A 72,089-nucleotide genomic window follows, 5' to 3' on the forward strand; every position below is an offset into this window, starting at 1 on the left:
CCCAACCTACCCTGCGCTTTCGAAGTGTACAAAGTGCTCCACCTGCACTAATGTAGACCCTTACCAGATTTCGAGTTTCACCACCAAAATTTACACATCATATTCTCTAAATCACGGCACAAAGTAACAAAAACATGAAACATTACATAGCATAAATCGGGATGGCTTGCAAAATGGCCTTAATGAATACTTCATTCCCCTATCGATAAATAACGCACGCTCCAACTCTTTATTTTCCTTATAAATTTCTATTTCATATCCATAAAATCATGCTTTTTCCTTCTGCCCACCATTGTTAGCAATCCTAGATACCTTTCCGGATTGTTTGAGATTCGTACTTCCAAAATTTTACCTACTTGCTCCCTCACCATATTATCCACATTACCACTAAAGAATATAATGAACTTATTGAAGTTGACTAATTGACCCGATACACCCTCATACTCAGTCACCACCAATTTCATGGTCTTTGCCTCTTCGATTGAGCCTTCATTGAACAAAATGCTATCATCAGCAAAAAATAGGTGGGTAATAGTTATTCACTTCATCCTATCCTCGCATCATGGAGCCTTCCCTCATTTCTCAACATATTCAATAGCCTTGAAAATCTTTTGGCTCAAATTATAAACAAATAAGGGTGAAGAGGATTCCCCTACCTTAAGCCTCTAAAAGGTCAAAATTACTCTCCTTGCACCCCATTCAAAATAATAGAATACGGTAAAATAGAGACACCTCATAACAAATGAGATCCAAGCTTCACAAAATCCTAAAGAACCCATAACTCTTTCCAAAAAGTTCCAATCGACCCCCTTCTTCCTAAAAGGGTGTAGAATCTTGTAAGCCACAAATATGTTATTAGTGATTTGCCTTCTAAACACAAATGCCCTTTGAGTTTCATCGATGCAACCATTAAGGACCTTACGAAATCTATTCACAATCACATTGGAAATCACTTTATAAATAACATTACACAAACTGATAGACCTAAACCAACCTATGTTCTTTGACGATACAATCTTTGGGATAAGTATGATGTCCATGCCATTGATCTCCTCGAAATCACATTGACCATTCAACACTTCCAAACAAAATTTCTTAACCCTATCCCTTACCACATGCTAGAACTTTTGATAAAATAGCACAGGAAAGCCATCTTTTCTTGATGCTTTCAAAGGAGCCATTGCTCTAATCTCCTCAACCACTTCCTCCCTTCTAAACTCAGCAACTAACTCTTCATTTTGAGACCCTGAGATGCACGTTGGAATTCTCAAAAGTAAGTGATCACAATTTTTCAATCTTTAAAATATTATGTTGCTAGTTAGCCATCTCTTCTTGTTTGTTTATCTAGCTCCCACTCCTATTTTCCAGCCTTTTAACTGTATTCTTTTTTTTCCGACTTGAAGCAAAATTATGAACAAATGGTGTTTCGATCACCTAACCAAATCCAATTCACACTAGCCATTTTCTCCCAAAATAACTCCTTCATGTTGACTTCTATGTTCATAGCTAACTTTACATTAGTAATCTTAGCCAGTACCATATCACTAAGATCTTCACCATTTAGCTTATTAAGCCTTGCACTTAAAGCCATTCTCCTATGATACCTATTAATTCTCGTTTTTTTAGCCCAATTGCTCAATTCCACTCCTAACTCCCTAAGCTTTGTCAAAATCTATTCTCATTCGTTGCCCACCACCCCTTAAGATGATCCTCGAACCCTTCCTCCAAAATCTAATTAGCATTAAAACAAAACAAGAATCCCTTAGCCCAGGCCGAACCCACCTATCACTCCATGTATTAACAAGCATAGAGAAATGATCTGACAAAATATGCTAAAGATGGTTTACCAAAAATTCTAAAAAAACATCTGACGATCCTGGGTTAGTTACCCTCTATCCAACCACTCCCATTATGTTGTTTTTAAGAAATCGTCATCTCTCCCACATGAACCACTAACCAGAGAAGCCTAAATCACTTAGTTCACATTCATCCAATACCTCCCTAAACGCAATCATTCGTCGCTCCTCCCTAAGGTGCCCTCATTGTTTTTGAAAAGAATAACAAACCTCTTTGAAATCCCCCAAGACTAACCATGACAAGTTACTATCTTGTTTCAAATGTTGCAACAAATTCCACGAATCCTTCCTTACTTTTTCTGCTAGGGTGCTATAGAAACCCGTGAACCTCTATGCTACCCCTCCATATCCCTTCCCTACTTCCACATCAATATGAGATCTTGAAAAACTTCTTAAAATAATAGTCAAACTCTCCACCCACGCTAAAGATAATCCTCCCTTAACCTGATAACATCTACATCTATACTATTTAGAAATCTGCATTTCCTCCTTATCTACTTATTTGTCTCGCGCTGAATTTTGTTTCAATTAGAAACAAAAGTTGGGGCTGAACTTGTCTCAATTTATTCTTCAAACATCTAACAGTCAGCAGCTGCCCCAACCCACGGACATACCAGCTTAATATTTTCATTGCGACCAGCCAGCTTGCCTCTTGACAGTTGTCGATATAAAATAGGTTCTCCCAAATGGTCTTTCCTCCCTTACTCTAATGAAGTTTCTGTCCCAATAACGACATAATCCCCTATGTCATTCCGAAGCCTCTTTTTACCATCTACACTTTTAATAGGTGTCTCCTACCCATCGTGGTCCATATATAAATGCCCATTTAGTTGTTCATCCCATCCATCAACCCCTAATACCTTACTACCATTCTTTTCCAAATTGAGACCTAACATAAGGTCCACTTGAAATCCGAACCCCTTTAGTCATCTACCCCAGCATCATACCCAAAACCCCGTTTCGCAACAATACTACTAAGCCCCCTTCATCCCTGCTTTCTATCAGCCATTGACTAATCATTGGGGTAGCTCTTCTTAATTGTGCTTAAAGCGACAAATCCCAACCCAACTTAACATACTCCTCTCTCGACATTCTAATATGACAAAAAGAGTCACTGTGACCCAAATGCCCGCAATAGAAACAAAATAGCATCAACTTCTCGTATTTAAAACTAACGTAAGTATGGTTTCCATATGCAGATACAATCTTCTTCCTTATTTTCAAAGCTCTCATCACATCTAACTGAACCCTAATTCTAAGAAAAGTTCTCACTCTCTGACTTAGAATTTTCAAATCATATTCCAAAAATTTTCCCAAAATCTTTCCCAACTGTCATGCAATAGTTTCCGAGAACGAACCCATAGGTAAGTCATGAACTTGAACCCAAAAGTTAACAAACAATAATGAAACCTTCACTGGATCCTCGACCTTCTCCAACCTGTGAAACACCATAAGGTGGTTATTAAAAGTCCAAGGTGCACCATTAATAACCCGTTCCAAATCCATCCTATAGAAAAACTTAAATAAAAATCTTTTGTCCCCTAAATCCGAGATTTGAACTCCTTTAACTGAGTGCCAAACATTTTTCATGGTACTCTTTATTGCTGGAAAATGAACTATACTTGCCGTTAAAAAACATCTAACCATACTAAACTTCGTCACCATTGAGTGCGGACCAGTCTCCTTCTGTACCAACAAACCTTTCTTCTCCCCATCATCCAAAGACAGGTTTGCCATCTCATTTTCCATAATAGATATCCAACCCCCAAATAGCCAATAACTCCACTGCTATCATGAAGAAAGAAAGAACACAAATGAAAAGAAAGAAAAACCCTAGATGTGCTATAACACTAGAAAGAGTCGTGCTAGAGAAGCAGAAGTTTGATATAAAATTTCGTATGTACTTAATATATGTTATTCTGACTATACTTATAGTAAAACTTAATTATGAAGTTATAGAAACAAACCAACACAATAATAATACACAAATGTTAAGTATTTTTAACTAATTAATAACTAGAAATAGAATATTCGTGATTTTTTCCTCAAGAAATAATTAATAATAGGAAAAACTCATTTAAAATAATTAAAATTGAAATAATTTAATAGATAAATGTTAAATTTACTTAAATAATAATAGACAAAGCAACTTATATTAAATAAATGAATGAATATAATGGAAATGTTACTTGAGAGAATATATAAAAGAATTAGAGAGTTTGATCCATTAGTATTTATTATTTCATTTTTGTTTTGGTTTAATGAAATTAAAATTGTCAAAAATTTCATATTATTAAGTAACGTGACATTAAATAAAAATAAATTATTTATATTCTCAAATATTGACAGTTTGACATTATTGGTAATATCATATTGTAGACTTAAAAGTAATATTTTTCATCCAAATATGGGAATATAATTCTTAAACATAATATTTCTATTGATAATTCTATATTTCTTGAATTAATCCCTTCTTTTAATTGAATGAATGAATTTATTAATACTAAATTATGGCGTGGGTAAAAATAGAATTATATAATAAATATACTTATAAAAATTAATATAATTAATAAAATAAGGTTTTGATTGAATTGTAAAATATAAATATAAAAATGGAAGAAACAATGAGTGAATGATTGCGAGGAATTCAGCTCCTTTCTAATGAACTTTAATTTGAGGCCCATTGCTTTCAAAATAATAATAATTTGGAGCCCATCTATGGATTTGTTGGGTTGGATCACTAACTTTATTTGGGATTAATTTATCCAAAGAAATATAGGTTTATTGCTTGTAAGCCAAAAATATAACTATATTAGAGGAAGGTAATTTCCAAATAAAAAATTATCTCAGAAAATTGGTTTTTTAAGTTAAACTAAAATTGATTTTATTATTTTTAGATTTAATTTATAAATTTATTTCACATTTATATAAATTATAAATATGAGGTTATATCTAAGTTAAGATTTACAATTAATTGATTAAAAATATTTTAAATTTACATTTCTTATAATATTAACAATGAATTACTATAACTTATTTTATTATATTTTCATATGAGGGTAAATTAGATAAGAATGACGTTTTCTAAAATTAATTAGGGAAATGGGCTAATTTTGGAGAGAGAAACAGAAAATGCGTCCTGCAGGACGAGTTTTCTTCCTTCCAAATTTGTTTTTTTTGTTGAGTGTTGGAAATTTGGGGAGAAAGATTTATTTGTGTTTGTGTTTGTGTTTGAAGGAGACGTTATGCTAGTTCTAAGGTATGTTTGAGTTCACGGTGATGCAATGGTGCTTGGATAGCCATACATGTCATATATTATTTGGGGGTGAAACAATCACCTTAGAAGATGTCGCATTACAACTTGGGCAACCAGTTCACGATGGTCATACGGTCACATGTTGAAGTATAATTAGGGCTCCTAGTTTGCGATCGTTATGCGGTCACAGATTCAAGTATAACTTAGGCCTCTAGTTGACGATAGTTATGCGATCACGAGTTCAAGTTTCATGCCACAAGAAGATGATGCTTTATAAATCTCATACATAAGTTTGAGATCATAATCATAAGCGGAAAAAGAGGGAGGAGTTCTTTAATCACAGTAATCGTTGTCACCCTGAATCAATTTTAATCTTTTCTCCGCTGTCACAGTCACTCCTCCCCAAGAAGGCTCTCAAATCTATTACAGGTTATGAACAATAAAGTTAAAGATACCATTTTGATAGAAATGGAGAAAAATAATAAGTTATTTATACTGAAAAGCCCGTTTGTTTTCCCCTATGATTATAATCTCAAACTTATGTATAGGGTTTATAAAGCATCATCTTCTATTGGCATGAAACTTGAACTAATGACCACACAATCACCGCCAACTTAGGGCTCAAGTTATACTTGAACCCGTGATCACATAACCATCGTCAACTAGGAGCCCTAGTTATACTTTAACTCATGACCATATAACCATCGTGAAATGACCACATAACCACCATCAATTGGGAGCCTTAGTTATACTTCAACCCGTGACTATATAACCATCGTGAATTGGGAGCCCAAGTTGCAATTCGACATATTCTAAGGTGGTGGTTCCATCCACACACGGTAAATGAAATGTGTGGGTCTCCAAGCACCATTGCATCACCGTGAACTCAAACATACCTTAAAACTAGCATAATGTCTCCCTCAAACACAAACACAAATTAATCTTTCTCTCAAAATTTACAACACCTAACACAAAAAAAAACAATTAAAAATATTTTCTAATAGACAGTAGGCGAGAGAGCTGATGGAGTAGAGGGAGCAAAACCCCCATTTATATAGGCAACCGGGGAGAGGGAATTAAAAAAAAAACAAATTATGTGGGAGCCCACAACTGATCAGTATTCCCGAGATGGGATGTTTGAAAATTATCTCAGGATTCTTGGGTTCTAAATTTTTTTCACATGATTCCTTTTTAGGGTTAGGGTTTAAAAATGTGTGGGAAGAAAACTCATTTTGCAGGAGGCGTTTTTAGCTTAGGTGACAGTAGGGATGCTGAAAGCGCGCTTTGCAGGAGGTAATTTTTCCCTTACATTTTCAACGCCCCTAAACCAAAAACCCTAATTTTTTTTTTGAAAAATGCTTCTAATAAGAAGCATTTTTTAAAAATTATTTAGACTTTTTAGGAAAACGTTTCTTGTTAGAAGCATTTTTTAGACTTGTCATGTCCAAACTTTTCCAACATTTTAAAGTTATGTTTGATATTCGATGGTAGTATTTCCTAAAAAATGAATATATTCTGTATAGAGGTTCCATACTAAAATTTCGAGCAAATTGTTTTTATAAAGAGATTTGAATAAGGAAATGATTTTTTATGTTAAAAATTTGAATTTCAAAAATCGATCCAATAAAGTAAATTATCTCAAGTAAGTGTCGTTGTTTGAATTTGGATAATTGTACTCATTTTTCTATGAAACGTTTTGGTTTTAACTATGTGAAACAAGTTATTTGGTTGAAGATGAGCAGACGAATTAGAGCCGTTATTTATTATAACGATCAAATTTGACATCGAAATTGGGGTCGTTTTTCTTCAACCCAATCTATAGAATTGACTTTCAATTGGAGCATAAAATTGCATGAGCTTCATTCAAAAATTAAAAGGAAAGTGGCGACTTCAAGTCGAAGAAGAATTTCAAGCTTTAAATATAGATATCTAACGTCACTGAAACCTATTAGATATGATATATTTGAGCTCAAAGGAGACATTGAGGTCGAGGCGATGCTCGATTCGAATTACCTTAATGGAAATGCTATACTAGAGTTATATGTTGTAACACCCTATACCTGACCCGATCGTCAGGTCCGGATACCAAATGCCACCGTATTACTTAACTACATTTCTGACTTGACTTATTTACAACTTAAACAATGCCAAATTTAATCCCTATTTATCGTATAACATTAGTCTAATCTCTTAGATAACAGCATGATTCAAAAATTAAACTTCAACTAAAGTTTCTATTATACAAGTTTTAAGGTCCTTAGATTAAAGTTCTTACAATCAAATTACTTTATCGAGCATGGCTATATATATTTACTATTACTTAGACCTTAAATTTTGATATAATTACACTTATTCGAACCCCAAGGCGTAGCCTCTAAGGGTACCCTTCTATGTACATGATACTACTATCACGCCATCCGTGTAGACTAGTGAAGTCTGGCTTGGTCCCTCTAAACCAAGTTTTATTCAATTTGAACCTTTTAATTTTATTTTACAAAATTTCCCTAAACTTTACATTTTATTCAATTTAGTCCCTAAAGTCGAAACCACTATAACTTTCATATTTAATCTTTGTTTTTAACTCTATTTTCATTTTCATTCTTTTATCTATAGAAACGTATTTCACAAAAATTTTATGTCAAATTCATCACTATAAACTTTTAGTCCCTAAACTCAAATTTAACAAAAATCACTTTGCATATTAGTCCTTAACCACTTCTAAGCTTAAAAATCTACCATTAAACATCAAGAACTTCCATAAATAATTAATTTTAACTTTTAAAACTTTTAACAGTTTCACGATTTAGTTAAATTAAGCTACAACGATCTCAAAAACATAAAATTTACGAAAAATGGGCTTTGGAGAGCTTACCATGCAAGACCAATTGTTAAGTATTCAAAAATGGTTGCTCTCCCTTTCTTTTTCTTTAATTTGATAGCGAGAAGAAGTAAAAATAAGGAAGATAACCTTTATTAAAATGAGGAAGATAACCTTTATTTTATGTTTTATCAAATTTTCACTTAATTATTAACTTAATTAAACATATATTTTTACTTTAAACAATGCACCAACCATCCATTACCTAACACTGTGGTCTAATGATCACATAGGCACTTGAATAATTATTAACTAAGCCTTTTAACCAACAAAAATTCAACAAAAATTAACTTTTATGATTTTTATGATTTAGTCATTGTACCCTAATTACTAACCGTTAAATAAAATTTCTGGACCAAAACTCAATATATCACTATAATAGACTCACAAATATTAATAAATGATATTTACTGACTTGAGCATCAGAATATGGGGTTCCAAAACCACTGTTTTTGGTACCACTAAAAAATAGGTTGTTACATTATCATGCTATGCTCATCATCAAATTATCAATTCACACATATTATTACATGTTCCAATTCAATTTCATACCAATTGCAATTTCAAACAAGACATAAAGTTTTCTAATTTATTTGATTCAGTTCCTAGTTCGGAATCAATCCAATTCACATCAATTCAACTTAAGAGGCCACTAATACTCACCTCTAGTTCCATGTAATGCAAAATGATATGTTCATACAACAATTAAATGGTTCCCAAATCATAGAATTACAAATAGAAAATTTTGAGCTATTTGTCGACGGCTTCAGCTTTTCTTTTCCCTCTCGAGGAATCCGTGTCAACATTAGCTACAGGTTAACATAACATAACATAACACTATCAATAATCAGCCAATTCAAATTCAATTATCAATTTATACAAACTTTGCAATTGATTCATTTTAGTCCTTAAAACTAGGACTAAGGGTGTGTTCTCCATTGCTTTTGGGATGAAACTTTTTCTAAAAAAAATGCTTTTCTCTTAAAAGCAATGAAGAACACATATCATTGGGTCAACTTTTTTAACTTTTGGGATGAGCTTTTTTAGATATGAAAAGCGAGAAATTTTATTTTTTCACCAAAAAGCACTTTTGGTGTTATTTGACCTTTTAACCTTACTTTTGACTTAAAATGTGTTTGATGCTATTATTTTGTGTTCTCTTTCTTGGTTATTTAATATGAGTTTTACAAATATGTTAAAAGCATTAATTAAAAATAAAATATTTTTAAAATAATACAATTGTGTCAATATCTAATTACAAATATTTAATTATTATATTTAAGTATTTAAATATAGTTTATATATTCTAATTAAATTTAATAAATAATTAATATTAATTACTTAGAAATATTTAAAATTAATATTATATATTAAAATATTAACAATAAGTTATAATAAATTATTTTTTATATTTTTACTAAATTATCATAATATTAACTAATTTGAACATTATTTAAATACATATTTGTTACTTTATAATATCATGTCTAAAATGGACATTTTACTTTTCAAAAGCATTTTTGACAAAGAATATCAAACACTTAAATTTTTTCAAAGCACTTCTCAAAAGCACTTTTCCACAGCACTTTTCAAAAGCACTTTTCAAAAGGAATGAAGAACTGGCCCTAACATAACTTTCAATCTAAAACTCCAAATAGAAATCAGTTTTCACTATTAACCATTAGTGGCTTCCATTTTCTCATTTCTGCAGTAAAGTTTACAATTTATTCAGTTTAGTCCTTAGTGTAAGCAACTATCAATTTATTTTATAATTTAGTCCTTTTTCACTTTTAAGTTAAAAAACCTATAAATTTAACACCTAAAACTTTCAATTCTTAACTAGGGCAACTTTCAAAAGTTTAACAGTTTTACAAATTGGTACATGGGCTAGCTAATTCAAGCTCTCATGATAAAAAAAAACATAAAAATTACAAGAAAATAATTAAGGTCTTACTTGAATTTTTGGAGTTAAAAGTTTAACGCTTATGTTAATGGCTTCTTCTTTATTTCTTTCTTTGTTTTGGTTTGTGGTTGGGAGAAAGATAATGACTTTCTCTTTTAATTTGGCTTATATACATGGTTTAAGTTTAATTTAATTAAGCTTTACTATAATTAATTTAACATTTTTTTATTTAATTAGTTTTAAACACTATTATCCACTAATGCATAATTTAACAGGGTCTAATGACCATTTTAAACCTTTTGTTAATTGTAATTTAAATCCTCATTTCATTTTCTAAATAAAATTTATAGTGGTTGGACTTTATGATCTAGTCCTTGAACCCTAATTAAATGCAATTTCAACTAAATTATTCATCTAAAATTCAATTAACATATATAATAACTCTGTAAATATAAAAATATTTATGGACTCAATTTACAGAAATGGGCTCCCAAAACTGCATTTTTCAACACCGCTAACTTTCAAGTCGTTACGATTGGAGCTAATGATGATTCCATTGAGGCATGCACTCCCAACCGCGGCCTCATGTGGGGTTGCCTTGGCCTCCTACGACGACATTGCCTACTCCTTTCCTCTTCTGGCAATAGATATGGCTTACCATAAAGTCTAAACCATATCATGTAATCCGGAGAGGTTACCAAATTCGGTGGGAGAATTGGTTCACGCATAGGTATGAAATCATACCTATGTTCCTAAATGTAGATATATTTGGCATGGAATTTAGGCTAATGTTCATCGGTTCTCCCTCGCAAGTCGATCTTGTGAAGTTCATTGAGCTCCTAGATGACGATAAAATACTTTGCCTAAACCTGAATTGACGCATCACTTGATTGGATTCGTGCATCTCGACCATTGCAAAAACTATCAATAGCACTTTAATGTGCCAGATATTACGATTCACCTACATTCCTGAATTCTCATATCAGAGTGTGACTTCCATTCAAACTACAGTATGAAATTATAAATTTTATTACATATCTAATATTAAATTTCAAATCCTTACGTAAATATTATATAATTGAAAATTTCAAAAACTAACATTGGCTTCCAATCATTGATTTAACAATAGTCTGATCTTCGAACTCGTTCGATATATCCACATGACTCGAGTCATTGTTCCACCTATTCAAATAATATGTTATTTAAAAGATATAATAATGAAAAAATATTATAATAACTATATTATTAAATGAATTTTACCTTGTTATGAGTGGGAATTCATAATGGGCATTTACTCAGGACGTAAAAATGGATGTTGGTACCATGCCCATGATTGAAGAAGGATTATGCAACCACCGATTTTAATTTTTTTATGCTTCTGTTGCACGACACACCTCTCAGTGCAATGTTGCCAACACAACTGATCCCCAACTGAGTCGCCGTGCTTCTTTTACGTTAACTAGTTGTAGTAGCCACCTTAAATGTACCAGACTTTGAGATTTATCTGGCATTAGAAGGCCTCCGATTAACCTTATGATGAATGCTCGCATATATTATTGTCTTTCAATAGCACTAGCGGAATTGCCGATATAATTGAAATTGTCTTCTAACCGTTTGATCTTTATCCGACTACCACTAAACTTGTCTCACACATTGCCTAAAAGTTGCTCATAAATTGCGCTCCAATCGCAAACGATCACTACCCTCCTCACGACAGCCCCATCAATCGATATATCGAGTTGTAAAGTTATATCCTCGAGTGTAATTGTACAGTCACTACACGGAAGATGAAATGTGTGTGTCTTAGGTTTCCATCTTTCCACCAAAGCGCTAATAAGTGCGAGATCCAATTTAGTCCCTCCAAGTATACGAGACACGTGCAAGAATCATGCCTCTTGCAAGTGTTGTTCAATAACACATAGTGCCCTTGCACTTAAATTGTGTATGTACGTCTCGATAATTCGATCTTCGATCTGATTATATAAACATAAAAAAATTATTAAATTAATAATGTTAACAACTTAATAAATAAAATAATTAAAATTAAAATTAAAAAATTAATAATATTTTATTACCATTTGCAATTGGACATCGAAATGTGTTTGTCATCCAAATGAAAAAGAGGCATAGACATTTTACAATTATAAAAATAAAATACAATCAAAGAAATTATGAAATATAAAATTAAAACAACAAGAATTTGAGAGAAATTAAATGAAAAATTGAGAACAAAATAATTGAGAGAATAGATGAGTAAAATTAAGAGAATAGGATTTGAATGCAAAAAAGAAAAGAAAATGAGTTGAGTTTATATGGCAAATAAACTAGCCGTTAAAAAAAAAACTTTTCCATTACGAGAAAACCCAAACTTTTCCATTACGAGAAAACTCATTGGAAATTATTTGTTAGATCTTTTCGTCGTTGAAAAAAGTTACCATTTGACGAAAACACATCTTACTAGACGTGTTTTCTGTTTCTCTACAAAATTGACACATTTCTTTAAATTTGAAAAAAAAGGGCCTAAATCAACCAAAATAATGATAATTTTTTCATTTGAATAAATTATTTCATCATTTATAAAAGTTATATTAATTTAAAAGAGTTATTTTTACATGTGATTTTAATCTCTAAAATATATTTTATATACTCAAATTATTGGTAAACCATAAATTCATAATATTAAATAAATTTGAATACGATTTAAATTATAACAATACTAAATACATAAAAATCTTAAATCAAAATATTCTCAAATAAACTTTTCGAATAACAATACTAAACTAATTCATCCTTGTAAGAACCCGAATAATAACAAAAAATGGAAATCCCCCGAAGCCTATAAGAAGCAACAAAGAACAAGAGCGGAAGTGAAGGTTGGACATACACAAGGTTACGTTTTCCAACCAAAATTGTTGCACCGCACAAGGACTACAATCCATATACATTCCACTATTCTGTCTCGTGTTGCTCCAAAAAGAGAATTTAAAAAAGGTAGGGAGAGGGGAGGGGGGGGGGGTGAGATCAGGTGGGGGACCAAATCGATGGTGCGCGGCCTATGCCTGTGGGAATTTTTTTTCTTCGATTTCCGTTGGGTTTGCCTTATGCGTTTGTAGTTAACGATGATGCTTGGGTACTCAAGAATAATAATATGTGGAGGGCAAAGGGATGATAGAACCAAATTTGAGAGCAGCCGACGATCGCATTTCGCAATGATAAATTAAAAAAACAAAGAAGGTTCTTTTTTACAATGGGGACAAGACCACGGACAATATCCCTAACCTCCGGCGCCTTTGTTGACCGTCCATTGATTTTGATTGATGTAACTGCACCACTCATGTCTCATTTCAAAATTTCAATTCAAAAAATGCTCTCATCTATCGATTCGGTATTATTCGGACACCAAATGTTTTTACTATCTGTACTTAGTAATACTGGAAGCCTTTATTTTCAGAGAATTAATGAGAAAGGAGCCAATTCAAACTTCAAAGCCAAGCAACGGGTAACATATAATACAATCCAACTATACCATAGCATTACCACGTTTTGTAAAATCTTTTCATTTGCTGTTAATGGCGTTATATTTTGAAAAAATTTCCACTATTTTTATTTAATAATAAAAATTTAATCAATAATATTATCAGACAATTTCTATTAAATTCAATACTATTTAAATTGAACTGAACAAGTTTATTGAACTGGTTGAATAGAAAGTTTAGAGAGAAAAAATTAGATCAATTGACTTATGGGCAACTTGGAATCAATTTTTTATTTTATTTTATGAACTTTATAATAATTTATCTAATTAAACCATATGAACTGGTAGAATCAATAACCGATAATTTAATTGAGTCAATCATCAATCTAATTATAAAAATAAAAAAAATTACTTACATAATTAATATCACATGCGTGGAATACCAAATCAACAAATAAATTGTATGGTTTTCAATTTTAAATCTAGGATTGTAAGACTCTCCAACGCTATTTTTGTTAGAATTAAGTGACCCAAATTCTTATTTAAATAAAATACGATGGAAAATAAAATAAAAGTAAAATCCATATAGAACTAGACTTCTTTTATTTTATTTTAGAATAAGGTTTTAAACCTTATTAAACTCCATCTATTTTATATTGATTAGGATAAGGTGTTTCAATCCTACTAGAATATGGCTTTGCAAGCCTATAAATAGACATAGTCTATTCCTCTTGTATTTGAGTAAAAATTTTTCGACATAGTGAATTTTCTTCTCCTCTCGTGTGGTTTTTTTCCGAAAGGGTTTCCACGTAAAATTTATGTGTTCTTTATTTTTATTTATTTTATTCTATTTTATTTTTCACAAATTGGTATCGAGCTTAGGGTTATTCATCTCGATCACGGTAATGGCGTCTTTGAAGTATGAAATTCATTGTTGGATCGCAACACCGATTTTATTTGTGGCAAATTAAGATGCAAGCGATTCTTGCAGATGGATCTAGAGGATGCCTGCTAGGATAGATAAGATGCCTTCGACATTAACAGATAAAGAGAAGAAACGTAAGGATCGAAAGGCATTAACACAATTACATCGCATTTGTCCAACGAAATTTTGCGGGATGTGATGAAAGAGAAAAGCGCATTGCATTATGGAAGAGGCTAGAACAAATATGTATGTCGAAAACTCTAACAAGCAAGTTGCATATGAAGCGGCGTCTTTATGCTCATCGTTTGGAGGAAGGTGCGTCATACACGAACACTTAACAGGTGTTTAAAGAAATTCTCTCAACCTTGGAGGCCATGGAGGTTCGAGATGATAAGGAAGATCTAGGGTTGATTCTACTTTGTTCGTTGCCCCGTCTTATTCAACCTTTAGAGACACGATTTTATATAGCCGAGTCTCTCACAGTTGATGAAGTTTATGATTCTTTAACCTCGTATGATAAGATGAAGCATCTTATGGTTAAACCCAACTCTCGGGAGAGGGTCTCATTGTTCGTGGGAGACAAGACCGGAATGTTGATGATGATCGTGGTAGAACACAGAACGGAATCCTCGTGGTAAATCTAAGGGTAGATCGAAATCTTCAAGCAGAGGTAAAACTTGCAACTTCGCAAGAAGAAAGGGCACATTAAATCTGAGTGCTATAAGCTACAAAATAAGATTAAAAGGGAGGCTGCGAATCAAAAGGAAAACAACGGAAAATTCGGTGAAGTCGATGTTGTAGAAGACTACGGCGATGGTGAACTTCTAGTTGCTTCATCAATGATTCTAAAGTGGCGAGTGGATACTTGATTCAGTTGCACCTTCCACATGAGTCCCAATCGGGATTGGTTTACAACTTATGAAACGATGTCTGAAGGTGTTGTTTTGATGGGAAATAATGCTTCATGTAAAATCGCGGTGTTGGAACAATTAAAGTTAAGATGTTTGATGGAGTTGTCGAACACTTAGTGATGTGCGGCATGTTCCGAATTGAAAAGAAATTTAATTTCGTTGAGTACTCTTGATTCAAAAGTGCAGATACACAAATGAAAGTGGGGTTTTAAAGATTTCCAAAGGGTCCTTGTTGTGATGAAAGGGCAAAGAAAGATTGCCAAGTTATATGTTTTCTGAGGTTCTCTTTTCTTGGTGATCAATTGTCGCTTCCTCTTCCTTGTCGATGATGATATTACTAAACTTTGGCATATCGCCTAGGGCATATGAGTGAGAATGGCATGGCGAAATTAAGCAAAGAGGACTTCTTAATGGGCAAGGAATTTGCAAACTGAATTTCTGTGAGCACTGTGTTTTTGGGAAGCAAAAGAGAGTTCGATTCACTAGAGGAATCCATAACACGAAGGAAACGTTGGAGTATATCCATTCTGATCTGTGGGGGCCGTCCAGAGTGCCTTCGAGAGGTGGAGCTAATTATATGCTAACCTTTATTGATGATTTTCCGGAAAAGTTTGGGCGTTCTTCCCGAAGCGAAAGCGATGTGTTTTCCACATTTAAGTCTTGGAAAATTATGATTGAAAAAGCAGACGGAAAAGCAGATAAAATACCTCCGTGCATGCACAATGGCTTAGAGTTACGTTACGATGAGTTTAATAGATTGTGCAAGTCGAAGGATCATGAGACACTTGACGATTCGTCATACTCCACAACAAAAGCGGCGTTGCGAGCGAATGAACGAAGCGATCATGGAGAAGGTTCGATGTATGTTGTCAAATGCCAACTTACCGAAGTCATTTTGGGCGAAGCGACCTCTCGCGCATGTTTTTGATCAACCGATCTCCATCCGTTGCCATTGAGAAAAAGACTCCACAAGAGGTATGGTCCGTAATCCCGCTAATTGTTACGATTTAAAGATTTTTGGGTGTCTGCGTATGCTCATGTTGATAATGGAAAATTGGAACCGAGATCCATTAAATGCGTTTTCTTGGTTATAAAGTGGTGTAAAAGGCTATAAGTTATGGTGTCTGAAAATAGAAAAGTTGTGATTAGCAGAGATGTTGTTTTTGATGAAACGCTATGCTACCTAATTTATCTCTTAAAGACTCTTCCAATAAAGAAAACCAAAAGCGGTGGAGCATCGATTAATACGAATCAACTCCTCAAGCCAAGACAAAATTGAGAATAGAGTTGCTTCTTCATCGCAATACTCTATCGCCAAAAACAGGACAAGAAGAGAAATTAAACCTCCAAAGAAGTATGCCGAGGTTGATCTAGTTGCTTATGCTTTAAATGTGGTGAAGATATAGATGCGAATCAAGAGCCATTTAATTATTCGAGGCGATTAGTCGTGAAGACTCGAAAAAGTGGATGTTTGCTATGCAAGAGGAGATGGAATCACTCCACAAAAAGCAGAACATGGGATCTTGTAAAACTTCCTAAAGGTAAAAAGGTCATTCGTTGTAAATGGGTGTTTAAAAAGAAAGAAGGGACTCAGGGAGTTGAAGAACCCAGGATATAAAGCAAGGCTTGTTGCAAAGGGTGACGGTCAGTGCCATCTTTCTTACAAAAGATCAAATGTTTCATGAGAGAACAAAACACATTGATATTCGGTATCATTTTGTTCGTGATATTATTGCTCGTGGTGATATTGTTGTGAGCAAAATTAGCACTCATGAAAATCCTGCAGATATGATGACTAAGTCACTTCCTATAACCAAGTTTGAGCATTGCTTAGACTTGGTTGGTGTTCATGTTGAAGTTAAACCCTTAAGGGGTTTTTGGAAGAGGTGAAGAACTTGTTTATTGAAAGTTCGCGATGAAGAACTTGTTCATTGAGAATTTGTGTCAAGGTGGAGATTGTTAGAATTAAGTGACCCAAATTCTTATTTAAATAAAATACGATGGAAAATAAAATAAAAGTAAAATCCATATAGAACTAGACTTCTTTTATTTTATTTTAGAATAAGGTTTTAAACCTTATTAAACTCCATCTATTTTATATTGATTAGGATAAGGTGTTTCAATCCTACTAGAATATGGCTTTGCAAGCCTATAAATAGACATAGTCTATTCCTCTTGTATTTGAGTAAAAATTTTTCGACATAGTGAATTTTCTTCTCCTCTGCCCGTGGTTTTTTTCCCGAAAGGGTTTCCACGTAAAATTTATGTGTTCTTTATTTTTATTTATTTTATTCTATTTTATTTTTCACAATTTTAGAATAAAGTGAAAGTTGGTTTTTTTTTTTTTATACAGCTTCACCACAGCTATATTAGGGTTAAAATAGGTAATATGTTGGTTAATTTCTTAATTTAATCCTTAAATTTTAAATTATAACAGGATTAATATTCACTATATAAGAAAAAGTATTAAAATTATTTTTTCAATTGCAATTCAATTCAAAATAAAATATTTTATCTACAGATAAAAATTTTAAAAATATGAACATTGTTAAATAGTAAATGATATTTTTAAACAATAAATATTAACTCTATTTTAATTTGATATTATTTGATTCTTTTTAATAATACATGAGCTAAATTGATCTATTTAATAACAAAAAAAACTAATTTAATCAGTTACGTATAATAGAAGGATCTCAAATACATTCACCTTTATATTAGCTACATAAGTATCTAATTTAATATAATTTTAATTAAATTATCAAATAAATTAAATTGAAAATTATTAAATAAAAAAACTTAAATCTGGATAAAATTTAAAATGTGTTATTTAAATAGGCAACCTAATTTTGAACAATATTTTTGAAATTTACAACCAACAGTATTGGAGGGATATAAGAGTGTTACAGTTGCAGATAGCGCAAAACTTGCGTCCACTTTACATGTTGTGGATGCCAATGCCATTAAGTAGGTAGGTTAAAAAGTTAGGATTATTGACTCTTCAATTTTTAAAATTTTAAATACAAGTGGGAATAAATTACAAACTTTGCTTTTTAGAATCTCCATTTTACTTGAATTAATGGCAAATTTTAAATTGATTTGCTAAGCTTAACCTTAAGATCCTGTTTAGCTTTATTCAAAAATGTTTTTTTTTACATGAAAACTAGATTCTCCATTTAAAGTACTTTTTAAATTGACTTTTGGAGCCAAATCATATTAATATGTGCTTTTAAAAATAATACTACTGATTAATTTACCCTTTTGTACTTTATTTTAAATATGCAATATTATTTATTTTATTTAAAAATAAGAGTGTTAATAAGAAATTGGTGCTGTCAATCTACTCAAGTCTCAATTCCGTAATTATCGAATCGAGTTTATGCTATTACTCTAGTCGAAGAGCTTAATAATATTTAACTCGAACAACTTTCAAGCTTTATCGAGTTTTTTCAATATATATTTTATATTATTAACTTACATTAGTACTCTTAATGTATATAATTAACCCTAAGCTTAATTATCAAGTCGACCTTGAGCTCGAGCTTAAATATGAATGAGCTTAATCAAGCTTTAATACAAAATTTAATAAACGAGCTTAACTGAGCTTAGGTTAAGTATCTTGATTATGTCTTGAGCTGAGCTCAAACTTAAAAATAATTACATAATTGAGTTTGAGTCTAGTATCGTACATAGAATTTCAAGTTGAGCTCGAATTTAATAGTGTTTGAGTTTAACTTGACTCTATTATACTCCTATTTAAAATATGAATTATATATTTACAATTTATATTAATTGTTTAAAAATATTTTAAATTTACATTTTATTTATCATAATTTTAACTAATTTAATTATTCAAATTAGCTTAGTTTATACCTTTCAGCATCATCTTGGAAGCAAAGTTAAACATTTAATTAGAAAATCACATTTTTTTTTTTCCAACCCAAATTTCACGGCACTTTACAAAAACAGTTTTTCTAGCACCTTAAATATTAAACTAGTAGGAAACGTGAGAGATGGACTAATGGGCATGGCACTTCAGGTTAGGGTTGAAATATGGTTTGAGTTTTGGATTTTTAATTTTTTCATTATATTTAGGTTCGGTTATTCATATTAATTTTGAATTTTAGATTTTTTTACAAAATAAACTTTAATTTATGGTTTTAAAGTTTCAAATTTTGTCTAATAAATAAATAATTTTCAAGTTATTTTGATTCTTTTAAATATGAAATATTATAATTTAAAATGAATTATAATAATAAATAAAAAAAGAATTCGATTTGATTTAATTAACTAGTATTTCATAAAATTTCAAAATAGTGTTTCTCGGTTATTCTTTCTTAACTAGGCGCCTTACCCTACAACTTCAGTCCATTTAACATGGGCTTGGGCCTATTTTGGGAATCTACGGTTGGGAATATACTCTTCAACGTTCCTTATCTCATCTTTTATTAGTTTAAAATTTAAAACAAATGGCTTCTTCTTATTATTATTATTATTTTTGTTTGTTTAAGTAAGTTCTCTCCTTTTCCGTCTGACCTATGTGACAGTGCATGTTTATTTTTTTTTTAAAAAAACTCCTCTTTTTATCAGTTCAGTAGCAAAGGAAATGCAAGAATGAGCCTTTAAGGCTATCACTTATACCCTCCAATGCCTCGCAATTCAAATATCACTTCTATTTTTCGCCGTTTTTGAATATCGCAGCCTCTGCACTTCCCCATTTTCTTTTGCCTTTTCCTTCGCATGATCTACAATTGCAACTTTGTTGATTGCTTTTGAACTTTGAAGCCTCACCACTCTCTCTTTACCCCTTGCATTAACAGTCTCCCAGGTTTGTTCTCCAAATGCAGCTTCTTTTTCCTTCTTCTTAATGACGACTGAACATGTTGGAGCTGGGTTTTTTGAATTTGGATTTTCTTTTAAAGAGTGGGTTTAAGAAACTACAATTTTTTTTTTCAATTCTGAGATGTTTTATATATAGTTGGTGTTTAAGGAACACATCTCTATCTCATTATCACATAATGAAGGCTTGTTTGCTTACTGGTTTTAAGATAGAAAAGAGTTGTTTATGAATGTAAAAGGGATTATTGGATTTTCTTTTATTTGGTAGTTGGTACACACTTTTTGCTTTGAACCACAAAAGAGTAAAAAGAAAAGAACAGAAAAAGCATGGAATCTTTCATAAACCACGAATTTCTTTTTCCTTTATGGTAAAGAAAAAGATATTTTTATTTTAGTTTTATTTATTGGGTTAAACTTAAATCTTTTGATGGCAAATAGTAAACGTTTTTGGTTGGGCAGAGAGAGAGAGAGAGATAAAGAAGAAGGGAAAATGATGACGATGAAGAAAAGACTGGCATGCTGTACGCGCGACAGAGAGATTAGCCTCGATTTTGATGAGCAAGATAATAGTAAGTTAATTATTACTTTTAATTAATAATTAAATTAATACACCTATTTCCTTTTTAAGATTTGAACCTTTTCATTGTAATGGTAGTAGGCTGGATGGATTGAAAAAAAACGGAGTATTAGGCTATTAGCACTATTCTATGATGACAATTTCCGTGATTGTTGCCATATTGCCATGTGATTCTAGTCTTTTGTTTTTGAATTTTTTTCTTCTTAATTTTGTTTTATTATCCAACATGAGAAAATATAATATGTGTACCTAACACATTAGACTTCAGCTATCTATCTATTTTTATAGATATTTAAAATTGAACTACAGTGACTTTGTGATTGACCTGAGAGGCTGGGGATTGTGGTGGGAATGAACTGGGAGGATGGGGAAGGGCCCATAAAGTGTGGTAACTGGAGGACACCCTATGTTTCTTCTTTAATATTTTAGCTACCCATTGCCCATTGGCACTTCAATCTTCACCTGTACTCGCTGCCATTGCCATGCAGGCAGCAATACTGCCTGTATTTAATTCTTGGCAGACCATTTATGGTACCTAAAGACTAGGTGTGAATGTAATGTTCCTATCTTGCTCTACTACCAATGTACACCCATAGTTTATTTATTTATTCTAATCTCTATGCGTGAAACATGTATTGTTTTTTCTCTTCTTTTCTTCGATTTTGAAAAAAAGAAACAAAAAGTGAATATTCAATGAACTTCTTGGGGGATTCTTTGGAGTTCTATTGTGAACCCCATTATCATTCTTTTAAAGATAGTGGTTCATAGCAAAATATCTAAAGCTCATGGAGCCCCCCGTTGCTTCTTAGGGTAGATAATCCTGGTCAGGGATTAAACTATTCAGGTGGGCAAACCTTGTTTGTGAGTGCCCCCGCCTCAAGTAAAAATTTAACTACTATAATCATCTTCACTATGATTGATATCCTCAGCGGACCCATTGAAATGCTTCAATCCTCATGGTATCTTGTACGTGCAAGCAAAGCAAACCACATGGAGCGGGGGGGTTATCTCATAATTGGAAGCTTTTTGGTTTAGGTTTTGTTTGAACTTTGAAGTTTCGAGGGTGGTGGTAATGACAGCGATGTGATCACTATTCACAAGTTGCAAACAAAAATGAAAGTGAGAATCATTTCATAATTAACTGTAGTATATATAACTGTCTGATAAAGTTACTGTGTACAGTTTCTTTTTAAAAAAAATTAAGGTTCGATGGACATTTTCTTTGCTGGTGTTCGGTGGTGGTGGACCCTTCCCTTCCCTTCATTTCATGTAGTAGCAGTGGTAGGTATGACTGGTGTCATTTAAAAGTTAAAACACTCCTCTCACAGTCACAGTCAATGTCAACAGTGTGAAAGTTATTGAGTGGGGACATAAAAAAAAGTCATGTGGAGGACGACTTTTCTTTCTCCCCAAGTTGAAATACTAGTAATTATTGATGCTTGGATTAACTTAGCTTTACCTTTAGGTTAGGCTCCAACTGATAGTCTTGTATGCTTATACTATTATTATATTTCACCCATTATTATTTTTCCTTTTGCTTATATTCCACTCGACTTATTTAAGTACTGCAAGTTACAGCAAGAAATATACCCTGCAACGCAACAGACAAGAATTGAAAAGGAGATCCATCCTCAGTAGGAAAAAAAAAGGATGGTGAAAAAAAAACACATAAATAAAACTACCCCCTTTAAACTTTAACCCCATTTTTATTTGGGCTTTCTTCTTTTGAGATTGCTTTGCTGTTGAACAGTTCTTTCTTGGAAATTTCTCATTTTTGGATTTAGTCCAGTCCCTCAAAACTTAGGAAATTTCTTCCTTAATGTAATCTTTTCTCAATTCTTGAATGGTCCTTTATCATGTATTTTAGTGGCAATTGGCGAGGACCCTGTTATTATTGCTCTTACATTGTTAATGAACTTCAAATTGAGGCATAACTTTTAAACATGAGATGGGATCTTTAAACATGCCATGTGGTTTTCTTGTCCTATAGGAGCGTCCATGACATGTACTACCAGTCCTTTACTATAAGCTATATAAGGAAGAGAATAGATGGGTAGTTAAAGTTATGCACACTGTAAAACCAGTTATTTATGCATGTTATTCGAATAAGTCATCTAGTCTAATTATCTTATATATGCTAAACTTGGCCCCTTGCACTGCCATTTGCATGTGCATCTGCATGTGCTACCATCTGACTTTTCTATAATGAAGACAAATCTGACGGACTCATTTATTCCAAATGCAGAAGGTCCATATGTACCCAGGGAAATCTGGTTTTAATATGTTGTCTAGTTAAATTTGATTGGAGATGACATTTAATCAATCTGTATCTGATTCACTATTAGATAAGTGACGGTACAGAAATTACAAGTGTGGGAAGTAAACTTCATTCACTATTCCTTGCAAGGATCATTGGTGTAGAAAATTCCCTTTGACTGTTTGCCGTGATTGCTGGAGTCTTTGCAGTTCTAGTGACTGAATGTTCCATAAGATCTCAGAGGAATGTATCCAGAAAATTGTCCCCTTCCCCTCCCCCAATTAATGAATGAAATTGCATGATTTAAACGGACTGTTAAGTTAGTTTCTCTCCTGATATTTGTTTGCTCAAATTGCACCTTCTCTTGAAACTAATAAAGTAAGACGTGTCCTTTTCTGAGCAGTTCTTTAGTGTTTATGCCATAAAATGATTACATTTAATTACAACTCGAATGTCAAATAATACTTCATGAAGAGGCTTATATTTCTGCAGTTAATGTTTATGCCGGAAGCTTGAGCTTCTTTTAGTTTGCTTTGTACCTGCCAAAAGCTGATGACCAAATGTAAACCATTTGGCTAAGGTGTCAAGCTGATTATGCTTCTATTTGTTGTCATATGTTCCCTCCTGATTCCATTAATTGGATATTTAATTTTCAGAATTTTCTGGTATAATGACGTATAATGGTCTTGAGAGCTGCATTATCAACAATCAGTCTTATGAGAATGAAAGCAGAACAAGCAGAGGAGATGGATGTGCATCTGATTCCTTGGATGATGATTTCTCCAGCTGTTCTTCTAGCAAAGATGCTTTTGGATCATTTTCTTCCAAGTGGATGAAGAGAGATGAACAGGGTTCAGATGAATGGGAGCTCTCTGAAAGCCCCAAGCATTTTTATGTCAAAGAGAAGCCTGCTTATTCCTTTGAATCTTCAGACGTTGAGACAATGAAAGAAAATTTTGCTAAGCTTCTACTGGGGGAAGATATTACCGGTGGACGGAAGGGTGTCTCCACAGCTTTAGCTTTGTCAAATGCCATCACAAATCTTGCAGGTGAGTTTGTTTCAAGATCCTTATGTGTGTGTATGGCTTGCTTATTCGGGATTCTCCTGTCGCAACTGTTGCACAACATTCTACTGTTAAAATGGTTTGCAAGATAAACATGTATAATCAGAAACTTTTATTCTGGATTAGAACTTGGTAAAACATGTTTAAATAAGAAAATCATAGCATTTCATGTTGTACTTTATTCATTCTGTCTTCCATCAATGGGAAGCATGCATCATGAGGAAGAGCCACAACTTGCAAAGCACAAAAAAAGCATGTACATTTCACGAAGTTCATTGTGTTCTCATGATATCATAGGATTGTCTTCTTTCATTAGTCTTCAACTTATAATTTATGCAAATTTGAATGTGCAGCATCAATTTTTGGGGAGTTGTGGAAATTGGAGCCACTAGCTGAAGAAAGGAAAAATAAATGGCGAAGAGAAATGGACTGGTTACTCTCTCCTACCAACTATATGGTGGAGTTAGTGCCTGCTAAGCAAAATGGTGCAAATGGCAGGACTATGGAGGTACTCTTGCGGTTGTTGGGTCCCTATTAAATTAACAATGACCATTTTGCAATGTCATGAGATTTATGTCAATTCTATTTTGGGCAGATAATGACACCAAAAGCCCGTGCGGACATTCACATGAATCTCCCAGCACTTCAGAAGTTGGACTCTATGCTTATTGTAGGCAATCTCTTTACTCTTCCTAATAACTTGTATACTCTAATGAACACATCGCCCACATTTACCATATTAAATTTTGTAAAATTGTCAGGAAACTCTGGAGTCAATGGTGAATGCTCAGTTTTATTATGCAGAAGTTGGAAGCCGGGCAGAAGGAAGAAACAAGAGTGCTAGGGAGAGCAAGAGGTGGTGGCTTCCATTGCCACAAGTACCAAAAACTGGGCTCTCAGATACCGAAAGGCAGAAGTTGCAATGTAAAGGCAAGGTGGTATATCAAGTATTCAAGGCTGCAGCATCGATTAATGAAAATGTTTTGCTTGAAATACCTCTTCCATCCATTATTAGGGATGCTCTTCCCAAGGTGAGCAAGCTCACTGCCTCCAGGGCATTGGACTTTAAATATTGGACCCTTTAATAGTTTTTATGATGATATGTATTTTAGTACTAAAATGTTACTCTACATGTTTAAAAAGGAAATATAGAAATGGAATCTGGATATTTTAGTTGGAACCAGCTGACGTTAATCTACTTTAAAATCTTATAGTATCTGATAAATTTGAATGATGAGAGTAAATTCCGGGTTAAAGTTTTACAAGATGTTTGTATTGCATTTATGGCAACTCAAATCTCTTTCCTTATGTTTACAGTCTGGGAAGGCAAGCCTTGGTGACGACCTGTACAAGGTTTTGACTCTGGAGTCCAGCTCGGTTGATGAAATGTTCATTTCGCTAAATTTAAAGTCTGAAAACAATGCTCTCGAGGTCATTAATAGGTTGGAAGCTGCTGTATTTGCATGGAAAGGGCGACTTACAGAACAAGCTAGTGGTAAATCGCCAGTGCGAAAATCATGGTCCTTTATTAATCCTACATCTGAAATGGATAAGATGGAGCTACTAGTGGACCGTGCTGAAGCACTTTTACGTCAGATAAAGAGTGCATACCCAAACCTTCCTCAAACATTTCTTGATGCTTCAAAAATTCAATATGGCAAGGTAAGTAGTTGGTGTTTAAAGTGAAGCTTATTTTATTCTGCATTGTATCTTTCACTATTGAATCAATATTATATTGTAGTATATTAATAATTGCGATGAATTACACTTTGAATTGGTGCACAGGATGTTGGACATTCCATTCTGGAAGCATATTCACGAGTCCTAAAGAACTTGGCTTTCAGCATAATGTGCAGGATGGGAGAAATTCTACAGGAAGATAGTTTGTGTAACCCAAATTCAGGGGTGGCAACATGGTGCTTTCCTGGAATAAATGTGGGAAATCCAAGGCACTCTCACTCACTCAGTGATGTTATGAACAAAGTAGAGGGGAAGTACTGCGAATCCGACACGGACGTGGAGTTGTACAGTGATGCAAGTATAAATGCAACACCAAGTACAAGTAGGAGCCGTCGAGTTTGGTGTATTGGGAAAGAGGCATGTTATAGTATAGGAGTGTCTCCTTGATAATAAAAAAAAATAAACAAGATGATGGAAGTTTGATTTTCAACACTGCTTTTGTATATCATTATTAAGCTTAATTAATTAATAATATCCATAAAAGAATCATATACTTGATAGTATCACCGGTAACTTACATATGGATTCCAAATGTGTCTACTGTTTATATCAACTTATTGGGTCTGTTTAGGCCTAATTAATTCAATATTGGATGGATTGGGCCCGTTTTATATTTTTAATATGGTAATGATTGAAATTTCACCAGTATTGGTCCTAGAAAGAGTAAGTGAACCGCACCTGGTGTGGAGCAGTTGTATTGTTGGTACACTAAAGTCATCCGTGGTCTGAGGCTGTTGCTTGTGGATCCGCAATCCACATGCGCCTGTGCAAAGCAGAGCAGAGATGGGATTTAAAATTAATAATAAAAAGAAAAAGGGAATAAAAACGAAAATAAGCCCCAAGAAGAGGCAGAGGAGGCGGCATTAATCAAAAAAGGCATTGTCACCTCAAAGAAACACTGTTTTCAAGACGTAACCATCGTTGAGATCTGAAGACATGAGTTAGTAATACATCACTTTTAATCACTCCGCCCCCTAAATAATAAGGTTGGAGTGCCTTCCAAGCACAACTTCCAAATGCCAATTACGTCATCGGCGCTGGTTTTCCCTTTTTTTCTTGTTGGGTTTAGGGTGAAACTTAAGTGAAACCACTCAGATGGGATCTGGTGGGAGCAAGGGTTGTTGTAGAGTAGGAGTAGGCGGAAGAGACACTGCACCTGCTGCTTCGTCGTCTAACAGCGGTTGGCGGAGGGGAAGATCCAAGGGTAAGAATAGAGTTTTCCGGTCCTCTTGTCTGGGAGCGTTATCTAGATCTGCTTCTCCTAAACCCCACTTTGATCACCGGAAACAACCTGCGTCGGAATCGGATCTGGTGAAAAGAGAAAGTAACAGAAAGGTTGAAGGCGAAGCGGCATCTAATGATGAAATGCAATTGCCATTGCCAACCCCATGCATATCTTCCGGTGGTAGCACCTCTGGTGCAGCTGTGACAGCTGCTCGTCGCTCTCCTTCTCGCTGCCTCTCCGGCATTAGCTTCCTTCCTGGTAATTTGAGCTTCCGGTTCAGCAGAGCTAATAGTATGCGGTCCTCCGCGGAGATGTTGAACCCTGATGACGATTCTGAGACACTTGAACCTCAACAACCTCCCCGCAATTCTTGTTCTCCGATTATCTTCAATGATTCAGATGGAAGTGGAGAGACTCTCGAAAGCAACGCTCGTTTTAGCAGAGCCTTAAGTGTTGGAAGGCTTCGTGATCGTGTTCTTGGTAGAGCTCCCACATTCTGCCCTTTGCAGCAGGACATACAAATTACTCAGCAGCAATTAGCTACCTCTCCATCCACCACTGCTTCCACTCATGATTCCTCCGTTATTTCCCACGATGAAATTGAAACTTCTCGATCCAGAGAAGCCCGGTATCATGATTTGCTCCACCATAGATCCAATTTCCTTGAAAGGCGGAGAAGAATACGATCTCAGGTTTATAATCTTGTTGCACCCATCGCCTTATTCTCCACGCTTATTAATTTAATTTAATGACTGGTGGTTACTGAACAACGTTGATAGTAACTCTACTTTTTTCATTAACAATTAGAATCAGAACAAATATTTAGGTTTAGGACTGTTCTAATGCTTTATTTCTATATTTATGTCTGCTTCTTCTTTAGGTTTGGCCTGCATGTATTACTTTCTGCTATAGGTTCTTTGAAAGTTATCCATCTGAGCAAATGAGGTTATTGTCTGTTTAGTTACTGACCTATGAGTTGCTCCAGGTTCGAGCTCTTCAACGGCTAGGAAGCCGTTTTGAGAACTTTTCAGGGCATGAAAGATCCTGCATTTTATCTGGCCAACATAGAAGTGGTCGATGCACATGTCGTGTAAATAATCGAGATTCTAGTTCAAATGATGACACCACTGGTGCTAGGTCTAGTGTATCCAGAATCGTTATGTTAGCTGAGGCTTTATTTGAGGTGATTTTTATTTGTTGTTATTATTTCCTTCTCTGGGTGATTGTCCTTTCTCTTGGAGTAACATTTTACATGTTTGAACTAGGTCCTGGATGAAATTCACCAGCAGTCTATGGTTTTATCTTCGCGACCGTCCGTGTCTCCAATCGGTTCTTTTCCTGCACCTAACGAAGTTGTGGAATCACTTCCTGTGAAAGTGTACAAGTCACCTAAACTTAAGAATGATGAGGCTGTGCAGTAAGTATTTACTTTCCTCTGCTATCCATTAGATGCTAAACCGTTAACTAAGCTGTATTTTCCATTTGATTAACTTTTTTGGCATTACCTTTGACAAATTATTAGTTTTCAAGTGTTCCTGTTATCTGAGTGAATCTAAAATCATGTCGGGGAGATATTATATATTCAGGAAAAGTTAATCAAACACTACATACCAATTAGCTCAGGCTAGTTCAGGTAGAGTATTTAATTGATCTCTTTAAATTTTCATCTATAATATTAGATATCTTGCTTCTACTAAAATAGTGCTCTAGGAGTAAGATAGGTATTGCTGTTAAAAAATGTGTTTTATCAATTTGTATGAAAATTATTGACTACATGCCAGCACTAGGTGTGAACATGGATGGGAAAAAGTTGTGAGCATAATGTGCCAAAGTAACATTCAAGCCCGATATTTAGATTTGACTGAAAAATGCAGAGTATGCTGGAGATAAATTATGTCTGAGGTATAACTATATTAAACATGACCATAATGGATCAGCAAGGAATGTATATTGGTTAGCATCTTAGATCTGACTAAGTTTGAAACACGCATAAGGTCAGATGAAACATAATCTCTTGTACAGAGAAGTAGTACAATGGTGAACCTTGTAGATCTTTGAAAAGATAATGGGATAGTTTAACTTGTACCTTTACTACAAATTAAGATAATGAGAGTATGTGACCATGTAAGTGATATGCTAACTGAAATGTTCCCTGTTTGGGATAATTTAGGGCAATGGCTCAAAATCAATATTCGACCAGCTAAATTAAATATAGTAAGCCCTGAAAGAATGGTTGCTAATTCCTTATGATGGAGGCAATAAATACATCTCTCTTTGGATGCTAAGTTATTAAGCATGCTTCAAGTTATATTCTCAAATAGGTTCAGATTACTTGGTTTCTAGAACTCTTAATGAGCTTGCTTGAACAGGGTCTAAGTTTTTAAGCCCACTTCCTAGTTATATTCACAAATAGATCCGTGTAATGACTATGAGGGAAGGGAAGTCTGTTTCTTTTTTCTTCAAAACACTTGCTACCTAACCATGGGGTGAAGTGTCACTTTTTCCAATGTGTTTAAGCCGTTCATGCATGCCCTCCCTTGCGCTCAAGCAATGCTTGACTGGGAAGGTGGAATACATAGTATCATTTGAGATGAGTTCAATACACAATTTTCCAGCATATATGATGAGACACCAATTTGACTTTAATAGACTAGGTTTTAGTAGCTGTGTAAACGTGGTCTTGGATTATTTTAAGTGCGAAAATTTACTTGGCATAATATGTATAAAATATAAATAACATGGATAAAAGCATCTTGAATAAAAGCATCGAGATTCACTTGATAAAGTTATTCAGATTTATCATTTTGAACATTAATTCCACAATTGTCAGTCCTACTAAGTTACCTTGCTAGGGGTCAATGATTTTATTCGTCCTGAAACCCTTCCTTCTGCTTCTTAAAGTGGAATTTGACTGCAACCAGGCATTTTCTTGGTCCTAATTTTGTCCTCCATTTAAATAACAGATGTTACATATGTCTTGTGGAGTATGAGGAGGGGGATAGCATTCGGAGATTGCCTTGTAATCATGAATTTCATAGAACATGTATAGACAAGTGGCTCAAGGAGATTCACAGGTATAAGATGAATACATTCTATTGCAGTTATTTTTAATTCAGCATGATTTTGAAATATTTGATGTACGTTGTGTTATATAAAATAGACATGTCTTACCAAGGCCCTTTTGCTAAATGGTTTCTGTTCCCCTGAAGGAGAATATCATGGGTTGCATGCCATAGGTTTTAGAAGGGTGAAGTGGAACAGTTAGACCAGCCAGTCCTTTTTAGACTCATCTAATTGATATACCTCTTCAGAAATAGAAAGATGGATGTGTCCCCTACTTTTTGTTGCCATCTTGAGTGGTGGATTTCCTTCTTTTTTTTTTTTTTTCTTAAAAAAGGAACACGTCGGGTGTTAGTGCTAATAAATTTGTAATGAGATTATGTTGGCTGAAGTTATGGTTTCTTGTTTTTTTTTTTGCCTTGTAGGGTCTGCCCTCTTTGTCGTGGGGATATATGCGGACCTGATTTGATGCCTGGGGAGAAGTAGAGCTTCTGGTTTTTATAAGAGAGGAGCATTGGCAACTGACTTTGGTTACAAAAAGGAAAAAGAAAGAGAAGAGAAGTGATAATTATATACTATTATTATTGAGGATGAATGTGAAAGAGTTTGTTTAATATGCCATCCGTGATCAGGGTGATCACCTTTTGGCTGCACAATAAAATAATACAGGAATGGGTTGGGAGTAGTAAGGGGCTATTGAACTTTGTGATTTGCAGTGTAAGGCTGTGTGTAAGCCTTCTTGCCTTGGAGCCACAACTCAGCTCGAAGAAAGGAAGGAGAAGAAATTTGATTGTTCATCTTCAATGTTGTTACCAAAGAAATAATATTACCAACTCCCTCTCTCTACAGCCACTCCACTTAACAAATTTGATGCAGATGCAGATGGCACGTTGTCCTTCAAGATTGGGTTTGCCCAATTCATATATTAAGATTACCATATGGATGCCGCCCAATATCATACGACACAATCAGGCTCCAATTAATGAATGTATCAAGCATTCGGATGATAAATGTTCCAAAACAATTAATAATAAAGGAAAAAGCCTGGTGATACCACCAGTTAATATCTTGGTCATACTAGAGAGTAATATAGATAGATAGAAAAGGTTAAGGTACTGCAAACTAGAATTCCATTATTCGTCAAGACATTACATCCCATCTCTTTAATTTCATGCAACTCCGATTCTCTCTCATTTTGCATTATCGGTTATATGATCAGATGTTGCAACTGGAGTCTGACACAACGATCTCTGCAACTTGCTTCCAACAATTAGTCCGTTTCTGACATTTGGCCCTAGTCATTTCTCATTACCAAAGTTAAACAATGCCACTTAGATAAATAAATAGAGTCAGATATAGCACAGAGGCAGCCCAACCTTTTAGCACCGAAACTTACAATAATCTTTTTTTTTTTTTTATATATGTGGAAGCCAGGCTCAAAGGTTCTTTCGATTCAGCTGCCAAACAAGTTGATCCACAGATGCCATAGCACGAGATGCTAAGCCAATTGACCCATCATACCTGACAAAAACAGATGCCTTAACAACTAAAATCCCACTCCACACATATACATTTGTGTATGTACTCAAGTGCTCTCACATCATGCAAAGCAAATCAAAATTTGCTTAGTGTTGGTCATAACATGTGAAGGAGAACAAACTTACAGCGCAACCAACAGAAACACTGATGTCAGCATCACAATGGCACCTTCCCCAGCAGATTTTGACGTGTTCAGGCACCTCGCACAGAACCAATTTTCATGAATTGATGTAACCATGTCTGTCATCCATTTATCAGCTTCAAAACTTTAATATCCATTTTCATCCCCCAAAAAAAAAAAAAAAAACTTTAATGTCCACGTGTATTTATTGGGGAAAAAAAAGAAGACTTACTAATAAAACCAGACATGAAATTCATTGGTGTACATGTCTAAATAATATAAGCAACAATTTGCCAGCAGACATTTCCAACATCACAAGCCAAATCACTAGTGCAGAATTTGACCATTTTTATCATGTTTGGTTGGTTTTTGCTTCCTCCTTTACATGTTAACTTTTAAATGAGTAATCTAGGGACTAAAGTTCTTGAACGAAAATCAAATTTGAGACATTAGCAAGCCTAAAAGAAGTTAGTTACCTGTTGAAAGCCTGCTATTAATGCAACACAAAAATATATAACAGAAGCAAAGAAGCAACCCCCTTTCCAAATCAACAAGAGAGATCCACATGCCAAAAGAAAATGAAAAATTCTAGATATTCTTCCCTAGGAAATGTTTGAAACGTAAGCACTCAACAAGCTACTAAAAAGAAGATATATGGCATGCAACTTTCCCAATGAACCAAACTAAAAGTTTCATTAAAGATCTAAATAATTTATTTTGATGCATTATCAATACAAAAAAGGTGTCCCATGAATCTATGCTCTACTACTGGATTTATAGTCCTAGGAGCAAAATATTTCCTCTGCACATGCACAAAGTTGTAGTTATTTCAAAAGGTGAGTTACACAACAATTTTAGAAAGAAGAAGAAGAGAGATTCCATTCATACTAAAACTTTTAAGAAATTCAAAGAAAAAAATAAATTAAAGACAGAAAGGTAGGGTAAAGCAAAATTTACACTGGTTATTCCCAATCATGAAAGTCTCTTTCTGCAGTTTATTGCGCTTGATGAAATTGACAAATTGACTCAACTCAATTGGGCTGATCTTTATTCCTTCCTGTTCGGCTCTGTCAGGCAAATCATCATACACAGTCCTCCAAACAAAATAAATATCTTGGGTGATGATGAACATAGCAGCATCGAAGCATGAAAAGTGTAAAGAATTTCTTTTTTGACATATTAAATTATATATATATGAGAGTTTTCTTTTTTTGTCACTTGAAATGTCTAGAAAGCGAACCATTCTTGTTTCTAAAAATGTGAGAAAATAAACCAGCTCCATAGAAAACAATGGGATAACTTCAAAATGCATTTGTCTTGACAGTAACCAAGAAGTAGAAAGAAATAAACTTAAATTAGATTATGCTACACAGCTTTTGACCTTGATACATGGATGGTAAAAATCTACCTTTATTAGGTGTCCATGTCTAAATAATTAAATTTGCAAAGATATTAACAGAACATAAAGCGACAAAGGCAGCCAGTATCATTGTTTGGAATATTTAGGTTATGAAAACAAAGGGATTAACACAATTACTGACTATGAAATAGCCATGGTAGATGAGAAGACAGAAGCATCAAATCATAGAATTAAAGCAATAGAAGAAAAATAAAAAATTCAGATTAAAGAGATGAAATGTATCTTACATAGTAGACAACAGCCGAGAAGGCCTGAATGGGTCATAGTTAATCAGCATAGCAGCCTTCAATGGCAGACCTGCAATTTTGGAACAAGCAAGATTTGCAGTTACAGCTTGCAATTTGCAATGCAATCCCCAGTCGCATTTTAAGAGGTAGAAAAGGATATAATGAAAAGATTGAGATAGATTACCAGAAGAACCAATATTGGAGGAAGCCCATTTCTCCCAAGATTTTTGCACAAAAGCCCAATCCATTGCACACCTTAACCTGACCAGCAATTAGCAATACAATAACAGTTTATGCAAGAAATTGCAAATTGGTTTCAAACAAATTAAACCATGATTTGAAGAAGGATTAACTAAGCTTAACTAAATCAGCTGACGCTTCTCCTAAAAGCATACTTCTTTTTTACTTTTTCTTTCAAAAATAATAACAATTTGAAGAGTTAATGAAACAATTCCCAGAAAAAGGAAATATGAAATGAAGAAGAAAGATAAGAAATGGGGTATGAGTGTGGAAGGAAGAGAAAGACAAAGTGCTTACTTCTTATAAAACTGGAACAAGTGCTGTGATTCCTAGCAAGAAACTGGAAGAAAGAATCTCCTCACAGAAGGCGTCAACCCAAATTCTGAACAACGTAAAAATGAGCGATGCTTTCAGTTTCAGTTGCCCCTTCTTATTTGGGGGTTTTCTCATCGGCTTTCGCTACCTTTGCTCTTGCAGTTGGGCCCTGATATTTTAAAGGGATAAACCCATATTTAGTACTTAAATTGGCGGTTTAATGTTGTATCATATCATCATCTAATAATTACTTTTTATAAAAATTAAAATAATAATGCAATACAATTTCAGAATTCATATAATCATATAGACCAAATTTGAAGAAAAAATTAAATTTCAAAATTGATATAAATAAAAAAATTTAAAAGAAAGATTATCAATATGAAAGATTAAGATTATCGATTTAAAAGATTAAATATTGCTTTTAATCCTATTTTAAATTTTTATAATAAAATGTTACCCTTTAAAACCATCAATTAAGAGTTGCTACATGACATAAAAATAAATTTTTTTTTTCTCGAGAAAAAGTATTTAGTAATGTGTCTTATCCAATTAGATGTTTTTGTACAATGTATGATGTATGGAAGTTGATTTCTAGAAGTGCTAACTTAGAAATCCAACTCCCTAATAACTCCAAGGGTTAAATATATATTAGTATCCGAACTGGTTCACTTCTCTCATATTGATACTTATAGTTTTTTTTTAGTCTCAAATTGATAGCCTAACTTTTTTTTTCCGTCCACTATATTAGTACCTAACATTAATGCCGTTAATTTTTTTTATGACATGGCAATGTTGGCCAATCGCCTGGGTCTTCTTCTACATCTTTCTTCTGTCAACACCCCCTAAATTTTTCCCAATGTTCATACATCGTCTCATTCCCCTCAACCCAAGTTGTTGCTTTCATTATTGTCGGTGGTTGGCCTTTTTTCGGCTTGAAAATGGCACCGGAGTTGAGCTAATTTAGGATTTCCATTTAAGGTTTTCTTTCAAATTAAGGTTCGTCCAATTCGAATCTTTTAAAATCTTGATTTACTTCGTGAAATCGAGCTTAAAAAAAACTCAATTATAGAAAAATTTGAACCCAATTTCAAATGATTGAAATTATTTAAGTGTTTCCAAAAAACAGGAAAGGGTTTCTTCAACATTTAGATTCTAATCTTAAACCCAAAATCCACTAACAAACATGTTAAGCAAGATGTCATAAAGGGGGAATGAAAAACCAAAATAATTAAATATAATAGAGAATAAATGGTGAACATAAAGGAATGACTGATTTTTGGAAAATAATCAAATACAAGTAAAGTGTTCATTGAATTATACCCCTAAAAAAATAAACAAAAGTATAATAGTAAAAAATAAAATAAAAGAGAAAAGAATAATGACAATAAAAAGCCACAAATTAGCAGCAATAGCAATGACGATGGCGGAACTTCGAATCTTCGTTCGGTGATCCCAACGGTGGCAAGGTGAACCATGGCACGATGTACCACATACCAGAGATCGGTGGTGATTTGACGATGTAAAAAGGAGATTAGAGAAAGAAATAGATCAAAGCCTTGGCCTTTGTTTCACCAAATTTGGGTCGGATTCTTAGTAAACTAACCGACGATTTGAAGAGAGGTGGTGGGGAGGAGTGTGTTGAAGGTGTTTGATTGGAGCTCAGACGATAGCGACGATAGCAAGTTTATCGAAGGAAAAAGTAAAAAAACAAAAGAAAGGAATCCATTACAGAATAAGAATCGAAAGTAGAAAGGGGGAGAAAAGTTAAAAGATTTTTTTAAAATATTTTTTTAAAAATTTCAATTGATGTCATTATGACATCATCATTGCCATGTGTCTTCATTTCAAAGTGCCACGTGTCTTGCATTTAATGTCCTTAGACTCGAAAAAAAGTTCGGATACCAATTTGAGACAAAAAAAACCATAGGTATCAATCTGGGAGAAATGGACAAGTTCGAGTACTAATCTTATATTTAACCCTTATTCCAATACTATATATATTTTTAATTCAGAACACTTACGTGAAAGTTAGAGAATTTCAGATTCATAATTGAAAGAAAAAATTGTTTTCTTTCATAATGGTTCCATTTATAATGATGAGATCTCTGGTTATTGGATGGATTGATTATATTTAAAAGGAAATTTTAATAAGATTAAAGCATTAGTTGCCTCTTAAAGTAAACCACTTGATACATAATTATTTTTTAATTTTTCATTTATTCTCCCTCTATAATTGTAACACCCTTTATCTGTACTCAAGATCGGGACTAGGTACGAGACATTACCGTACATAAACAGGGCATTTTCGGAAAATACGGGTTATCAAATTTCATTCCAATTTAAAACCAATCAAACAAGATCATATTGTCTCTATTATGGACCTACGAAGTCCAAAACATACATTAAAGCGATCCGGGACTAAACCAAAAACTCAAGAAAATTTTAGAAAAATTTCTAGGTTTAAACCTCACACGCCCGTGGGGAGGCAATGCACACGCCCATGTGCATTGGGACACACCCGTGTTCCTTACCCGTGTTGAATTATTGGAATTTATTTCTCATTTTGAACCTACAGGAATTTCCACACGGCTGAGCACACGCCCGTGTCCCTCACACGGCCTAGGTACGCTCTTGTCCAAAAACCTGGACATTCTGTTTATGACGTCATCATCCATCTAGAGGAACACGGCCAAGGCACACGCCCGTGTACTAGGCCGTGTCTTCCACACGGTTGAGACACACAGCCGTGTCTCTGCCCGTGTGTTTACTACCATGCATACTTGTAACACCCCAAACCCGGCCCAAACGTTATGGCCGAATCTGACGTGCCACATTGGAGTTGAAAAACCCACGTTCCGTTTTTAGTGTTTTAAAATCATATATTTTGTTGAGTTAACAAAGTGTATGGAAGTTGGGCACCGTAGGTATCCGAGACAGAGGAGGTGAGCCATGAAGGTCGCTTAAGTACCAAGCTCTTTGATTGGATCCAATCCTGACATGCCCACAACCATAACCACACTTTGTTATATCGAGTTCTAAATTTGTTTAAGTGAACGACTTTGATAAATCGATTAATCGTGGTGTTGAACTTTTTGAAAACAAGTATCGTTTTGAAAACACGTCCTAAGTCTAGCCCATTTGAATAATTATCAACCAATTTTAAAGTTGTTAAAATTAAAATAATCCCGAAAAGAAATAAAAGGAAAGTTAGAATGGCCTTATTACAACCTAAAATAAATAATAATTAAAGGAAATTAAATGAAAACCAACGCTTATTTAAAAGTCCAAAGACAATCACCGTGGCCACTCTGAATCCCTCCTTGAAGTCCCCACATCAAGGCTCACCGCAAGGTTAAAGAAAAGGGTGAGTTTGGAAACTCGATGTGCAACAAGCCTCTTTCAGAGCCCAAAACAATAAGCACTGTTGGGTCTAAGCCCAAATCCAATCTCAAACATATCTTGGGCCATAGCCCTTTTCATATTCATATTTCATAACACCGGGCAAGCCTTTTCAAGTTTCCTACTCTTGGGCAAAGCCTTTCTCAGAAATTGTGGCCCATAGGCCCATTTTATATCACATGTAATGTCAAATGAAAGAATGCAACCCATTTGGGAGACTACTCAACCCACCATCCGCTACTCTCCACCGTACCAACCAACACACCATGTGGGATTAACTCGACCCACCCCGCCATAACTCTCCACCGGCAAATAGGCTTTATCATGTAACCGAGGCCTAGCCTCTTTTAATAACTAGGGCAAAAGCCCTTTAATAACAGGGCATAAGCCCTTTAATAAGCGGGGCATAAGCCCTTTTGATAAGCAGGGCATAAGCCCTTTAATAAGCCGGGGCATAAGCCATTTAATAAGCGGGGCATAAGCCCTTTTGCACTTCCTCCATCCATATAAATTCCCAACCCAATGCATTTATGAACATCTCATGTGCATATCATACATATCATGTGCATATCATACATGTCATGTGCATGTCATACATATCATGTTTATCAAAATCCCATGCATTAAGTTCATATCTAAACCCTAGGGTATAATGGTCATTTTCATATTATAAGGGTAATCTTGTAATTTTACCAAAATTAGGGTTTCCATGTTCATTACCATTTATAAACAATTCATGGGTGCAACAGTGATTACGGCCCGTTTTTAACGAAATCGAGTTATTGGGCCAAAAACCCTAATAGGCCCTACTTAGCCAATTTAGTCATCTAGGCCCATTTAGCCTATATTCCATAATGGTTTTATCGGTCTCGATCTTAATTTAACTAGTTTTCATATTCTACCAATTTTACCCAAATGGGCGAAAGCTTTGTTGGGCCTATTGCGACCCTCGAGGCCCAACTTACCGTGAATGCCAAAATCATGTTCTTACCATTTCCAATGTTCCGATCATCATCTCAACGAATCTAACTAACTAATGAGCGTTAAACTTGCTCATGAGTCCTCGAAATGCCAGAATTTCGGCATTTCGGCTTTTCGGCATTTATCGCTTTAAGCTATGAAAGGGTTCGTTTACACACCTGGTTTGTGATATTCCTCGACGAGATCTCCTACACGATTTCTCCTATCATCAGTTGTTAAATAGATCAGCTCGCAATAATTGAACCAAATCAAGAACTATCCAATATTAACACTTACACATTCGGCCACCATCCATAATGGCCTTAGGCACCTTACCTTTGTCGCGATTGATGACTAGGCCTAGCTACTCCGGTGATCCAAGCTACTCCAAGTCGACACTACACCTTGCTGCTCCTTCAATAAATAAACCAAAAATATTAAAAGAAGACCCCATAAAGTCTATGCCCATATTCGGCCATCTCCCTAAATTAGAGAGGTTTCGGCTTTTCTTAAACTCCCTAATATTGAATTGATTAAAGCTACGAGCACTTACCAAGGTTCACTTACCCAAACGGTTTCAATCCCGTGTTAACTCCGATTCAACGCATCATGACTCTAAAACACTAGCGAACCCGTACCACAAGGATCCTACGAATCGGCCACCAAGTCACCCAAGGGTCTTGTGCTTTTGGCTTTTGGGTCACTGAAGAAAAAGTGGTTGTGGACCAAAAAGGGTGTTGACAAAATAGTTGAAAGGCTTTTTAAAATAACAAGAATCGGCTAAAAGAAAAAGAACAAGTGTATACCTTTATAAAGCAATCGACTTCCTTTGACTCCTTGAGTTTGGCTTGTTGATATTCGGTTAGCAATGAAAAGAATGATCGGTTCAACTTTTACTATAAATGAAAGAGAGGAAGAATGAGAGGTAGAGAGTTTGTGGAAGAAATAACGAAAGAGAAAATAGAGGATTAGCTTAAGAACAATTGGCAAGAGGAGAAAGAAAAGAAAAGAGGGAATAGATGAGAGAAGGAAAGAAAATAATTAAAAAAATGAGAAAATTGTTCACTTTTGGGAAAAATAGAAAAGAATAAGAGCAAAAAGAAATAAGATTAAGATTAGAATAAAATAAAATCTTTTTCCAATTTTAATTCCTTCCTTATCTCCTTAATTCATGGCCATAATCAAAGTTTGAATTTAATTCAAACTCCCATCTTGAAAGCAGATCCCCCACTCACCGACTCCTCCTGCAAATGGTACCGTTTCAATTCCATACGGTCCTTCCCACGCACGTTCAGCAAAAAGAATTACCCTTTTGCATAGCGCTGATCAAACCTAGGACCCCAGGTTGCCCAAAGACGCTCTTTGCCACTCGAGACGGGCATTTGTTTTCAATAATATACCGTCACCTTTTATCTTAAAGGTTACCGGTGAAGTCTCGTTCATTTTAAAATATAACATTAAAACATACCTTCGCTTTGGACTCGAACCCCAAACCTCCGTCCGCCTAGCGCCCACGCCCATCTTCTTTGCCACTTGCACCAGCTTCCTTCCTTGCTAATATATGGTTACAATAAATTATAAACCTTACCTTGATTCGGCCCACTTTAAAAATAAAACAGATTCGCTCACGTCGGAATCGAACTGCGACCTTTTAACACACACATACGTTGCTTGTCAACGCACCACAGCTCTCTTTGTGTCAAACTTCATTCGTAACTTCCTTTAAGGCCTATTCCAACCGCAACTTTGTATACTAAAAAACCCAATTTGCCCACACTGGTATCGAACCTCGTTCCTTTCTGCTGCCCAACACTCCTAACCACCGGGCGGACTCCTCCTTATGTCTAATTTTAGCCTAACTTATTAATAAACCTCAATGTCCAGATCCCTAAAGAAGCAAAAATAATAATTTTTTGCTAGAGTCTTGGTCCTAATTTTTCCCACACTTTAAATACTTCTAAATTTATTTAAAACTAAAATAATAATAATAATAATAACCATAATAATGAAGATTTCAAATACGATAATATATATAAATTTTTCCTAATAATAATAATTATAATTTCCATAAATCAATGAAAATAGATACAGATAAAATTTTTGATAATATGTTAATTTAAACACTAAATTAACAACAATAATTGTATAAATATATTTGTATCTAATAATTATAATGATAATAATTTTCATAAAAATTAAAATATTAGTACTAACATAAATATTTTATCAATATATATATTTAAACACTAGTAATATTCAAAACTTCTCAATATTCAGGTTTTCTTCTATCCGAATCCCAGACTCAAAGCCCAACTCTTCTAGGCCCAATTTTTAGGGCGTTACAATACTGACCTAAAATTTTAGGTGCAGGGGACACACGGCCATACAACAAGCCCATAAGGCTGACCATGTGTCACACACGGCCTAGACACATGCCCGTGTGTCTACCCTTGTAAACCTTTTTAGAGGCTATTTTCCAAGCCAAGGGTCACCCTCCACATCCATACACATAACATGGCCTAAATATGTTCATACCCTACCTTGGCATAGTTTTTTGCATGTTAACCTCATCTCATTAGTTTAGTACATGCTAGGTTATCCTTTTTGTATTAAGGATTACCACTCCGATAATCACATTTTATACTTGGCTCGTTTTATAACTCATTGACAATTATGACCTAACCATCTCCAAGTGATTCGACCACATTACAGATATCCATCCAAGGTATGTCACATTAACCATCTCATGAAACATTCAAGCATGACATGCACAACTAGTAGGTTTACAACCTTCAACAAAATGAGCCATATCCTATGGCCATATACAAAATGAATAAGTATATCATTCAAGCCTTTACATTGGCTAGCCTAATGACACATATAACAAAATAACCAAAAATCCTATACATGCCATTATAACAAAATAAAAGTTTCTATATACCAAAATAAGATAAGTTGATAGTGTTGAAAAAGCTCCGACTGTCTTCCAACCTTCACGAGTCCTCGAGCTCTGAAAAACAAGGGAAAGAAAGAGGGGTAAGCATTTACATGCTTAGTAAGTCCAGATAACTGGAAAGTAAACTTACCGGTTAATTAGCATACAACCATATTAGGCAATAATTCCAACAAGTATGAAATAGTTTCCCTATCACATGAACTCAATCATCGAGTTAGTCTCCTAGCAATACATCGTGTCATTAGTCTTAGATGAGCTCATCGACTCAATATTTTTATTCTTTATTTCTCATGTTAATCTCGTTTGAATTTCTTAAAAATCTCGATGGATAGCCCAACTACCGTCAAGTCATACAAGTGATCATCTCAAGTACGCACTCCCACGAACCTTACATCTTACGGCAGGATTACCAGTGCACGCTAAATCCCATGTGGTATCAACTTGTAACGCCCCAATTTTCGAGAATTCTGTGAATGTTGGCAAAATTTCATGCTTTGATTTTGTCATTTGTGAGTGAAATTATGAAATAGGACCTATGTGAAAATGTTTGAAAATGCTATAGGCTAATTTGTAGCGGCCAAATAAATAGTAGTGCAAAATAGGAGGATTTGCATGTCAAACCTCCCATTTTACAAGAAGTGGCCGGCCATCATGTTGTTGAAGACAATATGTGCACTTGATATCCATAATTTATAGTACAAATTGATAAAAAAATTGATAATGGGTTAGGTAAATGTTCCATGATGGGCATGATAAGCATTATGGGCATTTTTTTTTATTGACATTATGGCATAGGTATGGCACAAATAATATAGGTTATTTTGTGTCATAAAATGTTGGGTAATAAAATAACAAAAGGATGAAAAGAACAAAGTTTTGTCCATCTTTGTTCATCATAGCCGAAAGTTAGAGAAGAGAAAGGAGAGGAGAAAGCTCTTGAGTATTCGGTCACTAGGAGGAGGAAAATTGAAGGTAAGTTCTTGGTACCTTGCTTCTATTTTGAGGTTCATGAGTTCTTCTTGATTCTACCTTAACTCTTGAAGCATATTTTGGTTTTAGTTGTGTTGTGAGCATTTAGTCATGAATTAAAATGAAGGAAATGGTTGTTGTTTCATGTTCTTTTGATAAAAAATGGAAGATAGGTGAAGTTGAGCCAAACAAATGAGCATGCATGTGCCTTAGATGCTAAAGGGAAAAATCGGCTAACATGTTGTGCTTTAAAATGATGAAATGGAGATTATACTTAAGTAAAATCATAGATATGTGATGATTGATTGGTGATATACATGTTTAAATAACATGCATGCAAGGTATGTGTGAAAGAGTGATTTGGCAATAAATCTGCTTGGGACAGCAGCAGTAACGTGACTTTGGAAAATCACCATAAGTTGTGGGAGATGAATTAGAAGCTGAATAAATTATGTAATTAAAGCTTATTGAGTCTAGTTTCTAATGAAATAAACAAGAACATATTTTGAATTCTATACAATGAGAAATTTGATTCGTAATGAAGAGTGGTCAGATTAGTCAAATAGTGAAACATGGGAAACTTTGAGAAAAATCTGGTATTTATTGGCTAAACCAAAAATTCTGAAAATTTTATGGATAGAAGATATATGAGTCTATTTTTAGGGAAAATTAACGGCACTTGATTTGGAGTTTCGTAGCTCCAGTTATAAATGATTTAGTGACTATTGCTTAGGAAGACAGCTTGCAGTGAAATTATGATTATGTGGTAAACACTGACAAAAATTTGTTAATGAGTTGCTTATTGATTTCTTATAAGCTTACTCTGATCTGTAGGTGTGGTTGTCCGAATATTGTAAGGGGTTAATACGTAGTTCGTATTTGAATAGTTAGATTAACGTGTTAGTAATCCAATTGTAGGCGGTTCATGTGTGGATCTCGTCGAGATATCGCATAAGCAATGTGTAACTAACACCCTCTTATAGACTAGATCGGCACAAGTCGAAAAGCGAAATGCGAAAAGCCGGTATTTTGAGATCTTGCGAGTGTGTGAATGCTCATGAGATTAATAGTTTGATGTATATGGTAAATTAAAGTGATAAGACTGCAGAGTGCGCGATTCTGTGTATTTCGATATTTTTGAGCTTAATGGGCCAAAAACGGGATAATGGGCCAATGGGCCCAAATTGGTAAGAAAACGCAGTAAGTGTTTCTGATCGTACGTAAATGGCTATGTTATGTATGAAAACCTTAAGAATAGTTAAATTACTTGAATACCCCTATGTATGCAAAATTACCATTATACCCCTAGGGTTACTTTTGACTGAAAAGCATGACGATCTGATTCTGTATGATGTATGCCATGATTATATATCTGTAGCATGGGGACTTGGGTTATACTATGGAGGAAGCGTCCTGGTGGCTATGCCACAATTATCTGATCCGGTGGCTCTGCCACATATATCTGTCCTGGTGGCTATGCCACAATTATCGATCTGGTGGCTCGCCACATATATATCTGATTCGGTGGCTCGCCACAATATCTCAGATCTGGTGACTTCATCACAATATCTGGCACCTCGCCGATTTACGTGGTGTGTAGCGGTTGGGTGGGTCGAGTAGTCTCCCACATGGTGTAAGGCTGATGCAGGGGTGTTATGGATGAATCTGGGTTGGGTTTCGCATAAACATGTAATACATTACTCGTTCATTATGGGCCTATGGGATTTATTCAGATTACATTCGGCTAAGGCCAACTTATTCTATTTCTATGGTTTGAGCTGATGTAGGCTATGGTTGGGTTAATTTACACTGAGTTTCCCCAAACTCACCCTTTTATTTTCATCCACGCAGTAATCCCCAACCATAGTGGGCTTGGAGTCGTGAGGGAATTGAGTGGCCACCCGATTCGAAGTTTGATTTTCTTCGGTGAACTGGACATCCTTTTATTTACGTTTGAAGTTTTGGGTTTTAAATGTAATAAGGCCGCTTAATTATTTTTGATGGTTTTAATATGTATTACTAAGATAGGTATTACTTATTTTCACTGTTGAAATTAGATAGCTTTAGGGCGCGTTTTCAAAAACAACAATTGATTTCAAAATAACATGACTACAAGCAAAGCTTCCGCAATGAAAGTATTTTCCAAAATTAATCACGTTTCCTAAAAATGACTTAATCAAATCGGTTTCCTAAAAATATCCATGACGTTAAGGTGTGGCAATGGCGGTATGCATGTCTAGGATTGGATCCGAAGGGAGCTTGGTACTTAAGCAGTCCGATGGACTCACCACCTCTTTTCTGGTTTCTTACCTGGTGTACAGCTTTCATTCACTTTAACCTATAATGAAATTGTCTTTTAAAACACTAAGTTTTTCTGGATCAACAATATAAAATGTTTTGAACGCTTCGATGTGGCATGTCGGATCCGGTCATAACGTCTGGGCCAGGTTCGGGGTGCTACACAACTCATAGAGCATTGTCAGGATTACCAGTCCAGGCTAAATCTCTTTCAACGACAATTGCTCTCATAAAATTGGATCTAAATTGCCAGTCCAGGCTAAATTCAGTCCTCAATCGGATTACCCGTCTGGGTTAAATCCTTATTGCACCCATATTTTTCGGGAGGCTCGATCACTCAAGGAACACCCGTCTGGGCTAGATCCTTTCTATATTGAGATCAGCAGATTACCCGTCCGGGCTAAATCCTTCTGTAACATACAGGATCTCAAGTGATGTAAGCCATAATTTAACCATCAGATTTCCCTTTTTTATTTCAATCGGGACATCTATCATATTTTCATTTACACTAGCATGTCTTATGAATTATCATGCAATGAATATCTAATTACCATATAAATATCTAATTATCATACATTCAAGAACATGTATTTTTAAGTATATTAAGAGTTTACTTCGGTTATACGAACTTACCCAGTAGTCGTTTCAGATTCGTGTCTCGGTTATTTCAAAACCTTTCGTTTTCTACGGTCGACCTCCGGAATTGGTTCCTCGAGGACTATATCAATAAAATTAGACTATTAATACATTATATTTTTCATTTTAGGATTAAAACTCACCCCTGGAAAAAATGACCATTTTGCCCCTAAACTTTCACAATATTTACAATTTAGTCCTAAGGCTCGTATAATGAAATGCATATAATTCCTTGGCTACCCAAGCCCAGCCGAATGTTATTCACACTTATAGCAGCCCATGTTTTTCCTTCTCTCTATATTTTTCTACCCATTTTCACAACTTTTACAATTTAGTCCTTTAAGCCATTTCCATGAAAAAGCACTTAGTAAAAGTTGTTTACCATCCTTTAAACTCCCATATTCCTTCATAAATCATCAAAACAAAAACATCTCATCCATGGGTAATTTTATAAACATGAACCCTAGCTTGAAATATGGGTAGAAATAGAGAGAGCATGTTACGAGGATCTAAAAAATACGAAGAACATTAAAACGAGGCTAGAATCAACTTACTATCAAGCTTGAAATGTTGGAAAACCCTTGCTATGGAGACCGTTAGAATTTCAGCAGCATGGAGAAGAATATGAGCTGATTTTAGCTTGATTTTTCCCTTTTTATTTAGTTTATTACCAAATGACCAAAATGCCCTTCATTTACTAAACTTCCAAAATTTTTCATACATGCTCATTTTTGTCCAAAAACTTAAAAATTGGGTAAATTACTCTTTGAGGACCTCTAAGTAATATTCCAAAGCAATTTCATACAAATTGGTTCTAGAACCCAAGTTTTGCAATTTATTCAAATTGGTCCTTAATTTCCAATTGGACACGTTGCACATAGAATTTCTTTATGAAACTTTAATACATGCTTATTCTCATATCCTAAACCTAATAATAATCATAAAATAATTATTTTAACGTCAGATTTGTGGTCCTGAAACCACTATTCTGACTAGGCCCTAATTCGGGATGTTACAATAATATTTGGTAATACTATTAATTCTCAAAATTTGCCCTCCTAAGGTCGAGATACTGATGATTAATTGTGTTTTTGAACTTTACCACTTGGTTGCTCGACTTGACAGGATTGAAAAAGTTATTTCTTCGATAAAAACAAATGTTTTTAGAACTAGACCAAACCAATCGGTTGGATCAAGAATCAATTAGGGTACTAATTCCGAGATAGGGGTTGAATTTATACAAATCGGTTGAATTGATTTTCTCTATTTTAAATATTTTTTATTTTATAAATTTTTAATATTTTATTTGGTCAAACCAAACGAACTGATCAAATCGAAAACTAGTTGTGGTGTGATCAGTTCAACCATCCATCGAACTGTAAAGAATGAAGAAAACAAAACAAAAAGAACATACTTATGTAAGATAAAATAATATTGTCTTTTTTTCCCCATGTGCCAATTGTTAATTTTTTATCGTTTTAAAATAAACTTAACTATTAAGCTAATAGACATACCAATTTGGGAAAAAAATGTAGTTTAGGAACCATTTACGACCAAAAAATGTTTAGGTGTCAAAATAGGAAAAAACATAATTTAGGTACCAATTTGTTGGTTAAGTTTTTTTTTTTTTTTAAATAGGCTTAATGATTTGACTAATGTTTGACTAACCGAGGCACCAACTTGGGAACAAAATAGTTTAGGTACTAAGATAGGAAAAAATGGTATAGTTGAAATACCGATTTGTGGGGAGTCTTTTCTTAATGATGCATATTTTTTAAGGAAATGATTCATTTTTTTAGAAAGATGTCGGCTACCATTTATTAAAGTTGAAAAGACAAATCCTCTTGCAAAACAACCAATTGCAAAATAGTTGGCAACAAAACCAAGTGCTAAGGAAACTTTTCACAGCTCCAATGCAAAACAAACAAGTTGAAAAAACAATAAGGAACAAAATGGTAGCTAGCAAAAGAAACTTGGAGACCATCAAAATGAAATTGAGAAATACTCTAAGAAAACCCATGAAGGAAACAATTTATAATAAGAGAACCACACAAAAGTCTAGCCCCTCCTTCGATACATTTAGCATCATCCCTACTCAGTTCGATAGATTAACCCACCACCGGTAAAGCTCCATAATCCCTATTGCCTGAGCAAGTACATCCTCTATCTAGAATTTTTCGCTATCCAACGTGAATCCATGTTTTGTATGGCAATGAGCTACTTGATTTCCTTCTCTTAGAATGAAAGTGAACTGATATCATTGAAGGAATCCAGATAAAGCTTTCCCATCTGCAATGATCAACCCCAATACTCAATCTATCTACCTCTAACCCAAACAATTTTTGGATAATGGACTGAGTATCGCCTTCCAACTCAACACATGAGAAACCTATGTCTCTAGCAAATCGAAGACTATGGATTGCAGCTCTAGCCTCAAACATCAAACGAATCAGGTACAAAATCATTATTAATAGTGCACGCTCCCATAACTAGACCTTTATGGTTCTAAATTAGTATACCTAACACCAACTTTTGTTTGTTCTTATCATAGGTTGTATCGAAATTTATTTTAACAATTAGATTTGCTAGTGGTCGCCACCTACATTGAGGTTGTTGAAAAACCACCATTTCATAGCTATTTGCCTTACTATAATCTTTTGTATATACTTTAGCCCAAAAAATAAGTTTAGTCGAAGTTTTCTAACTCTATCATGTGCAGGTTTGTTTCTAGACCACCATAGTGCACCAATTAGTACTAGGATTAATTTGTGAGTTTTGCCATTGTTTAACTGAAAGATGTATTGTAACCACTCCCCCAAATCAACATTATCAACAGCACTAGGTCATCAAGTGCCTACCATTGACCAAACTTCTCTAGTATATGAGTGTTCTTTGATAATGTGTTGTATTGATTTTGTACCATTAACACATCTAGGAAATATAGCATCACTTGTAGTTTTTTCTTTTTTGGAAAAGGTTGTAAAAAGCAGGGACAAAATTAAGATATATCATCTAATAGGGACAGAATTAAGATATATCCTCTAAAATGTAATCATCAATTTACTCGGGCCTATAGTTTGCTAGAAAAACTTGAAAAAATAGATAGGTTGGAAGATAAACTAATAGGGGGCTGATAGTGTTGTGTGAATAAGGTAAAAATTAGTAAATTATTATACTAGGATATCACACTAGGTTTCCTTTAAGACTAGAAATTAAGGAATAATTAAGGGGTTAAATTGAAAGAGTCCATAAGCTGATGACATCTACCGAAAATTCAGGAAAACTTAGTGATTGAATTAAGCATGGTTGAGATCTAATTCTGGTTCGGTTGGGTTAAAATCAACTAGTTTGTTAATGGGAGATAAAATGATTACCAATGGATGGTTTCTATACGGTTGAATATTGTGCGTGAGGGGCTATAAATAGCTGAGAAGTGAATTCTCAGGTGGATTCCTTTCAGTTCTATTTCATTCTTTCCTCTTCTTTATCTTCTTTCATAATTGCTTTGAAAAAGAAATGTCTATGGAAGCTCTACATGAAGCGGTGATCCTGAGGTTTAATTAAAAAAAGTAGAGAATCCAGTAAGTTGGTAAGGGTCATAGTCCTTTTGTAAAAGTAAGATTAAAAAACTAAAATTAATGAATTCTAGAAAACCTTTTAAAGGGTTCTATATGTTTCTAGAAAATTGAGTTTTAAGTTGAAAAATTATGAGTTCAACTCATGATTTTGGTTATAAAGCTTAGATGTTAGGAGAATGGAAGCTCTAGTGTTTGAAAAAGTGAAGCTTAGGAGGCAAGAGTCATTAGGTGAGTTTCTAAACTCCATTTCTGGGATATTGTATGACTGGCATGAATCTAAGTCAAGTTTGGAATGAGTTTTATGATTTTTGTTGATAGAAAAGGTTAGGTATGCATAAAACGGTTATGGTACCATATAGCTAAATTTGGCATGCTTCATGTTATTATGTTTTTGTACTCATATGACTATGCATACATGATTATAAATTGTGAAGTATGAGGGAAATTATTGGCAAGTTAGATGAAGCTAGGATTTAGGGATGGAAATTTCTATTACATATTGCCATACGATATTGCTAAGTGCAAACTATGATGTGTGAAACTCCGTGCTTTGCGAAAAAGACACTATGGTGTTTAAGCATCAATGCTAGGAATGGTGAAATAAAGGAATGAGTGGAGGAATAGGGAAAAAGGAATTTCGTTAAGATACCGCCATATGGTATTACTGAGTGTAGAATGTGATGTGCGAAGCTTCGGGCTTTGCTGGGGACACTTTGGTGTTCGAGCATCAAGGTGGTATGTGAAACAGGTCCGTTTGGGCGACATCATGATGATAGTAATTAGGTTCCATAGAGCAACACCGTGACAACATTCACTAGGCTCTATGGGGCGACACCGTGACGATGGTAAGGTCTAACAAGGTGACACGTCAAAAGAGGTTTAATGTTTATGACCATAACTCAGCTATGACAACTAGGATAATTTATCGAGATAGTAAACACGGGATAATCCACCAGGATAGTAAATAAGGGAAAATCAGCCAAGGCGTTAAACATAGGGTGAAAAGAGTGTAAGAAGATAGCTCGGCCATGGGAACTAATAGAGTCCACTAGGACAGTAAATGCGGATTAGTCTGCCAGGACAGTAAACACGAGCTAGATCACCAAAATGGTAATTATGGAAAATTATACATATGGAAAAAGTGTTAGAAGAATGATACAAGTGTTGGCATGTGGGTTTTGTGGAATCTATCGGACAAGGAAAATGTAGTAGAAAGGGAAACAAACAGCCAAATAGTAACCATGGAAGCTGATAGGGCATAAGGCTGGTAACTCGACAAGAACTAGAGATTGGAAATGACATACCAATAATGCCTTGTAAATAGGAAAGGGAAGATGACTTATCCATAGATTGCAAGTAATGATACACCATTAAGAGTCACCAAAGAAGTGCTCAAAGAGGCTCTGTATGTTAGAGGAAATCCTCGAAAAGATTATGGGAGACTCGCTCCTAATATATGGCTCGCCGAAGGTAAAGATATGCGGGGAGGATTGATTATCGATACGTCAGTAGATAGACCGGTAAAATGGGGTTTAATTAGAACCTTTTTGATAGAAAGAGGTATTAGAAAAGATAAAATGAGTGATAGTTATGTTTGTTAAGACTATTTCTCTTTGAGGGAAAAACTATTGCTAAAGTTCCAGCCAAAGGGCTAGCTCTATAGGGAACTATCACATAGAAGAATTAATAAACTTGGAGGGTCGTTCGGATAATAGTTGAGCGAATATGATTGACCAAAGCTGTCCTGTAATACCCTAAGCCATATCCATCGCCGGAACAGGGTTACAGAGTATTACCAGAGTTTACAGAACAAATATAATTAATTCTTGTCATTTACTATTCATATCCAAATCCAATCATATTCAATCATATTGTCCTTTAAATGGACCCTCGAGGCCCAATTTATGCATTAGAAATAAGTTGGGACTAGATCGGAAACTCAGAGAATTTTTCACGAAATTTTAAATTTTTTCTAAGATACAGGGGACACACGCCCGAGTGGGTAGACCGTGTGGCTCACACGGCCAATGGCACGCCCTTGTTCCAGGCCGTGTGGGAAATCGATGTGAGGCACACGACCGTGTCCTAACCTGTGTTCTTACCTGTGTAACTCTCTGACTTGTGTCACACGGCCAGCCACACACCCGTGTGTTGGGCCATGTGTCTCACACGGCTGAGACACAGGCCCGTGTCTCTGCATGTGTGATTAATTCTGAGCATTCTGTTTTTCAATTTTTAAGATGCAGGGGACATACAACCAAACTACACGCCCATGCACATAGCCGTGTGACACACATGGTTGAGACATACGCCCGTGTGTCTGTCCATGTGGACAAAAATAGGCTCTTTTCAAGCCACTTTTCTCACCCAATTTGTCTTCAACCGACATCACTACTTGTATATAAATACCAATCAATTAAAGACATTAAAACCAAGCCAACATTAACATTATGCATAATATATTATCACATGTATTTATGTATTCAAACTTACCTTTTGTAAAACATATATATTTACCATATTTCAATCTAACCATACCATTACTAGCCATTCCAATAGCGAGATTACAAACAACTATTTATATGCCAACATTGGCCGAGTTAGTCTATACATGCCATTATACTAAAATAAGTTTGCTATTTACACCAAAACGAGATGAAAGATAATGTGTTGATGCTCCGACCGATTTCCAACCTTTATGAGCTTCCAAGTACTATAAAACAGAGGAAAATAAACAGAGTAAGCATCAAGGTTGGAAATTTAACACACAACTTATTTTAGTGCTCGGAAATTTAACTTACCATTCACTTTTATTAAATTAAATATACAAAATAGCATTCAAGCAAATTTTTGGCTTAAAGCCTAAAACACACAACTTCACCAATTATGTTAGTCAAGTGTTTCACATAAATATAAAAAACATGGATGAGCTCATCATATAATAACTTACATATAAATATGCTTTCCATATAATACTTCCATATCACATGTACATTTCCATGATCAATCATTTCAAATTTAGTTTAACTATGTCAAAACTTTATCCGTTGAAATTATTTGAAATATCGATAGATACGCTCATGTAGTACAGTGTACAAAATTAAAAATCCATCAATTCATATCCAGCGGTACCATTTCAAATTTAGTTTAACTATGTCAAAACTTTATCTGTTGAAAGTATTTGAAATATCGATAGATACGCTCATATAGTACAATGTACAAAATTAAAAATCCATAAATTCATATCCAGGGGTACCCACTAGGGAACATAATCAGAAAGAACTCTCTTAAGCCATATAACAGGATACTCATGTGAGCCATGTAACAGGAAGCTTATCTGAGATATAACAAGAAACTCGTAAGAGTTTAAAATAGGAAGCTCATTGAGCTTAATAGGTAACTCCAAAAAGTTATTATCAGGAAGCTCCGGATAGCCATATAATTGGAAGTTCAAGCAAGCTATATCAGGATGCTCATAAAGAGTTGTATTTGTGCCCGCAATATATGCAGGATCACAACAGATCATATAACAAGACACTTACAAAAAGCTGCGGTAGTCCACAACACATGCAAGATCACTACCGATCAGGATGCTTACAGGAACCATATAACAGGAAGCTCGAGAGGGCTTATAACGGGATGCTCATAGGAGCTGTGGTGTGTCCGCAACACATGCAGGACCACAAACAATACGGGAAATCCTGTATCTACCAAATTTCCTTAATTCAAACAGGATTTAATATTTATCGAGCTTTGTCGGATATGTAATCAATTTCATGTATATGACATTTATACAATTCACATACACAACATTCAATTCAAGCATACAAATATACACAATTTAGTTACACGAACTTACCTCGACACTTGCTCGTATTCGAGAATCTACTAACTCGATACTTTTCTTTTGCCTCGATCTAACTCCTTATTTGATCTTTCCAGATCTATATAAATGAATTTAACATAAATTTAATACATTTTATATTCAATTCAATCTAACTTACATCTTAGGCAAAAGTACTATTTTGCTCATATACTTTCAATAAATGACGTTTTCGTCTTTAGGCTTGGAAAATAAAATTCATGAAATTAAATCCTTATTCCAAGCCTAATCGATTTTTACATATAACATTTATAGACTATGTATTTCACAAAAATTAGAAATTTTCCATAAATTTTACATCTTTTCAATTTAATCCCTAAATCACAATTTCATGAAAATTCACTTTACAAAAGTTGTTTATCTATCAACAACCTTTCAATTTCTACCATAAATTTCAAAATTTCAGCATATATATCCATGGAAAAATTTTAATACCTTGATAACTTTGCAAATTGGTCCCCAAAATATATAGATTAGGTTGTTACGATTTCGGAAATGTAAAAATTACTAAAAACAAGACATGATTACTTACCTAATTAGGCTTGCTTGAAGTTCTTTCTCTTAGCTAGGGTTTCCATAAAAGTAATTTGGGGAAGATGATGAAATAAGATGATATTAGGCTATTATCATCTTTATTTATTTTAAATTCCAATTTAGTTCTTTTCTTTTTTCTAATTTTCCATGGATGAATCATCATAAATATCTACTAACTTCTCTTAATGGTCTAATTACTATATAAGGACCATAAGTTTTGAATTCCATAGCTATTTGATACTTATAGCTACTACAACTCAACTTTTACTTTTTATGCAATTTGGTCCTTTCCATAATTAAACATGTAATCGGTAAAAATTTTCTTATCAAAAATTTCATATAACATTCCTATCATAATGCAGGCCATGCAATAATTTTAAAATAAAATTTCTTTTTTTGCTCGGATTTGTGGCCCCGAAACTACTATTCTGATTTCATTGAAAACCGCCTGTTACTTGTCCATAGTAGACAGACACGCACCTTAAAAGCAAGGTATTGATGTTAAGGCAGTTCACCAAGGTGTGACCCAAATAACATCATAACCCAGATACAAGGTGAAATAAGAACTAGTCTGCCAGGGTGGCGTGAGTCCTCATAGTAATCCCACTCGACTCGCTGTTGTGCACCTTATAATCTAGCTATTTGCATTGAATAGAAAAGAGTGGGTCAGTGATTATACAAGAAAGAATAACCACATAGCATACACAAAACATAAGTTAAATAAAAGCTTTGAAAAAATTATAGAACTTACAAACACAGTTTGCCATACTTACGAGAAGTCTGGTTCACAAATTCCTACTATCAGATAGCTTAAAAAACAATAAAGCACGTTATTTTAGAAAACATAAACTTATTTTCCTGTTGGATAAAAGGATCTCCTTATAACGCCTCAGAATGAATCAATGAGTCTTAACATGTCTTATAAGTGTAGCATAAAGCTAAATATAACACACCAACATGTCCTAGTGAATAGAGCTTAGCTCGACAGTCCCTTATCTACCCAACTTGTCATAGGGCCTTTCGCCCAAATCACAAAACATAAATGTGAGTACTCTTAATCATATGGCATGCCATTACATCCAACAGTTCAGAAGTTTTATCGTCAAAACAATTACTTAAAACATAAAGCTCGCCAAATCAGGAAGAGCTCGCAGATCACTGTTCATATTAAGCTCGCAAATAAGAGTTCTATGTCACTGTTCATAAAAACACATATTTAACACTTTTAAAAAACATATTTTAGAAAAGACTTACTCTCAAAACTTAGGATAAAACCCTAACTCCTGATAAATATTATAGTTCGCACATACATGTGGCGATCCTTGAACAATCACCAAATTACTGAAAACCTTTAGACCAGCTTTGCTTTTCCCTTGTCTTTTCTTGTAAACAGTTCTATCAAGTTTGCAATTTCACAAATATACATAAGTCACTAATAGAAAAAGCACATAAAAACTCATACATAAACTCAAGTGATCCTAGGTTCGCACATGTTGGCCTTTTAGTGAACCTAGTCCCATCTGTTACGAATTTTCCTCAACACCATATAGGAACAAAATTTTACCTTAATCCTAATAGCTAAGTTCTGGGTTCTTAGAACTTGATAACAGAATAATTGACAAAAAAATTGAGAGAGTTTTGTTGCTTAACATAATATGAAATTTCTAATGGAAAGGGATTAAATTATAGGCACTTAGTGTTTTGGTGTTCTTAGGATACCCTAGTCATAGTAGAAGTAGGAAACAATTACGTGCATGGATGGTATTATGTAGGGGTGTTCAATTGGTTAACCGACCTTTCAAAATTTTTAACCGTTAACCGAACCAAAATTTTTTCAAAAAAATTAACCGAACCGAAAATTTTTCGGTTAATTTGGTCAGTTAACCGAATTAACTAAAAATTATATGTTTTTTAATTTTTGGTTAAAATAAGTATAAAATTAACCGAATTAATCGAATTAACCAAATTACCCGAATTACCCGAATTACCCAAATTAACCGAATTAACCGAATTATTTGTATAAAATTATATGTTTTTTATTTTTATTTTTAGTTTTAGATTTATATTTTTTATTTATATTTATTAAATTATTTGTAATTTTTACGATTGGGTTGGGTTGAGTACTTGGGTTAATATATATTAGATTCGGTATTTGGGTTTATGTTGGATTGGGTTTGAGTGAATAGTGGGCTATTTATATATTATAATTTTATTTATTAATTTTTTCAGTTAAACCGAAAAAATTCGGTTAACCGACCGGTTTCGAACCGAATTAATCGTTAGCTGAAAACTCAAAAAATTATTAACCGACCTTCGACCGAATTAATTCGGTTAACCGAATGATTAACCGAATTTGGTCAGTTAACAAAATTTTTTCGGTTTTACTCGAATTTTGCACACCCCTATTATGAAGAGAATAGTAAGTTGACTTCTTAATTTTGGTAGAATTACCCTTTAGCCACTCCTACTTTTGACTTTCGACCCAAAATAACTATTCCAATTCGCTAAGCCCACTGGCGACCCAGTTTGCCAAGTCTACTAGCGATCATAATTCACTTAATCCACTAGCAAACAACAGCTTGCCAGATCAACTATCGAACACTAACTCGCCAAACCTATTGGCGTAGACCATCTCACAAGACTTTGTTGGTGTACATCGTCTCGCCAAACCTGCTGGTGTATACTATCTTGCCAGATTTGCTGGTGTACACCATCTTACCAGACCTGTTGGCGTATATTAGCTCGCCAAGCCTTATTGCTTTCTTAGTTCATTAAATCCTCTGGCAAACCTTGCTTTATCAGATCCACTAGCGAACCTATCTTGCCAGGATCAAACTTTTAGGTATTATATTAGGATGTTACAAAGGCAAAATGAAAGGGCCATTAGAAGGGTAGGCCGAAAGACTACCATATAAGTACATGGTGAAAAAAAGGATCCATATTGGTAATTGAGCATCGAATTTTGTAATTAGGGAGTAAACCTAGTAGTTATGAGTGGATGGATACCTAAAACTGGGGATGAATAAAAGAAAGAACGTACGTAAGGTAAGGAGAATGTAACACCCCCTAACCTTTATCCGTCCCCGAAACAGGATTACGGGGTATTACCAGTCAATACAATTCAATTACGAACATCAATTAAAATAATTGTTTACACTTATCCTAAATTTAACATATTGTCCTTTTAATGGCCCTTCGAAGTCCAATATGAACAGTAAAATCAATTCGGGACTAATTTAAAATCATTACGAATTTTTCTCAATATTTCAAAATTTTCCTATCGAACAGTATCCACACGCCTGTGTCGTCTAAAGGACACGCCCATGTGTGTCCATAACATGCCCGTGTCCTCTATCCGTGGAGCTCTCTGACTTTTTACTCATGAACAGATTGATTTCACACGGTCAAGTCACACACCCGTGTGGTTTTATTTTCAATTTGAATCTAGTGTAGTTTTCACACGGCCGTATCGCATGCCCGTGTTCAAGACCTTGTCTTCCACACGGCTGAGACACACGGCCGTGTCTCTGCCCGTGTGGTAGTACCTGAGAATTCTGTTTTGCAATACTTTAGATGCAGGGGACACATGGCCAAACAACATGCCCGTGTGCAAGTCGTGTGTCTCACACGGTCTGGTCACACGCCCGTGTGCCAGGCCATATGGACTCAAAATGAGGCTTATTTCTCAAGGTTACCAACCCTACAAATTTTAAACCACGAGCAACATAGTTTCTAATCTTTTAACTTACTCAAATTACGATCTTATACATCTAAAGCATATTAATTTGACCAAAATAAACATCCAACCAATGTACCCTCATTGGTACCACAATTTATATCCACCATCATCATTTATAACAACATTTATGGTAACTTTCTAAAATGACCACTTTTGACATCTTAGGTACATGCCAGTTTGGATCAGCCTAGGATGCTGATTCAACGATCAGACTTTAACTTATCTTGTACACGGAAACAAACCATATCCTGAGTATGAACTCAGCGGTATTTCTATAATCCAAACACTTAATAATATGAAAATATAAAATTTACATAAAAATCATATAACAATCGCATTTATATAATTGTTCAATACATAGATAAATTCCTTGTAACTAATTCAATTCTTATTATCTATTAATCCAAATAGCTTTTCACGATAAATTCACAAATCATTTGAACAATATTATCTTTCGTTCATATCCAATTCAGAATTACTTAATTCATATACTTATTCATGCTTTAATTCACTGTTCAATATCAACAAATATTAGTCAACGGTTCACTATCAATCATTATTCTATACCTATCCATGTTAGTAACAGTCAGTATTTCAATATTAATTTCTTTATCAATATCATTCAGTAACGATCAATTGTTCAGTAACAATTAGTTATTCATTATCAGTCAATTATTTAGTAACAGTCAGTCATTCAGTACTTTTATTTACCCCTATTAACATGACTCAGACACTAACGGATACACGAATCCAACCATCACACCAGTACAGTACGGCACATAGTGTCTCATCGGCTAAGCTGAAGTAAATGCGATAAGATGCAGTGAGTACCTCATCGAATTAATCCAAAGCGATAAGATATGATCGACACTTACGATTGCCTCATTGACTCAAGGTAGAAGTATCCCTGAACGCTTCCAATCCTATAGCATGCCAACTATATCCGACTTAGCCCGAATATTGTTAATAGGGTTTTCAATTCACTTTCAATTTTTCAACCAATACACATTTAAATTAATCACATATATTTTCAATTCAATACAATTCACTTTACTTTTCAATAACAAATATTCAAATTTCACAATAATCACATATTCATATCAATTCAATTCAATAACAATTACTAATACTTACCTTAATTACTTACCATAACATTTAATCAAAATAAAACAATTAATAATTAAATTCTCCTTTCAATTCCAACCAATGTTCACTCCAATTCAAATAGTTATCTCAATGCACTTAACATACATATTAAATAATAACTTCAACAATTATATATTAAGTTCAGATTACAGAAATACAAACAGTGAATTTTTCTCGAGTTTATTCCTTGTCCACCTTTTCTTTTCCTTTCTTCATAGATGCCATAGGTGCGATGTTAGCTATGAAAAATTAAGATAATTTATACCATTAATACATCACTAATTTATATTGAATAATTGAATTTCTATTCAATTTCTACCTTATTTTCAATTTGATCCTAACTAAGTTCACTTACTTTTCTAACTCAATTCATACTTTATTTCTACTCAATTTTCTATCAGATTCAACATAAGTATCCAATTTTCATGATAAAACCCTAATTTCAAATTTCTTCCAATTTAGTCCTTTAAACACGAAACTTATAGCTTACTTTACAATTTAATCCTTTAATCAATTCTAAATAAGAATTCTATCAATTTAATCCCTAATTCAATCATTTGTTCAACATGAACTATACTCAAAAACCTAAGAACTTCCAAAATCTCAACTTAATTTCTACAAAACTTTATTCTAAAACTTTTAAAACATCAAAATTAAAAGAAAATGACTTAATTGACTTAACGATTTAAATTCCAAGTTTCCAAATCCTAGTTTCTCCTTTTCTTTTTCTTTCTTATTCTTTCTTTCCCACTTTCGACCAAGCTTCTGTTCTTTTTGTTTCTTTTGTTTCTTTCCATTCTTTCTTTATATGCTTTATTTTATTTACTTTATTGTTTTAATTACTTAATAATTAATATAATATCAATATAAATCATCTTATGCTTAAATTTTAAGTAAATCAATTATTTAATTACATTTGTACATATTTATGTTATTACACTTGTATAAATTTTGTACCATATATTTGTCAATTATCTTATTTATTTAATAAAAATCTATTTAACAACAAATAATAATATTACAAATGTACATATATATTTTATTCATAAATGTACAATATAATCTATACCATACACTTGTAAAAAAATCTTATAATTCAATTAATTATCTAATAATTATCTTTTACATAAAAAATAAATAATAAATATCTTATACTTGAATAATACGCGTATTACAATTGTATGTATTTTAATTAATACACTTATATTAAATCATTACCATACATTTGTCTTTATTTAACTTATTTCATAATATAATAATAATTATTATAATTTATAATTTAATATTAAACCTTAATAATTTTAATTAAATATCATGTAATATCTTCAATTCAATCAACTTATGCCGGCTCATATTTATGAATTGGCTTAATTGCCGTTTTGGCCTTTTATACTTTCTTTTAATCTATAATTTAACTTTTACACCTTATTCAATTTAGTCTTTTTTCCTAATTACTCTTAATTAAGCTAAATTCACTTAATTAAAGCCTAATTAACCACTCGATTAACTTCACAAATATTTTTAATAAATATTTACGAATCTATTTTTCAGAAACGGAGACTTGAAAATACATTTTTCGATAACCGTAAAATTTGGGTCGTTATAGAGAAAGTCTGCAGATATGACAAGACATCTGAGAAACTACACAAACTAGTTGAATAGTGCTAGGATTGACCAGGGGAAGATCGCTTAATGATCTATCCGCCCATAAATACATTTGGGGAATAAATTAGAGACCTCTATTTTAGGATTTTCCTGAATCAATTAAGGAGTTAATCATAATTCGATTCTTTTCATTTACTACCCCTACAAAATGGGACTATTCTTGAATAATTCAGTGAAGAAACTCACTGAGTTCTCCTGCATTTATAGAATTTTGGCTTGTGTTTGCAGGATTTGTGGGTGATTAAGGAACTTGAGGAGGGACCAAGCCAGATCGTGTTGGATTGAATATCGATGTCAGTTTAGTGTCGTGTACATAGGAAAGAGGGTACCTTTAGAGACTTCCCCTAAGGGTTGAATGTATTATAACTAATTAGCTCATTTAGAGTCTAGAGTTGAGATAGTGAACTTTTATTTTAAATTATTGTCCTTGTTGTAAACAAATTTTTTTAAATAAATAGGTAATACAGTCCAGTTTTAAAATAGTGAGTTTTAAATTTATGCACCAACCTGGTTTAATTGTGACACTCCATACCAGGATTTGATGATTAGGTCGGGTAAGGGTGTTACATAGAAGACCACACAAGTTTCAATTCCCAAGAAGATTGAAGGGGTTACAAACGGTTCCGTTTAAAACCATCCTCCTAGACAGAATCTCCTTACAATGTATTTAGTAGCATAATATATCAATACAATTATACCTTACAAAATATTGAAAGATAAATAAAACAATAAAGAACATAAAAAATTTAACATGGTTCGGTAAATTACGCTTACATTTCATTGGAAAAGATACAAGTGAAAAATGAAAACTAGGAAGAAAGAAAAATCGCCTTATGAAGAAAATGAAAAATTCTGGGATGATTTAAAGGTGGAGAAACCACCTCTATTTATAATTGTACTAACACTTTACAACCTTGTATTTTTTAGATGTGGGATTCTGCTATTTCAACAAATCTCCACCTTAGCAAATTTCCATATCTTTAATCTCCTTGCAAAAATAACATTTACTACTGACTTCAAATTTTAACCTTCAAGTTTTAACATTGATCAAGGCCAAACATAGTTGGAATTTGGCTTGAAAGTTTCTGGATCTTTACTCTACCTTCTTTCAAAATCTTTCGTACAAAATGATACTAGACATCAATGTGCTTTGTCCTTGCATGATAAACTTGATTCTTTGCTAATTGAATAGCACTCTGACTATTGCAATGCATTTTAACATCTGCTTAATTTCCAATTCACCAAGCAACATTTAAAGCCAAATTGCCTCTTTTACAGCCCCAGTGATTGCCATATACTTTGCTTCTGTAGTAGATACGGCAACTATTGACTATGAAGTAGACTTCCAACTACCTGGCGCCTTTGCAATAGTAAACACATAACCAGTAGTTGGTTGTTATTCGTCTAGATCATTAACATAGTCTGAATCACAATATCCAACCACACCGTGATTATCTTCTTGCTCAAAAATCAATCCAATATCCATTGTATTGTGGATATATCACAAAATCCATTTCATAACTTGCTAATGCTCCTTTATTGAATCATGCATATACATGCTCACAACCCCAACTACTTGTGAAATACCAGGTCTTGTACATACCATAACATACATTAACCTACCAACAACATTTGCATATGGTATCTTTGACATGTATTTTTGTTTTGCATATTTTTTTGGCGACATAAAGGCATTAAGCTTGAAATGATGAGCAAGAGGAGTGCTAACATGTTTTGTCTTTTCATTCATGCCAAAATGCTTTTGCAATTTTTTTAGATATTGTTTCTGAGTTAAACAAAGCCTCTTATAGCTTCTATCTTAAGTTATCTCTATGCCCAAAATCTTCTTTGCTTCTCCTAGATCCTTCATCTCAGATTCTTTTTTTCAATTATGTCTTTAGCTTCTCAATCTCTACTTGACTTTTGGAAGCTATAAAAAAATATCATTATAAAGAAGAAGATATATGAGAGAACCATCTTGAAGCTTGCAAATATACACACACTGATCATATTTGCTTCCTGTTTACCTTTATTTTGTCATCAACTTGTCAAATTGCATGTATTACTGCCTCAGAGATTGCTTTAGATCGAATAATAATTTCCCAAGTTTGCACACTAAATTTTTATTTCCAGTAACCTTGAATCCTTCTAGCTGGGTCATATAGATTTCTCTTTCAAGTCACCATGTAAAAAATCAATTTTTACATCCAACTGTCCTAGTTCCAAATCGAAGAGAGCCACTAAAGCCAATAAAATTCTAGTGGAGGAATGCTTCACAACTGGAGAAAATACATCATTATAATCTGGGCATAATGTTTTGCCACCAATCTTGCTTTGTAGTGCACTTCATATTGGCTAGGAAATCAATCTTTCTTTCCAAGCACCCACTTGCACCCAATTGTACTTTTTCCTTTTAATAGACTAGCTAGCTTCCAAGTCTGATTCTTATAAAAGGACTGCATTCCTTCATTCATGGAAACCCTCTACTTTTCTTCTTCAAAACTCTGAATTGTTTCATTAAAAATGGTAGGAATGTCATCAGCTACAACTAGGAATGCATAAACCACCATATTAGGAAAGCGAGCAGGTTTTCTAAATTTTCTCCCTGGCTTATTAGTTGTAATTGATTTACGTTACTGTGAAAGTTCTTGGGTCTAAACCTTTTCACTAAAGCCTTATTCTTCCACTGAATCCTCCCAACTAGAGTCTCATTTTACCATAGGAAAATCAATAACTTCTTCATTTATTGGAATCACCACTATTTCAAACTCCATTGGCTTATGAGTATCATTTGACTACTCCTTTTGCACCTTTGAAAACATAGTAGAGTTATCAAATGTGACATCCCTGTTGAAGATATTTTTTTTTTTGTTTCTGGACATTATATGTGAAAACCCTTTTATGCCAAAAGTTATCCCTAAGAACATTGCTTTCTTAGCTGTTACACACAACTTTGATTCTTTAATATGGTAGTATGTAGTGAAACCGAACACATGTAATGAATCATAATCTACAGTAAGCTTTCCACTCCGTTTCTTCAATAGTGTTGTTCCTTCAATTGTAGTAGATGGTGGGTGATTAATGAGATGACATGCATAATTTATAGCCTCAACCCAAAAATCTCTACCTAATCTAGCATTGGATAGCATACATCAAACATTCTCCAGTAATGTTCGATTCATGCATTTTTCCACCATGTTGTGGTGTAAATTTGAAAGTGAAGTGCCTGATGATGCTTTCATCTTCACAAATCTTTGTAAATGATAACTTTTATACTCTCTACCATTGTCTGTGCGAAGGTGCTTGATCATTTTTCCCGTTTGAGTTTTCATAATCATTTTCCACTTAAGGAAAGCTCTTAACACTTCATCATTTGTCTTTATTGTATACACCCACACTCTTCGGGAATATTCATCAACAAAAGTTACTTAATAATGTTTCCTCTCAAAGAGCTTGCTTTAGAGGGGCCTCAGACATATGAGTGAACATAATCCAAGATGCTTTTAGTATCATGAATTTGATGTTTACTAAACCAACTAATAAATTGACTAAGGTAGGTGCACCTATCAATTAATAGTATAGCTATGGTGAGCACATATATCATCCCCTCGAGAACTACAATTACTAGAAATTATCACATTTTTTTATTATTTAACCTAGCAATTTAAAGAATCAATTAAAATTTAAAATAAAATATTTAAATTAACTAATGAATGCACCAAAGAATAAAGCACAAAAATAGTCAAATATCAACCAAGTGACAAAACAATATCTAGGTAAGAATCCAGCTAGAATCTATTTAATAATTTATGTAATTTCTTTTCTTAGCTCTTTGATTTGTAGAAATCCCTAATTTATGCTAATATCTCTTTCGAGCATAAGTGCAACTAACTCTAGGTTGATTAATTGAAATTTATTTCTAATTAAAACCCCTATTATTGCATTAATTTGCTCTATGGATCCCCCTATTATATTTGACTCTAATCCAGTAGATTTATGTTATCCTATTTTTAAAATTTCATTCAACTCCATTCAATTATGCAAGATCTAATCACAAAAAAAGGGTCTACTCAACCTTAGACTTGTGCAAATAAAACATGGATTAACACTCTATAATTATTAACCCAAGAATAATTAAGCATTCATAATTAAAAACAAAGAGACTAAGGTTTCATTGCATAAAAATAGAAATCAAACAATAGAATCCATCCTAGAGTTTATCTCCCCTAGGTATTAAGAGAATTAGTTCATAATTGTAAGGATAAACACTAAAAATACAATATAATCACTAAAATAAAAGAAATCCATGATAACTCATTGGGAAATTAGCTTGGACGCTTGAATCTTGATAGAAAATTGTTGGAAATTGCCTTCAATGGTGTTCATTAGGTAATTTTCATGTTATCTCCTAACGGCTCCTTTCCTCATCTTTTATTTCTTTATTTATACCTTCTTAAAGTACTAAAAAACCTAAAAATCGCAACTTCCAGTTGTTAGCGCACATGGTTCTTGAAATCGACACTCTCTGGATACACAGTCATGTGGATCACATGGCTGTATGGTTTGCGCATGTGAAAGTTTGTTGTATGTGTACATCTACTGGAATGCTCTAATGTTTTAATTCCTACTATTTTTCACTCCTATTGCTCTCAAGTGCCATATTAAGTATCAAAACATGAATATAAATGATTAGGAGTATGTAATTCACCATTAATTTCACATAATCACTCAAAAATGCACTAAGAATAAGACTAAAATATGTTACTACTGACACTTATCAGAATTGCAGTTCCAAACTTCACCCATTGTTTGCTTCCCTTTGATGTAATGCTCATAAAAATCCAATTTACAAGTTCTTTCTCCTTTTAATAATCCTTGATTTTTGAGTAAATTCAATGGTTTTTCACCTACATGCCCTAAGCGCATATACCACAGCTTAAGTGTTTCTAACTTTCGATTTTCAATTGATGTCACAGCAACTGTCCCATTAATTGTATTACCCAAATAGTGGTATAGGTTATTATTCTTGTGGGCCCCCTTCATTACCACGTGTGCACAAAAAATAATCTTCATCACACCATCTTTAGCTCTCACTTTGAAACCTTTTGATTCCAAGGTTCCAACAGAAATAAGATTCTTCATCAAATCCGGTACATAACGAACATCATGTAAAGTTATGATTGATTCATCATGATTTCTCAATTGAACAGAACCAATTCCATATGTGGTAAGGGGAGTATTATTTACTGTATAGACATCTCCACCTTTTAGTTCTTTCAAATCAAAGAACCACTCCAAAGGAGGATACATATGATAGCTATAAGTTGAATCCAACATCCATACATCAGAATAGACAACTATTGATGTAACAAGTGAAAAAAATATGAATGTTCATCATTACACTCAACTACATTTGATTTCTCTATAGCTTTCCCTTTATCAGAATTACCATTACTTTTCAACTTTAAGAAATATTTCTTCCAGTGTCCTTTTTCTCAATAGAAAGCACAATCATCTTTACTTGGTTTCCCCTTTGACTTGGGTTTCCCCTTCTAAACTTTACTTCAAGCGTGTGGATGACCTTGAACTACTAAAGATTATGAATTTTCGCTTGAATTTCTATGCTTTTCTTTCTTTCTTTCTCAATTCACAACTGTATAAAATTGCATACATTTCACTAAGAGATACACCAATCTTCCCGTAAAATAGCATAGTTTTGAGGAACTCAAACTCCTTAGGAAGTAACCTTAACAACATAAAAACCAAATCTTCATCTTTGAAAGTCTTATCCATATTCACCAGATCATAGTGTACCCAGAACATAAGTGAAGTGAAATAGTCTTTCCTTCATATGTAGCTTATTCTAACTATTTTTCCTTAAAAAATTTCTTCTAGTGCCAACCACAACCTAGTTGCAGAAGTCTCCTTTAAGAAAACATACATTGCTCACAAGAAAGGCACAATCGAATTGTACCATACCTTGACCTTGCCAAAAGAAAGCATCTAAACCTCGCTTTGCTACATGTCGAAATGACTCGTGCCACCAAAGATACTCTATTGCTAATCTCTTATTTGACACTGCCGGTCTCACCCACATGGACGATGTTGGAACTCTTGGACTGTCCACCGTTTCAGCCATAATCTTTTAATATACCTAAGGAACTCTTTTCTGATGTGGAAGATCAGTTTAAACCATAACCACAAAGCATACTTCGAATAACTTTCGGCTTTGATACCACTTGTTGTGCGAATAGGGCAAAAGAGAGTAAGTTATTGTACTAAAAAACCACACTCGGTTCAATTCCCAATAAAGATTAGAGGGGTAACAAACAGTCTCATTTAAAATCCAATCTCTTAGGCAAAATCTCCCCACAATGTAATTTAATAGAACAATATATCACTACAATTGTATCTTACAAAATATTGCAAGATAAAAAAATAATAAAAAACACCAAAAATTTAATGAGGTTTGAAAAATTACACTTACGTCCTCGGACACTACCAAATATATTTCACTGCAAAAGATACAAGTGAAAAATTACCTTATGCATTTTGAGATTATTTAAAAGTGGAGAAACCATATTTATTTATAGTAGTGCAAACACTCCACAACATTGTATTTGTTAGATGTGGGATTGTACTATTTCAACAAATAGGACTCAATAGTCAAGCCAATCATAAGTAAATTGTATCCATTTCTCATCGAGTAGAGTCTTGAATTATACGACTGCCAGACCAACAAATTAGAAACTCCAAAATGGGCAATTAAAATCGCAGGAATCCTACCCATGTCATCAATATAGAAAATGGTATTTATAAGCTCAATATTCTAAACTTTACTATTTGGAAAAATTAGATTCGAAACATAGTTTACCCCACTAACTCTTGGAGATTGGATTTTGCAAGAGCTTGTACCATGTAACCATTTATCCGCCCATTTATGAATTGAGATACCATCTCCTACTTACTATTTTAACCCCACTTTTAATATTCCCTTAGCACACCAAATACTTCACCATGTGAGAGACAGATGATTAATTAAATCCAATCGTATAAAAATGATAGACAAGTAGTATTTCTTTTTCAAAATATGGCCAACAAGTGATTGTGGATTCATAATAAGACATCTACCATGTTTTGCGAGGAGCGAAATATTAAACTTTGACATGTGTTTAAACCATAAACCTCTTATTCCTTAGGAACACATAACATTCCCATGTACAATAATGGATACCACAATGATTAAGAGATTTATGCCACCAATATCTACAGATAACATGTTCTCGACCAAATCATAGAGATTTAGGTAATGAAAAGCATGAAATAGTATAAGTTGAAAGAAACTATAGTGACAATTTAATAAACACTTCTTTTCCTTCTTAAGACAACAACCGTAATAACCAACACTACCCCAAACTTTGCATCTTGTCAATTAAACCTTGAAAAGTAACTCGTTTACTCCTTCCTACCATCGTGGGCAATCCAAGATAGTGCTTAATATTCCAAGTCTATCTAACTCTAAAACATTTACTATTTGGCTGCAATAACTTTTAGAAACATTTGTACTAAATAGAATTTTGAAGTTATCAAAGTTTACCTTTTTTACCAAATGAAGCTTGCACATACAAATAATGTTTTGGATCATAGTCGCCCCCTAATTGAAGCTGCCCAAAAACAATACTATTATTCGTAAAGAACAAATGGGTTAAACTCAGTCCCCCTCTAGATATACCTCTTTAAGTAACTGCTCATCATTAGCCAGTCTCAGTAATGATGAAAACCCTTCACAATAGATCAAAAATAGATAAAGACTCCATGAGTTACCTTTTTAAAGTCTTTATTTTGGGTTGGATATGAAATATTCACTCGATCATAATAAGCTCAATCCAACGATCACTGAATCCTAAATGGTCAAGCATATCTTCAATAAATTACCACTCCACTCAATCATAAGTCTTACTTATATCCAATTTCAAAGTAAACAATTTCACTTTTCTAGTCTTACGCAATTTAAACGAGTGAAGAACCTTATATACTACTAAAATATTGTTCGAAATTAACCGTTGGCATAAATCACTTTTTACTTCATCGATACATCCATCCAGAACAAATTGCATCCTGTTTACAATAGCCTTTGAAATAATTTTATATAAAATGGTACAAAGACGAATAGGGCAAAAATATACCATTTTTGTAGGACTTGGTTTCTTCGAAACGAGGACAATACATGTAGAATTAATCCCATAGATGTCTTTAGTCTTGTTTAGAATGCTAAGGCAGAAATGACCGACATCTTCCCCCACGATGTGCCAAAACTTATGATAAAACAGAGTTGGGAAATTGTTTATGTTGGATGCCTTTGTTGGGCTCATTCATTTCAAAGCTTGAACCACCTCTATCATGAATGGGGCATCTAAGATAACATTTTTTCTCAATCGTATCTCAAGTATATACTTAATAGTTACCTAAACTATCTTTCAAACTATCAATCCAATTTGAGCATTCTTGGTGGGATGCAAAATTATGGAAGAAAGTAATGTCCTTATCCCCTTGTTTAAGCCAATTTGTCCTTTCTCTCCGCTCCTAATATACCTCTTTCTTATCAATCTCCCAATTTAACTCTATTTCAAGATTGATGATATCATTTAAAGTGTTAGTATCCAGATCCATAACTGTTCAATCAGCTAAGCTTCATTCTAACCTTCTCAAATTATGTTTCGTATATGCTCGAAATTGTTTGCCCAACAACCGAAGATCTTCTCCCAAAAACAATAGTTGAGTTGGAATCTCCCCTACACTCGAATTCCATAATCGTCGCACTTCGTCTTCATATAAGGTTTCCAGTACCTAATTAAATTCAAAAGGAAACTTATCATTATTTGAGCAATACAAAACCTATCATTATTTGAGCAATACGTTCCCCTACCACCATGAACCCCTATATCGATAAAAAGTGGGCAATGATCCGAGAATGCGTGTTGTAAGTGTCAAGGTGATGCCCCGGGAAAATTTGTTCCCTAACTAGGATTAGCAACCCTTCTGTCAAGCTTTTCTTTAATGTTAGAACCTGAAAGAACCACAGTCCCAAGAATACCAATTTCTAACAAAACCCAAATCTCAAAGATCTGCATCCTCTAATGCCATCTAAATTCCTCCAAATGTCATTCCACCCTTAAGGCATCTCCTTACTTTTCAATCAAGTAAATAATTTCATTAAAATAACCTATTACAACCCACAAGCCTTCAATATTCTAACTAAGCTCCCTTAATAAATTGCAAGATTAACTTCGATTTCGTACCTTCAGGGCTCCATAAAAACCATAAATCTCCACAACTGTTTATCTATATCCTCAACTATGTTTACATCAGTGGCTGCTAGAAAAATTTGAAGATTAATAAAGCATTCATTCATCCAAACCAAGGAAAATCCTCTAGTACCCTTATAACTTATGTTAGTGCCATTATTTAATCCAAGTTCGCTACAAATACTACACATATGAGAATATTGTAGTTTAGTCTCAATGAAAAAAGCTACATGATGATAGAAATTGTTCAATTGATGCTGAAGTCAACGAACTATTTGTGGGTTCCCCAAACCACAAATGTTCCATCATAAGGTTTTCAATGGGACTAGCTAGCCTATCCAATAGGCCCAGCCACCACATCCACGGGCCGATTCTCTATCTGTCTTACTATAATAGCCTATTTTTTAGTGGTGTTGGGAACAATGTGTTTGGAACCCTATATCCGATAACTGAGTCCATAGATATTATTATTTAATATTTACAAGGCTAGTATAAAGTTTAATTAAAGCTTGATTTATTAATTTTATTAATCGGATAGTTAATTAAGGTATAATGTCTAAATTGTAAAAGTAGTAAAAGTTAATTGATATGGAATTTTCATTAATCAAAGGACCAATTAAGTAATTAGAACATTAAATAATAGCCAAAAAATAGAGATGGACAACTGTAATCCACCAAATGTTGTTAATCAGGCTTAATGTTAGTTAATTATAATTAATTAATTTAATTAGGATTAGTTATAAGTTAATTATCTGTATATAAACCAACATCAAAACTCATAATCTTTTATGTTTTTCTTCTCCCCATCAAAATCAATAAAGAATCGAAGGAAGCCATCGTTGTTTAGCTTCAAGCTTTCGGCCCTAGGTAAGTTTATGCAATTAAGTCATTTTCTTGTAATTTTTGTATGTTTTTGTGGTCCCTGGAGTTTGATTTAGCTAGCCTGTGTACCAATTTGTAAAACTATTAAAGTTTTCAAAAGTTTTCATTGATAAAAGCTTGATGAAATTGATGTTAAATTGTTATGTTTTAAGCTTAGATATGAAAAATGACTAGTTTGTAAAGTTTAATTGCTAGTTTTTGAACATAGGTTAAAAGTGCAAGAATTTTGAAATTGATGTTATATTTTTGTAATTTTCGATAATAGAGGGTTATAGGAGGATGTAATTGAGATTGGGTTCGAAATCGAAGCTCAAGTTTGAAATATATGACAATTTTGGTTTTAATGACTAAATTGAATAAAATGCAAAACTTTAGAAGGCATTCAAATAATGAAACTGAACGATATATAATTATAATAGGATGGTATAAGAGGTGTGGTATTGAAAAATTTAATTGAATTAATATTTAGATTGAGAATTAAACCAAACCGAGGATAATCGATAAAAATGTAAAATTACCGATTAGTCCTTACAATTCAACTTGTCTGTGGATTCATCAAGTAAGTTCATATGGTGTAATTGTGATTAAATATTTATGTATTTAATATTTTGATTATATGTATGTTTTATTTAAATTTGAGTTGTTTACAATTTAGTACAAAATGTTAGAATTGGACTATCTTGTAAAGAAGTAAGTATGAACTTAAATGTTGTAATTAACCTGATGAAAATTCGTAAATGTATCATACACATGGATACAAATACAAATTGATTACTGTTGATTACTGAGCTCCAACATTTTTTGTGGACTCGAAGATACTTAAGACATAGGTTTAGCTTGGATGAGTAACCTGATGTCGTTTTAAACGTTTACCCCGGATGGGTAACTTGACATGTATATGTGTAACTTTGGCCAAGCTATTTGATGTGTCGATATAAAGGTTTAGCCTAGACGGGTAACCTAACATGTATATGTATAACTTTGGCTAAGCTATTTGATGTGTCAATATAAAGGTTTAGCCCAGACGGGTAACTTGACACGATTATATGTTCAGCTCAAATAAGCCATTGATGTGTCTATATAAAGGTTTAGCCCGAACGAGTAACTTGACATGATTATATGTTTAGCTCAAACGAGAAATTGATATGTCAGAGATACTTAGGACACAGGTTTAGTTCGGATGAGTAACTTGATGTAATTTTAATGGTTTAGCCCAGACGGGTAACTTGACGGTTATATATGTATATACATTCAGCTCGGATAACTAGTGTAACAAGATAACTATGCATGGTATGAATTTGATATTTAAAATGGTTAACTTTTGAATTGATTATGCATATAGTACTGAAAAGTTAATAAAGGTGAATTGATTTGATACATGTTTGAATTACTATCTGATGTGATTATGTGATAAACTCTCCTTATTGTTCTGTGTGGATATGTTTAGGCAAACTTTACCTAGCTAAGTTGATTAATATGTTTAATTACAAAATGAGGTAAGTTTGTATTTAAAGTTTATGGACTTACTAAGCATTCAAAATGCTTTCCTCGTTATTTCCCTTTTCCTATAGATTGTCAGCTTGTAGAACGTGTCGGTCGGATCACCAAAAAGCTTGCACTATCCTGCTATAAACTCGGTAAACTTTTACTTGTTTTAAGTTTGATTTTGTGGGATGTATATAGCAGTTATGCTTTTGGTTAACTTTGAAATTTGGTATATTAGTTATCAATCTTATACTTGAATTGGTAATGCTTGTATCTTGTTGAAACAATTAATTTTGGTAAAGGAACTTGAATTATACTAGGTAGCTTGTAGTAGCTTATTTGAATTTGTGTTATAATGGTTTAGATGATGGTATTGGAAGGTTATATATATATGAATGAATAAGTTGAATTGGTATAAATTGATTGATATATTTGATACCCAATTGTGGAAATATTGGAATGGATATTTGGAATGGTTTAAATAAATTGTTTAGAACGTGTTTTGGTATGTTTTGTGTAAGAAAATTTTGGCAAATATGCACTAAATGTGCTTTTGGTTAGGTTGACATGAAATAGGTACTAAATAGCCTAAAATGTACCAAAAACAGAGTCCTCATCGAAACAAGTAATTTTCCTTGTCGCAACATCGGTTGATAGTTTGTGACGTCTCAATGTTAAAAGGTCGGGCGTTGCAACGTGAAAAATTGTATGGCAACGTCATGGCATGGAGGAGGTGATGTCATGACGTCGGCCCTAGATTTTCAAAACTTTGTAATTTAGTCCTATTTCATGCTCAGGTCAACAAAAAAGCTTTCGTAAGCTC

General features: G+C 33.8%; 3 protein-coding genes across 12 annotated transcripts; 2 read left to right on the forward strand and 1 right to left on the reverse strand.

Annotated features, from left to right (window-relative positions):
- The first annotated feature begins 19,650 nt into the window (after positions 1-19,650).
- LOC108470321 (rop guanine nucleotide exchange factor 14) lies at positions 19,651-26,184 on the forward strand. 5 transcript variants are annotated; one of them, XM_017771627.2, is made up of 8 exons: positions 19,651-20,032; positions 20,503-20,612; positions 23,534-23,926; positions 24,295-24,449; positions 24,537-24,611; positions 24,703-24,972; positions 25,259-25,603; positions 25,727-26,184. In XM_017771627.2, exons 2-8 carry the CDS (start codon positions 20,534-20,536, stop codon positions 26,066-26,068), a joined length of 1,659 nt encoding a protein of 552 aa, XP_017627116.1. In that variant the 5' UTR covers positions 19,651-20,032; positions 20,503-20,533; the 3' UTR covers positions 26,069-26,184. The 5 variants fall into 5 exon arrangements, with proteins under 5 accessions (XP_017627116.1, XP_052887808.1, XP_017627117.1 ...); XM_053031848.1 differs by lacking the exon at positions 19,651-20,032 and adding an exon at positions 20,070-20,411; XM_017771628.2 differs by lacking the exon at positions 19,651-20,032 and adding an exon at positions 21,550-21,739 and having other exon boundaries at positions 20,515-20,612.
- Positions 26,185-26,336: 152 nt separating this feature from the next.
- On the forward strand, positions 26,337-30,799 carry LOC108469549 (uncharacterized). The gene is made up of 5 exons (XM_017770426.2): positions 26,337-27,598; positions 27,892-28,089; positions 28,172-28,323; positions 29,870-29,980; positions 30,392-30,799. The coding sequence occupies exons 1-5, from the start codon at positions 26,777-26,779 to the stop codon at positions 30,450-30,452; spliced, it is 1,344 nt and encodes a 447-aa protein (XP_017625915.1). The 5' UTR covers positions 26,337-26,776; the 3' UTR covers positions 30,453-30,799.
- A 63-nt stretch (positions 30,800-30,862) lies between these two features.
- LOC108469551 (uncharacterized) lies at positions 30,863-34,026 on the reverse strand. 6 transcript variants are annotated; one of them, XR_001869144.2, is made up of 7 exons: positions 33,811-34,026; positions 33,458-33,534; positions 33,274-33,343; positions 32,586-32,693; positions 31,631-31,771; positions 31,343-31,487; positions 30,863-31,260 (listed from the first exon to the last, which is right to left on the reverse strand). XR_001869144.2 is itself a non-coding variant. In XM_017770431.2 (7 exons), the coding sequence occupies exons 2-6, from the start codon at positions 33,519-33,521 to the stop codon at positions 31,403-31,405; spliced, it is 468 nt and encodes a 155-aa protein (XP_017625920.1). In that variant the 5' UTR covers positions 33,522-33,534; positions 33,811-34,026; the 3' UTR covers positions 30,863-31,260; positions 31,363-31,402. The 6 variants fall into 6 exon arrangements, 4 of the variants coding, with proteins under 4 accessions (XP_017625920.1, XP_052887811.1, XP_017625918.1 ...); XR_008287144.1 differs by having other exon boundaries at positions 31,631-31,745; positions 32,584-32,693; XM_017770431.2 differs by having other exon boundaries at positions 31,363-31,487.
- Between the last annotated feature and the right edge of the window lie 38,063 nt (positions 34,027-72,089).

The sequence above is a fragment of the Gossypium arboreum genome, chromosome 8 (genome assembly GCF_025698485.1).
Source record: "Gossypium arboreum isolate Shixiya-1 chromosome 8, ASM2569848v2, whole genome shotgun sequence".
NCBI classification, from domain to species: Eukaryota; Viridiplantae; Streptophyta; class Magnoliopsida; order Malvales; family Malvaceae; genus Gossypium; species Gossypium arboreum.

Bases quoted from the DNA above. Each gene is read 5' to 3' on its own strand.
- LOC108470321 (XM_017771627.2), top strand. From the start codon at position 20,534: ATGATGACGATGAAGAAAAGACTGGCATGCTGTACGCGCGACAGAGAG. The intron at 23,927-24,294 runs GTGAGTTTGTTT...TTGAATGTGCAG, and splicing joins TGCCATCACAAATCTTGCAG to CATCAATTTTTGGGGAGTTG. The intron at 25,604-25,726 runs GTAAGTAGTTGG...ATTGGTGCACAG, and splicing joins CAAAAATTCAATATGGCAAG to GATGTTGGACATTCCATTCT.
- LOC108469551 (XM_017770431.2), bottom strand. From the start codon at position 33,521: ATGGATTGGGCTTTTGTGCAAAAATCTTGGGAGAAATGGGCTTCCTCC. The intron at 33,344-33,457 runs GTAATCTATCTC...CCAAAATTGCAG, and splicing joins CTCCAATATTGGTTCTTCTG to GTCTGCCATTGAAGGCTGCT. The intron at 31,488-31,630 runs GTAAGTTTGTTC...TGTTTTTGTCAG, and splicing joins GTGTTTCTGTTGGTTGCGCT to GTATGATGGGTCAATTGGCT.
- LOC108469549 (XM_017770426.2), top strand. From the start codon at position 26,777: ATGGGATCTGGTGGGAGCAAGGGTTGTTGTAGAGTAGGAGTAGGCGGA. The intron at 27,599-27,891 runs GTTTATAATCTT...GAGTTGCTCCAG, and splicing joins GGAGAAGAATACGATCTCAG to GTTCGAGCTCTTCAACGGCT. The intron at 28,324-29,869 runs GTAAGTATTTAC...TTTAAATAACAG, and splicing joins AAGAATGATGAGGCTGTGCA to ATGTTACATATGTCTTGTGG.